Source organism: Cajanus cajan, chromosome 10 (assembly GCF_000230855.2).
Source record: "Cajanus cajan strain Asha chromosome 10, NIPB_CcT2T_4, whole genome shotgun sequence".
Classification (NCBI taxonomy): domain Eukaryota; kingdom Viridiplantae; phylum Streptophyta; class Magnoliopsida; order Fabales; family Fabaceae; genus Cajanus; species Cajanus cajan.
In genome coordinates this window covers 42191178-42263266 of record NC_138526.1, presented here as the reverse complement: position 1 = coordinate 42263266, position 72089 = coordinate 42191178, and the positions used below count along the sequence as shown (strand labels likewise).

At 33.0% G+C, this 72089-nt stretch overlaps 6 protein-coding genes, 1 long non-coding RNA gene and 1 other non-coding gene across 12 annotated transcripts; 3 read left to right on the top strand and 5 right to left on the bottom strand.

Annotated features, from left to right (window-relative positions):
• Positions 1–2036: 2036 nt before the first annotated feature.
• On the bottom strand, positions 2037–4364 carry LOC109810353 (ras-related protein RABA1f). The gene is made up of 2 exons (XM_020373794.3): positions 3945–4364; positions 2037–2641 (listed from the first exon to the last, which is right to left on the bottom strand). The coding sequence occupies exons 1-2, from the start codon at positions 4154–4156 to the stop codon at positions 2203–2205; spliced, it is 651 nt and encodes a 216-aa protein (XP_020229383.1). The 5' UTR covers positions 4157–4364; the 3' UTR covers positions 2037–2202.
• A 6795-nt stretch (positions 4365–11159) lies between these two features.
• TRNAR-CCU (transfer RNA arginine (anticodon CCU)) lies at positions 11160–11232 on the bottom strand. The gene has a single exon. It is a non-coding gene; the product is annotated as a tRNA-Arg (tRNA).
• Positions 11233–13873: 2641 nt separating this feature from the next.
• On the bottom strand, positions 13874–16841 carry LOC109810360 (rac-like GTP-binding protein RAC2). The gene is made up of 7 exons (XM_083065617.1): positions 16328–16841; positions 16130–16217; positions 15813–15922; positions 15333–15396; positions 15155–15223; positions 14978–15039; positions 13874–14257 (listed from the first exon to the last, which is right to left on the bottom strand). Exons 1-7 carry the CDS (start codon positions 16424–16426, stop codon positions 14159–14161), a joined length of 591 nt encoding a protein of 196 aa, XP_082921743.1. The 5' UTR covers positions 16427–16841; the 3' UTR covers positions 13874–14158.
• Positions 16842–19082: 2241 nt separating this feature from the next.
• LOC109810345 (pentatricopeptide repeat-containing protein At1g06270) lies at positions 19083–25227 on the top strand. 5 transcript variants are annotated; one of them, XR_014430011.1, is made up of 3 exons: positions 19083–19206; positions 24817–24913; positions 24993–25227. XR_014430011.1 is itself a non-coding variant. In XM_020373784.3 (2 exons), the coding sequence occupies exon 2, from the start codon at positions 21142–21144 to the stop codon at positions 22168–22170; it is 1029 nt and encodes a 342-aa protein (XP_020229373.1). In that variant the 5' UTR covers positions 19126–19206; positions 21087–21141; the 3' UTR covers positions 22171–22681. The 5 variants fall into 5 exon arrangements, 3 of the variants coding, with proteins under 3 accessions (XP_020229373.1, XP_029129605.1, XP_020229374.1); XR_014430012.1 differs by having other exon boundaries at positions 19124–19211; XM_020373784.3 differs by lacking the exons at positions 24817–24913; positions 24993–25227 and adding an exon at positions 21087–22681 and having other exon boundaries at positions 19126–19206.
• Positions 22624–24823, bottom strand: LOC114916629 (uncharacterized). The gene is made up of 2 exons (XR_014430013.1): positions 23878–24823; positions 22624–23658 (listed from the first exon to the last, which is right to left on the bottom strand). It is a non-coding gene; the product is annotated as an uncharacterized LOC114916629 (long non-coding RNA).
• A 7077-nt stretch (positions 25228–32304) lies between the features above and the next one.
• LOC109810434 (basic leucine zipper 34) lies at positions 32305–40201 on the top strand. The gene is made up of 4 exons (XM_020373904.3): positions 32305–33511; positions 34069–34159; positions 35150–35276; positions 38991–40201. Exons 1-4 carry the CDS (start codon positions 32946–32948, stop codon positions 39161–39163), a joined length of 957 nt encoding a protein of 318 aa, XP_020229493.1. The 5' UTR covers positions 32305–32945; the 3' UTR covers positions 39164–40201.
• Positions 40202–45866: 5665 nt separating this feature from the next.
• LOC145952504 (uncharacterized) lies at positions 45867–46502 on the top strand. The gene has a single exon (XM_083064875.1). The coding sequence runs from the start codon at positions 45867–45869 to the stop codon at positions 46500–46502; it is 636 nt and encodes a 211-aa protein (XP_082921001.1).
• Positions 46503–63786: 17284 nt separating this feature from the next.
• LOC109810431 (PLASMODESMATA CALLOSE-BINDING PROTEIN 5) lies at positions 63787–64701 on the bottom strand. Its single transcript, XM_020373900.3, has 3 exons — positions 64303–64701; positions 64192–64219; positions 63787–64096 (listed from the first exon to the last, which is right to left on the bottom strand). The coding sequence occupies exons 1-3, from the start codon at positions 64613–64615 to the stop codon at positions 63925–63927; spliced, it is 513 nt and encodes a 170-aa protein (XP_020229489.1). The 5' UTR covers positions 64616–64701; the 3' UTR covers positions 63787–63924.
• Positions 64702–72089: the final 7388 nt, after the last annotated feature.

The following is a 72089-nucleotide window of genomic DNA, read 5'->3' as shown; positions in this document are numbered from 1 at the left end:
TTTTAATTAATTTAGAACAATTCTGCGTAGTTGATGTAGGCTATCATTTAGGAACGTTGGTTATACGTAACCGCCATTGAATATTATTCTCTAGACTTTTTCAATTTGTGTTAACTCTTGAACTTTTAACGTAATTGCATCTAAACATCTAATTAAACTATCATGACTCTTGTGCAAAAAAATAAAATAAAATTAGAATGTTTCTGTACTAAGGGGAAGTTTGGTTCAAGGATGATTCTGTTTTCCCAAGAATAATCTTAAAATATTTCAAGTTAGAATGTGATTTTTAGATATATTTCAAAAGTGTTCAGTTAGATTTTAATATTTATAGAAATAGTTTTAAAATTTTAAAATAATTATGAAAAAGTTACTTTTTCACTTCCCATCATTATGTGAATAAAACTCTCTTAATGATGAAAATGTAATTTTATATGACCTTTTAACAAACTGAGATAAAATAATTTTACCTTCTTATTTCTTGATATAAAAGAAGATAAAAAATAGTGAGAAATCCATAAATTTTAAATATTAAAAATAATACTTATACATAAACTTTGTAGTTTAAACATATAACTTCATTTTTTTAAAAAAAAAATATACATTTTTTTTTAATTTTTGAAACATAATACTTATACATCAAATTGTTCTGTATGAAAATTCATATTTTAAAAACTGAATGGTTTTTTATCATTTTTAACATTTTAAAAAAATATTTTTTTATAGAAGTAACTAAATAGTCATTTAATCATGTATATCTTGAATTAAAATTTTGACCTTCATTTTTAAAAAATAGTATAATATAAATTTGGTTCAATCATCACTTATTAATTCCTTTACTAACATAATCAAATTATAATCGATACTTTCTAATCTCATAATAAATATCATATCGTCCTAAATTGTTTTACACAAATAAAAAATAAAGAAATTTTATAATTAATTTTCTTTACTAAAAATAATGCAATTCAATATCTACTTTTTAAAAAATACTTTGAAAGGGTATAAATAAAAAAAGGTAATTAATACTATATTAAAAAATTAATATTACACTTATTTTAAGACTTACTTTTTTTTTTTTCAAACATGACACTTATTATGAGATAAAGAGAATATTATATATATATATATATATATATATATATATAATATAAAAAAAAATACTTCAAAAAGTTGATATATTAGCAAATTTCGACTTGTAGTCATTATGTAGTCGATGTGTTAGGTGTTATACAACTATAGTGCAATGTTTCAGTTAAGGAAAATTGGCTACATTTGTTCCATATTCATGGATTCTTTGTCCTAACAGTTGAAAAATAAGATCCTAACACGTGCACATTTGCTAAAGATCATCTTTCCAAGATTGTGTCATTGGTCTTGATCTATGCGTTTTGGATAACTACTGATAATAGTTGAATGAAATCTAACATTGTAATATTCAAACACTTAGCATGATTTCATCTACTCTCTTGGATATTTGAATTGCATCTTTATACTTGAATCCATTTTGACATCTTTCATATCTCAATCTCTTCGATACTTACTAGATAAACCCAGAATCCTACACCTTTAATAGGCTGGATTCTGCCAAACCATGTTGGACTTTAACAACTAGAAAAATTTTAGTAACCCCAACAAAAATCTATCCAAAATTATAAAAACCTAGATTAAGAAAATAAAAATAAAAATAAAAATAAAATTAAAAGTAAAATTCATCAGATTCTCAAGGACTACCAAATATATCAAGAGTAAATAGTTTAAAATCATTTTATATTTTCATCTAATCACAAATTATTATAAATAATAAAATTATTAACTATTAAGATAACAGCTTAAAAGTTTTACTTATCTATTTTTAGTTGGTTGACATTGTACTGACATGTCACAGACATTAAACCTTCTTTTTATCATGTAGCTTTGTTTGCTTATCAAGCATCATGTCTAAATAATATTGTTGTCACCTAATAAATGAAAAATTAACGACATTTTTTATGGGTATAGTGCAACTCGTTGCAAAAAGACAGAACAAACCAGAGATCTGAATTTAAAACCTGTAATATTGTGACCACAACAAAGGGCTGTTGAGGCCGATGGTATACATCATCACCAACAAAAAATAGAACATAATAATAAAACAATGAATCAACAAAACATCCTCTTATACTGCATAACCAATACTCTCTTTTCAACAATCTCTCAAACAAACTACGTGGAGCAGCATGCACTCTTCTTAACCGCAGAGACATCATCTTTGGTTCCAATCACAATGTTCTCCCCCTTGGGAACCGTTGCAGCAGGAGGATCATTCACACTCTCAAGAGTCTTCCTACTCACAACATTGTATATCTGAGTCAACACTTCTATGAAGGCATTGTCCACGTTCGTGGATTCAAGAGCAGAGGTTTCCATGAAATACGTGTTCTCTTTCTCGGCATATGCTGTGACTTCTTCCCTCGACACAGCACGCAGGTTTTCAAGGTCTGCTTTGTTCCCCACCAGCATGACAACTACGTATGCTTCTGTGTGATCCCGGAGCTCCTTCAACCATCTCTCCACGTTCTCGAATGTCACGTGTCGCGTTACATCGTACACAACCAAAGCACCAACGGCTCCTCGGTAGTATGCACTTGTAATTGCACGATATCTGTGGTGAATAAAAACAATGAGACTCATATATATGACTCGGTTATGAGCATATATGATTAGCAATAACCATATTGTAGATGAAAACAAAACATTGCTCGCCATCCGAATAGACTCTCTCAATAGAATCTTCTTCAAACGCACGATCAGGAAACGAAGAATCTATATCTAGAAGAACAACTAAGTATCTACTATGATAATTGAAAAAGGCTTATTTGTTGTTTTATTATACACTACTATGTTTTATAAGCCTGCATTTGATTTTGCTGTCATCCCTCCCTCTTAGAATGTGTTGACCAAGGTTCTAGTTATATGTGTCTGCTATACCATTATTTTGACACACATGAAAATAAACCAAAGCATCCCAATAAATCACACTCCATGATAGTCACATTCAACTACACTCTACCCAGATAAAAATCCACTTAATTATGTATATGATTAAATTGGAACGATCATGCTTCTGGGTTATATTGCCAATGACACATGAGAAAGGACTCTGCCTCGCTTCATTTCATGTAAGTCTCTAAGGTGAGAAATTATTAGGTGTTTGGGAACTATATGTTCCTTAACTAATCTCTATATGATATGTAATCAAATGTTATTAATTTCTTCTCATAGATTGAAAAACTTGATGCATATAGTATAGTGATTAGCTGGGACCATGGACCCTGGTAATATTGGACTATCTATTTATTTCTCTATCTAAGGTGTGGACTATCAACAAGCAAAACTTGAGAAGTCATTTCTTCTGTTCTGCCATTTTCTCATAGCTGTATAGATGCTTAATTTACAAATGTTAATAACCTGCAGAAATCAAATCACTTGTCTCCTTTCCCTTCAAAAACATTCCCATTCCGGATCCTCTACATCCGATTTTACCCTCATTCACACATTCAATTACTCGGGATCGTTGGACTAAGATCACACAGCTCATATTTTATCTCGGTAAATCAACCCTAAAACACCCTTTGAAATGTGAGCCATCCAATCTTCATCCAACGATCACAAATGCCTTGACTATGTGAATGCTGCAAAATTGACTACACCGGATCTAAAGAGAAGAGACATGTCAACCAAGTCCAAATCTATTCACGCTGCCTAGAATATTTCTAGAAAACAACAGATCATGTCAGAAACACGCCCTGACACATTGAACAAGATCAGAATCAGTGACCAAATCATGCACGAAGATCAAAATGAACAACCGACGAATCTCCAAACCAAGACAACCCATTAAGATGAAGTGGAGCAGAATGAGATGCACATTGAGAAAGATTAAAAATTGATGAAAAAGGCGCGACCTTTCTTGGCCGGCGGTGTCCCAGATTTGAGCCTTGACAAGCTTGTTATCGACGGGGACGCTGCGAGTGGCGAATTCGACGCCGATGGTGGATTTGGACTCCAAGCTGAACTCGTTTCGGGTGAATCGGGACAAGAGGTTGGACTTGCCAACGCCGGAGTCTCCGATGAGCACCAACTTGAACAAGTAATCGTAGTCTTCGTCGGCACCCATTGAGTTTGGATGAAGTAAAAGCAAAAATGGGTGGTGTTCTTACTTCTTAGATCCAAATAAAAAAATGGGTTGGTTTGTGTGATTATATGTTGAAACTTTTTGGGCATCGTAGTTTTGGTTGTAGCAGACACGGATATATAGAGAAAGACGTGTAAGTGTAGCGTGTACGAGGAAGGAAGGTAGGCTTTGCCTGTTGTTGGAGGGAGAAGCATTCAAAATGACTCTTCTCCAACTTTACTACATTTTTCTCCAATATAATATTCTTACACCCTCTCACATTTTTAACCATTCTAGAGAGCCATTCCCTCAAAAATTTAATAATGAAAATTCTGAATATCTTAAGATATTCAACTTTTGTTTTTTTAACTACTCATTATTACACGGTTCAAGTGCACTTATGGGATAATTTTTTGTTTTTTATTTACTATATAATTTTAAAATAAAATATTATTATTATAAATAAAAAAATTGCACATAAAATAAGATATAATTGAAGAGGTTAGAATTTTAATAAGTTCTAATTTGAATAATTTAAAATTTTAATAAGTTAGAATTTTAATTAGTTAAAATTTAAATAAGTCATAATTTCAAAAGGTTGTAACTTAAAATAAGTTATAATTTTAATAAATTTATATGTAATATTATGTTTACATATTTATTTAAATATGTGATAATAGTATGTTTAGGTATTTATTTAATTAAATCTAAGTTGGTGTGTTAATGAACTATCCTACGGTAGATATAGATTATAAATTATTAAAATTATAAATTATTAAAATTATAATTTATTAAAAGTATAATTTATTAAATTTATAATTTATTAAAATTATAAATTATTAAATTTATTACTTTATAAAAGCATAAATTATTAATATATTAAATTTTATAATTATAAATTATATATTATATAAATTTATATAATTAATAAAATATTTTTTACATAAAAAAGAAAAACAAAATATATCGTTTGGAATTCGGTTACAGAAAACAATTCTATTCTTGTAAATAAATAGGGGATATTTTACTTATAATTTTTTTTTAAAAAAAATATTATAATAGTAAAAAATTTGTAACTCTATTTGTTCTAAATTTTCTAATACTACCAAAAAATCAATATTGACAGTATGAAATCACCCAATAAAAACTAATGATTGTTAAACTTTCAGAAAAGTAAAATAAAAAATATTTACACCACATATTAGTTAAAGTCAATTTTTTAAAATAATGCATGTCAAACTAAAATAATGTAATAAATCATTGTTTTTATAAAGAGTGTCAATAGAAATAAATTAATACTCACAAACTATCTCTTCTTATTTAAGAGTTATATGTATTTTACAATTTTAAGACTCACTAAATTAAGGTTAATTAGATTTAATTGATGTAAAATGATTTAAAAGAAGCAAAACTCATTAAATAAAGGGAGAAAGGAGGTGATGGTGAGGAAAAAAATGAAACAAAAGAGAGAGAGGTAAGGAGAAGAATGAGATGAAGAAATTAAAAAAAAATGTGAAAGATATTAATAGTGTCACATCTCACAACATTATAACTAATATTTAATTTAATTATATATTATTTTAACACTAAAAAATGTCTTAATTAACAATAAATTTAAATCAAAATAGCGATAAAATTTTAAAATAATAAACATTTAGGACTAGATATATGATATCAAGCTAGAGTTTAAAAGGGGTTTTATAGGTTGATTTTATGATTAAGGGTTTGATATATATAGATATTATATCATATTAAAGTAGGCTATGCTGTACTGCTGAGTTTGTCTTCTAATCCTACACTTATGAGTGCAAAGTAATGATTATATCAATGTATATAAACATGAATTATATTAGATTATTATCATATATGAATGTAAAAATAAAAACTCCTTTGAACAAGGAAAAGTAGTAGCCCTTTTAAATTCTCGGAATGACAAGTCTTCTTTGGATTGAAAAGAGTGGCAAACCTTCACTAGTGGAAAATTAGCATATTACGTCACCCTTTTTACGTTAAAAATACGAAAATTCGACATAAAAAAAATACGGTGACATTTTTGTAATTTTTGCGAACTTTTTTACGTCGGACCCTACCAGGTCCGACGTAAAAAAGGACGCAAATTTGAATAAGAGAGCGCGAGGCACACCGCGCGCATTCACTCTTCATCACTTTTCATTTTTTTCTCTCTAAACCCTCTCCCTCTCCTTTGTTACTGAATCGTTTTTTTTGTCTTTTGCAGAGGGATGAACTCTTTGTTACTCATTTGCACATTGTTGCTGCTCCTCGGGTATGAATCAAGGTTTCGTTAGCACTTTTCTACTTCGCATTGCTACTCTAGCTATATGTTTTATTTGATTTTTTGGTTGTTCTATTTGTATAGGTAGTGGGCGTTTTCTTTTGAGTTGTTATACGAAGCTGAATGGCTTGTTCTGCAAGCAGAACGGCCTGTTCTGCAAGCAGAACGGTCCGTTCTGCTGGCATTTTTATGTTTTTTTTTTAATTTTTTTTCCTACTTTTTTACGTTGGATGTCGTAATGTCCGATGTAAATTTACGTCGGTTTTGCAGATCCGACGTAAAATTTACGTCTCCCGCTTCTACGTCAGTATGTTTTCTGACGTAAAAAGCTAAAAATGTCCGACGTAGTACACCTCTTTTGTACTAATGCTTCTAATATTTAAAGAAAAATGAAAAATAAAACTTAATACCTTTTTAAAAGGAGAAAGACATTTGTCTCCTTCAACTCTACAAATAGTGGTATATATAATTTATTGCACAAAGTATATCTATACCAATAGGATGTATGGCAAAAATAAGGGACACTCTTTAAAATTATGAACCCATATACACCAATAAGATGAAAAAGAAAGGAATGATAATGAATAGAAAAAATATAATGATCATGAGAATATTTATATCTCATAATGTTATGATTATTCATGTTTAAATGTTAAATATGCACGATTTTATTGTTACATATGATATTGTGTGTAATGTTGTGTTGATAAGACATTTATTAAGATATAAGTCTTATTAGTTTATTTAAATATTTTAAATTAAATAAGATTGGAAAAACAAATTAGAAATAAGTTTTATTTTATTTTATTTTTTATTTGCTAAACTTTTTATTAAAACCCTTTTAATAAGATGAAATTAAGAACATATGTTGCAAGAGACTTTATGCTTACAAATGTATATTTGAATTTAATTAATATATTGTTTATTTTTAAATTTCTTTATTTTTATGTTGAATTTTATTTGTAGGGTAATATTTGCAAGAGTGTTAAAGATAATGATTCAAATATATAAATATATATATATATATATAAATATAAATATATAAATATATAAATATATAAATATATATATATATATATATATATATATATATATATATGAGTTAACCATCCATACACTGTCAATGTAAATTTTTTTACAAAGGCAACTAATCATATCTTTTAAATTATTTTATTTTATTTTTATTTCATTAAATAAGTAATTGACATGACACTATTAAGAGATATGATTAGTTGTTAATATAAAAAAAAATTTACACCAACAATGTACACGTGATTTACTCTATATATATAGAGAGACTAAATGAGTATGTTTTATGTGTAGGGGTTAAAATATTAAAATTGTTTAAGTATATAAATCAAAATGTAAAAATAATATAAGTATTAAGATTAGAAATTTAAAATGTAAAGCAAAGCGTGTAATATGCAAGGCAAGTGAGGAAGTGTCTTATGCTTCAAATTTCACAAAATGCATAATACCCTTTATAATCTTGGTTAATAATTACTTAGTTAACTTTTATCCTTATAATATATCAACTAAAAGAGTTAAAATTCTCAAGATCCTCAACCATTCATCAATTCATATCAACTAAAAGAGTTAAAAGCTTCAAAGTAATGAATATTTCTCTCTATATATATATATCTCTTGCAAATATAATAATTTATTTATATTCTTTCAATCATCTCAGTTTTTTTTTCTCTATTTTTCTATCATTTTTATATTATTTTAATTTCATTTACTATATGGAACCATATTGTTGTTTTTTTTTTATTTAAATTCAAAATTTCTAAATATTGAGGGAAGATAAATTAAAAAAATATTGTATTAACCTTGAAATTTTTTTAAGAATTGGTGAACATTTTAATATTAACAGTCATGATTTATTTTTAAAATTAAAAATATTGAAAAAAGTATTAAAACAACAAATTAACATTCCAACAGAAGTATTGCATTATATTAAAAAAATTAGTTTCTTTTTCAAAAAATTATATATTATTTATAAAATATAAATTATCACTTAACAATTGTCATCATTAAGAGAAAATTTTCAGAATTAAAATTATTTAAATCTTATTTAAGATCAATAATGTTACAAAATAATTGGATGGATTAATCATCTTTTATAGTGAGTGGAATGTTAAATTTACTTAATTATAAAACACTAATAAATAATTTAGCAACTAAAAAAAATTTAATGTACAAACTAATAATTTATAATTTTGTCTAAAAAAATTATCTTAAACCTTAATTTTTTAAACACGACCTTGATATAAAGCACAACACATATTAATGTTACATTAATCTTATATCATTTATTATTAATGACATTTAACTTTTTTTTAAAGACAGACCAAAACGAAACTAAGAGGGATGTATTGGTTTAGGATTTCGTAGGATTTTAAAAGACTTTTTTTGAGTAAAAAAGTCCATTGGTATTCAATTAGGATTTTATGTCACTTAAAAACAATCCAGTGGTATTCAATCTGGATTTTCAAGATTTTTTAAAGAGTCCATTAAAATCCACTGGTATTCATTTGAGATTTTTTACAACTTAAAAACAATCCATTGGTATTAAAAAATATAAGGATTTTAAAGGATTGTTGTGTGAGAGGGATTTTGAAGGACTTTCTAGTGTTATCTATAAATACCAGATTCATAAAACAATCCCATCCAAACCCATCGGATTTTGAAGGATTGTTTGAAGTGATTTTTCAAGTGTTTCAAGAATTTTCAAGTGAGTTTTTCATCTTTTTTTTTCTATGCTCGTGTCTTCTCCATTTTTTCTCTACTAATAATACTACACTATTGTTCATTGCTCATATATAATATTGTAGTACTCTTCTCATCCCATTCCCCTATTTTGTGAAACTCTAATATGTAAATGATAGTGTCATTGACTTGTTCTATTTTTCTGTTCGTTCTCTTTAATTGACTTGCTTTATTTTATTCTATGAAGTTGAATTTGTTCCTTTATATAACACAAAAAAATGCTTGAAATTTCAATTTTTAAGTGGTAATTTTTTTTATAACACACGTCAAGAAAAGAAAAAGGTGAAAGATGAAATTGATATGATAATCTCTACAGTATATATATATATATATATATATATATATATATATATATATATATATATATATATATATATATAAAAGATGAATTTGTTAGGATTTTTGTGAGTAGAATGAGATAAAAATGGATCTTAATTGAGAGAAGAACTCTCTCAGCATAAAAATTGCGAACTCTCTCCTTTCCTTTAATTTGTTACTCTTATCCCTCCTCCTTTTATGACTCAACAATTATTTTATTTTATTTACTATGAATTTTTCTTTTTTATTTTTATATTGTGAAATTAAGATTTTTTATATTTAAAAAAAAGAAAATTAACATAAGACATTGCAATATCTAATTTTTTAGGATTTAGGATTTATGCCTTCATTAGCTTATTTTTTTTAAAAAGAAAATATTGTTAAAATATTTGTTATAATAATTTACATTTATAAATATCGTTAAAAATTATCATATAATATATAACTAAAATAGTATACATATATATATACGTATATATATATATATATATATATATATATATATTCTCTATATCTAAATACTTTCGTTTATATAAAAAAAATTATATATCTAAATATTTTTTTAGTATCGAATATACTGATTTTTTTATATAAAAATTATCTTATGTTTCTATATTTTCGTTTTAACATTTTTTTTATAATGACTGAGGTATTTGATCCATTTGGATAGCCAAGATATATTCGATCTTGTATGATTGATGTGCTTCTAAAAATAATAATATAATTTTATTGATTTTGTCTCTTATCCATAATTATTTATATAACTATTTTTCAACATATATTATTTTAGTAATTCAAATGGGAGATTCAGAAAGAAATAATAAAGAAAAAGGAAAAGAGAAAGAAAACTATGAAGCTTGGACCAAGGAGGATTCTGATGAATTGTTACAATTGATAGTGGATGTTATAAAAAGAGGATAGGATATTATGGAGAATTATTATTATTATTTATCTAGACATTATTGTTTTTTTTATATTATTTTTGTCTTTGACTCTTTTTAAATTTGAATGTATGATTTTTTTTTTAAATCTTATCAAATGTCAAAACTTCACAAAATCCCACAGAATCCATTAAAATCCTGATTTAAAAGTCTTGCAGAATCTATTAAAATCCTGATTTTAAGTCTTGTAAAATCTTGCAAAATCTTAAAAGTCATGAAAATCCTGCAAAGTCTTTTAAAATCCGCAGGATTTTTTTTAACTGAAAAAGTCCTTTAAAATCCTAATCCAATACACCTCCCTAAATGCAATGGATAACTTTTAACAGTAAGAACTAAATAATAATAATAATAATAATTCTGTGCGACTAATTTAAATTGAATACAAATACTATACTTTTCATTCACGGTTTGGTCGTAAAGTTTGAATTCCAAATACTACTATTCTACGCTGACTCATCTATCAACATAAAATACTTACATATACTAATTAAAACATAAAATAACGCGTGATTTAACTTTTTTTAAAGACCCACTAAAAGGAAACAAAATACAATGAATAATTTTTAACAGTAAGAACTAAAAAACAAAAAATAATAATAATCTTGTTCAACTAATTTAAATTAAAAACAAATATTATATTTATGTAAAGTTTGAATTCCAAGTAAAAAATTTGAAAAATAACGAACGCGCCAGGTAGGGGTCGAACCTACGACTTTCTGCTTAGGAAACAGACGCTCTATCCACTGAGCTACAGGCGCTTATATGCGCAAAGAAAGGACATAAATGTTATATATCACTTAGCAGTTCTACAAAAATATTATTTACATTTTTTCTCCTTCTAATCCTCTTTAACAAAATAAAAAATCCAACTAAATAAAGAGAAAAAATGAGAAAGAAAATTATATATCTATACTAATAATAAAGGAAGTTGGTCCCTTTTATGTACATTTTTTTATTTATAATTTTGTCCTTAAAGTTAATTTTTAAATTATTATTTGATTTTATTAATTTTTTTAAAAACAGTTTAAAAATTACTCTTACAATTGTAATGGCTCACTTTCTAATTATTTACTGTTTAAAAAATATACAGGAGTAGGAAGTATTTTTTATATATTAGTAATAATAATTATGATAGAATATAAGGTTATTATTTGTTTTTTAAGTCCTGTTTATGTTATTATCTTACATTTAGATCTGTTCTGAAATAAGTTGGTGAATGAGATTGCTTCTTGAAGGCAATAAGAATCATGATAGGAGATATATACATTATAATACCTAAATAAGCTTTTGATGGATATGGAATGTGGAAGACAGGAATGGCAACCAAGTGTAGGCCCCTTAATTAGGTTGAAACAATCTTGATCTAATCTATGGGCATGATGGGGATTATGATTGGTTGCTCACTCATTTGATTTATTAATATTGATTTCATAACTATTTTCACTTGTTTATGCTGCTTGCTTTTCAATGATTAATGTAAAAACTGTCTCATCAAGTTATCATTTTCTTTAGAAAACTCACATAATGAATGATGAATATGATGACTATATTTATAAATGGTATGTGGTGTATGATATCGTTTTAACTTAGATCTTAGGATTAAATAGTCAAATGCTAACTTAAATTCTATGCAATTTAGATTTAATTTAATTAATGCTTTATAATTTTTTTTAATCAAATGACCAAAACTGGCGTTTGAATAAATTCATGAAAATAATATTCTTTTTTTATATTTTATAAAATTTATGTTTTTTTAGATGAAATGTTTGAGGAATATCGAAAAACACATTTACAAAACATTTACAACGCTATATTTAATATTATTTGGATAATAAAAAATCCCAAGACACACACACACACACACACACATATATATATATATATATATATATATATATATATATATATATATATATATAATTAAAAGAATGACTGACTCACAAAAAAGAAAGAATGAAATAAATTTAAAACATTCATTGTACAGAGATATAAGTGAGTTTCAAGTTAAAAATTAAACCGGTTTAATTTGTTCCTAAATATTTATTGAGTAATAATTTTCATTTTTCATTTTTCATTTTTATATTTATAATTTTTTTTTTATTTTCAACTCTTAAGATTATGTACATTAGTTTTATCTTAATCTTCTACAACTAACTTTTTTTTCCTTCTTAACTTATTAATTTTCATTTCATAATTTCTTAAATTATTTATTATTATTATTTTAAAATAGTACAAAATAAATACTCCTCTAATGTTATTAATTTTGTACGCATGGTTTAAGGTATTTCTTTTATGAAGCTAGTAATATTTATTTTTGAAGATTTTTTTTAGAAAATAATTATAGAAAAATATTAAAATTTAAAAATAGTTAATCATAAAAATTAGTAAGTGGATACTTTTTATTTTATGTATTAAGGAGAGTTAGTAGTTTTAAAAAGTGCCTTATTTAGGAGATAAAATGTCTAATTTAAAATGGAAATAAAAAGCAATTATTACTTAATTGTATTTTTATCATAATATATATATATATATATATATAGAGAGAGAGAGAGAGAGAGAGAGAGAGAGAGAGAAGAGAGAGAGAGAGAGAGAGAGAGAGAGAGAGAGAGAGAGAGAGAGAGAGAGAGAGAGAGTGAGAGTGAGAGAGAGAGAGAAAAAAAGAGTTATCACATAACTAACTGCCCTTTTACAAGCACAACTCTTAAAGTAGCAAAACTTCCATATTAATCTTTTTCTTTTCTAAACTATATGATCTTTCTAATATTTATATTTATTTTGGTGATGAATCATCTTCTGATAATTTTATTTAAAACATTTATTATTCTTCGAATCTGGTTATTCCACTATCAAATCCAAATATCAAAGTTGTAGAAAAATTAAAAGAATACAATTACTTCAAATTAAGGTCCACAACATATTAAGAGAAATGTTATACTAGCAATACACTTTTTAATTCAATATACTTTTGAATTGTTTCTTAGTAAACAAAAATTGTTAGAAATTTTGGGTCTCATAAATGATTATCTCTCCTAATTTTATCATTTTTAATAACTTTTAACTATCAAGATAGAGTGCGGTAGAAATGACATGTTAGAGAGTAACGTGGGTATCTTCTTTACCCTTCTCATATATATAAATATGCTAACCATAGATCTATGTAACATATCATAGCAATAGGCCAATAGCTTGTCATGATTTCATTGCTTTTTATGTGAATTCTGAATTCAAAATCAATAATGATTCTATCTGCTTAACCTTTAGGTCCCCGTTAAACACAAATGACAAAACTAAGCTCATTGCAGCTCGTGAAGGATTTGAGTCATGCTTAACGACAAAAATAATGATACAAAATTTAACCATCACTTGGAGAAGAGAACAGTAGTAAGAAAAGCGAATATGTTGAGCAACACAAAAGTGATTAATTAATGACATTATACTTTTCTCAACACAAAATTTATCTTCAATTGAGTACAGCCTCTCCTTGTATATATCCGGTAGATACATTGGAACATCATTTAGATCCACCAACAAGAAAATATAAGAAAACGGAAAGAGGGTAGAGTTTGGAATACATATGTTCAAAAGGCGGATTCGTGAAATCAAATAAAGTAAAAGAAGAGAAGGAAGGAAAACTTAGGAGAAGGTTATGAATGTTACAGGATGCAAATCAAACATGAATACCAATTAAAGAAAAACGCATGTTCTGTTCTTCTTTCTTTTTTTCTTTGGTTTTGGTGGCTGCAAAACAACCTTGATTGCAGCATCAAACACAGCCTTCACATTCTGAAATATTGCAGCAAGACATAAAATTAGGAAGAGGCTAAAACTTTATTTACTTTCTAGTTTGTTGCACAAGTTGATATAATTATAGAGTGACTTTCATAGTTATACACTAATAAACTATCTATCACAACCAACATGATGCTATGTACCAAATTCAGTGCCTTCCAAGAAAGATACTTCAGACTCAAAATTTAAAAAATAAATAAATAGCTTACAAGAGTGGTCTGACATGTAGCAAAATGACTAAAGTGCAATGGTTACTTTACAATTGAGTTAAAAAAAGATGTTTTCACTATATATTTTTATTCTTGATAGATACTTAGGTGAAATGATACAAGAAAAAGATGTGGACACTATTTTGTTTTTAGAACCACTTTTTTACCTTTAAAGCACGTACAGATATCTGTTCAAATTGTGCCCACTTAGACCTTTCAGCTGCAATTTACTAAAGATATTTTGTATGATTTTATAATGCATCTACTGCTAGTTGCTTAGGTGAGTATATAAAACCCGAGAATTATTAGGTGGTCCTGAACTACATGATTTCTAACTAGTCTTTAAATGACATGTAATCAAGTGTTATTAAAGTTTTTCGTAGATTGAAAAACTTAAATACATATTATATAGTGATTGATGAGACCATGAACACTTGGTAGTCCTAAATTTCCTAATAATTTCTCCTAAAACCTTGTTTGACTGTAAGTATTGGAAAATAAGAACCTGCTGAGTCTTTGAGCTGCATTCTATGTACACAGCAGCACCAATTGCCTTCTTCAGCTCTTCTCCCTGCCCAAATTTACAAGATTCAGGTATATTGGAATTGGAAAACACAACCAAAAGAAATTCTATGTCAGCAACAAGAAAAAGGGTCTTTGTTAGAGCATAAACATAAGTAACTTGCCTGGGCAGTAGTTATAGGAGTGGCTCCAGGATGATCAATCAAATACTGCCTGTCTTCCCTTAAATCTGCAGCCAATTAAACATTCCATAACTATGAAATGACACTACTCGTGAACTTGTAGGTAGCTTAAGCAATAGCAAAATGTCAAGTAATTTTTATAGTTTTAACCGATACCAAGTTTGGTTCCCACAAGTACAATTGGCACAGTTGGGGCATAATGTCTCAGTTCAGGAATCCACTGCATAAAATGGGCCTATTGTCAGATTCTATTGCTGGAATTATAACATATATCAGTATATCACAGTTCACATACATATATAAGATGTTATGTATGCGTGTAATATCAGTAAAGGTTTATTTGGATAAGTTTCTCTAGAAATACTTTTTAAAAAGAGAAAAATTTGAAAGAAAATCAAAATGAATTTTTTCATAAGTTGAGATTAGTTTATACATGAGTTAAAAATAAGATTTTTGAGAAGTTAATAGAAAAGAACTTCTACAAATTAGTTTGTGAATAAGTTAATTTTAACTTATAAACAAGTTTATTTCATTTTTTTTCTCTAAGAAGTGTTTTTTGGAGAAGTTTACTCAAACAGACCCATTGGTGTAAATGTTTCATCAGAGAGGGAGAATTAAAGAAACTTTCAAAAGAACCTTCTTAGAGATGTTCTCATAGCTGGCTCTGCTGAGAAGGGAAAATGCAAGCAAAAACACATCTGCTCCTCTATAGCTCAAAGGCCTAAGCCTGTTGTAATCCTCCTGTCCTGAATTTATGAAGCTACAATAAATGAGTAAAGCATGGAATAATAATAACTATATCAAGAATTAAGGAGTTTAATTTCAACAGCATACAATTTCAGTTAGAGAAGCCTACTTTTCTCACAATAAACTAAGCACACTGCAATACAACTTCATGGTAATATAGCAGTGAGTGGAGAGTACTTTCTTTATCACCGTCAGAAAGTACTTACCAGCAGTATCCCATAATCCCAGGTTAACTGTGCTGCCATCAACCACCACATTTGCACTGAAGTTGTCAAAAACTGTAGGCACATAGTCCTGTTTTTGGGGTTATTTTTTCATTCGACAGAGAACAAGTGAGCTTTTTATTGACCAAACACAAACTAAAACTCGCATTCAAAACAACTAAATATCATGTATTGCCATACCGTGGGGAATGTGTTGCTAGTGTAAGATATAAGCATACAAGTCTTTCCCACAGCTCCATCTCCCACAGTAACACACTTGATGAATCTTGCTGTACTCATTTTCAAACACTTGTCTAATTTCCTCACCTCACAATCACATCAAAGCTTCCTCTAACATTCTATTTCTTTCATCACCACAAGTTCCTATATTCCTTTCACTTGAGCAAGTGTGATCCTTAGAAATAAGGGAGAGAAGGCAAAAGTGTCTACTTGAATTTTGCATAGAAATGGAGGGTATGATCAGCATTTAATAAGCCAAGCCCCTCAGCACCAACTTTAGTGAGCCTCTTTTATCTTGACCATTATTGCATTTGGCTTTCTGTTTCTTTAAGGGGAAGGCCAGAGCAGCAAAGGAGTGGTTTGGTGTTGTAGTGGTGTTAGTTGGTTAAGTATTGTACAAGGGAGAGAGCGAATAATAATTAGTATTTAGAACATAAGCATTGCTTGGGCAGTGAGAACCCAATATCTAATGCTACAAATGAGAATCATTAATTAGAATTGGAGAAAAAGAAAAGTTGATGGTAAAAACTCAAGTTTGGACAATACCAAACCAAAAGCAGCATGGGATCAAGCTGCATTGCACTAGTGTGCCATACAGCGACAGGGACTCTAAATATTTTACCAAGTGGAAGTGGGTGGATGAGTTTGACACTATGGTTCATGGAAAAAAAAAATATTGATTTCCAAGTCACCATATCACTGCCCAAATGATGAATCAACGTTCTGTTCTTGGCCTTGGTGGATCTATCCCCATCTTTATTCGGTGGTTAGTGTTATTGAAGACCCACCAATGTGTTTTTATTTTCATTAGTAAAGCAAGCTTTTTGACATTTCATAATTTTATATATTAATTAATAATATGTAAGGCAGTACAATATTATTGAGTTCCAACTGTGATTTCATTAATTTGTAAGCAACTAGTATTTTTTTTTCAAATAAAACTTTAATTCTGGGTTACTGTTCACACACTTCATAGGGAAGAAAGAGAACAATTCCAATCACCAAACCCTAAAAGTTGTGTGTTGAATACACAAGTCAAACGTAAACTTCATTAGTACAACGCAAATGCAAATATTATAATACTATTCTACCACCTTTTTTTTGCCCTCTTGGTTTGGATTCTTTTTCACTTTCTTCTATCTCTTTAAGTTTGTGATATTTTGGTCTTCTTTTGTTCCATTTTCATGCGCGCCTCACTTAAAGTTAGCTTTGACATGTTGAATGCATCATCATGTGAATGACGAGTTTCCTTAAGCTAGACAACAGCTCCAATAACCATGGCTTTAAAATGATGATTTAGTATGAAAAAAGTATAGTTCAACCCTGTTTTGCAAGGTAGCTAGATTACTTTTGAATATATCTCATGACACGACCTCAGCCCATATATATGTCATAATGAAAAGGGACAAATCATGTCCCAACTCAAAATTTAAGTTTTCAATCTGCCAAGCAAGATATGCAATTATTATTATTATTATATGGTAAACAGCAACACAGAGTTGTTATTAGTCACGACATTATAATATCATATAACATAAAACATAAATAATTAACTTCTAACTCAAATGTCACTTTTTTTTATATATATAAAAAAAACTCTAATGCCGAAATGTGCTCCTTAATTTATACTAAATGATTTAGCAGATATATAATAAAAAGTAATGAAACAAATAAACAGTTTATCATGAATTAATGGAGTCCTTTTTATTTAAGTTTGAAAATAGAGAATAAAAAGAAAGTATAATTTGAAATTTCGTGGAACTTATATATGAGAAAATAGGATATAAATTTGTTGTGTAATGTATCATTCAATTATAAATTGTTATCATGTTATCGTATATAATAAATTCGTTAACTTTGATATATCGTAAAGGTTATATTAAATATAATTTTTAATTAATTTATGACATAAAAACTTTTTGTAGTTTATAATATGGTTTATTTTATTAAAATATTTTTTAAAATTAAACTTCAGTATAATTTATTGAATGAGTAAAAGCCACCTTATAAATCAAAGTTAACTTGAACTATAAATTTGTATGTAATTGTGACATTCAGTAAGAGTAGCAACATGGCAGTCCAACAATCATAAGCTCATCATATGGCCCTGATCCATATTTTGTTAGTGGTTTTGTGGATATCATCGCCGCAACTATTTCTGAATAATGCTCCTTCCACCCGATGCCAAATTCGATCAGAATGCATACTGTTTTTTTTTTTTTTTTTTTTTGGGATAGATAGATTTTTTATTTTTATTTTTTGTTATAGGGATCGATGTTTTGGAAATGAGTTATATATTTTTTAAAAGTAATATTACTTGAATTGAAAAAATTTTATTACGAGAATATATATATATATATATAAATAAATTTTTTTTATTTTAAGAGTAAGTTTGTTTAATAATTTATATTTTATATCAAATTTTAACAATCTAATCGTTCAATTTAAAATTTTTAATATATAAATCAAATTTATAAATTTTTAAAAAATTTAAAAATTATTTAATATTTTATTTTATTAATTTAAATTAATAAATAATTATAAAATTATTTTATACGTTAATTCGAATATTATGAGAGCGTATACGTCTGCAATGAGTACAAGAAGTGAGTCAGGGTGGCACGCAAGTCATTACGCAGTTAAAGGGATATATTAGTATTAAATATAAATATTATTTTCATTCTCAAAATAACCTAATATTGGGAACTAGAATTACAAAACAAAACACATTAAAAAACAAAACCTTAATTTTTTTTTTTTTTTTTTATTTTTTTTTTTGTTTTTTTTTTGTCTTCTCTCTCTCTCAAACGCAAACAATTCCCTTTCGTCTTCGCGGCTAGGTAAGGTTAATCACCTTCCTTCCCCTATATCTTGCCTATCTTTATTTTCTAATTTTTGTTATTCGAATCGTGAGTGAGGGACGATACTTAATTTAAGTTGATTTTGCTTCGCTTTCCACTTGATCCAATACCCATTGCTCTATTCATTCCCAATTTCCACTCTCTCGCAATTCCCCTAATTTTTGCCCCTTCTTTTCTTACACTGCAATTTCGTTTTGTGTTTCGCGTTGCTAAAAAATGTTAGGGCTGGAATCCCTATTTGAATTCTGAGAGCTTTCTGTGCGTCAAGTGCTTCGTGAATCCAATACGACCCACGACTCTCTTTATTTTTCCCATTTCACTATGCTCTTCGTACAAGTGAATTTGGCCTCCGTATTCAACACATTTTGAGCTTTATAATTTTATTTGTTTTGGGTCATGCACTGAAACTCAAACTAGTGTTGTTCTTTGCTGAAATTTTTTCTTTTTAACGGCTGCGCATCCTGTTATGAAAACATTGCATTGTATGCAAATGAGATCATATTTGCCTTTTCTTTTTTCACCTCTCTATTGGTGTGGCTTCTGGTATTTCCTGACATGGTCTGTTTTCGTGTAGCTTTTGTTCACATATGTTTGCTATGGCATATCATTTCCAATGGGGTTTATTTGTCCTTTTACATGTTAATTGTTTTCTTACCTTTGTTTTTGCTTGGGAGCATCTCCATCTGTTTATATCTTGTTTTTTGGTGGATGCTTAGTGTTCTTGTTTATTATACTGAATTCCCGCTCTTGCATCCATGGTGAATGAATGAGGTTTTGTGGGAAATATCGTTGAAATTACTATTTAGGGATGGGAATTTTTTTTAGTTATTGTAGCAATGGAGGGAGGGGATGTATAATGTATTAATTGAAACTAAGGTACCGGGAACTTGAAATTGGATAGGAAAGTCACCCGGTATACAACGAAAATTTGAGAGGGAGAGAAGGTGCTGTGAAAATTTCTCCATCCTTAGAATATAATTGCTTTAGGCTTAAAGCAGTACATAAAAAGTAATGAATTTGAACAGAATTTTTAGTTGTCAACCCTGCAGACTATTGTTGCCGAGTCTCATTTTTCGTGGCTCTGACTTGTGTTGCTGGATCAATGGGTTTACCCATGCCTCCATTTTCCATTTAACGGCGGACTGCTGACTCCATGATGTAATCAGATCTAAGTTTGATTGAATATAGCAAAACCTCCTTGATGGCTTGATTTATGAGAATATAGCAAGTCCTGTATCATCTAGAAAAAAGAAGGGGGAAGGAAATAAAATGCTGTTTGCAATTTATGAGAATATAGCAAGTCCTGTATCATCTACAGATTGTTAGCTTTTTTCTCTTATAATATAATACATTTAACCTCATGATTCAACCTAAACCAATCCAAAAATGATTGTATTGGTCCGTTTTGCTAATTCATTTCAAGTGCATGGTCCAAGGAGAGTGACGTTGATTCTAGTAATATATTTTGGATCATAATGTTTGAACTTAGTTATATATGTTTTATGTTAGTCATTGCATTGTATGTTTGTTGTTAATTTCAACATGGATTTACATTGATATGCAGATATCATGGCTTTTGGTGATGATGTGCTGCATGACATGTCACATTTTTGTGATTTAATCATTTCACTTTCTTCCTGGCAATGTCCAGTTGATATTTTCTACTTTCTAGTGATGCACAATTTCGTATTCCCCCAAGTAATGGCGCCTCTTTTATATAATATACAAAAAAAAATGATTTTGATATTTTATCAATGCTTGGCCACGTCTTTGCATTTTTTCCCTGTTTGTGACATAGTTCTCATACCCTTTGCCTCCTATATTGATCGAGTAAGTATTTTTCTGGCAATTTTCCACAGGTTTCATTTCTCTTTATGTCAAAAGTTGTTCTACTACTGTATTAGCTGATCAAGAATGGTGATGGGAGCAGCAATCCACCGTAGGTTTCTTCTTCATTTCCACCCTATTCTGAACCGTTGTAATTTAGGTCGTTCAGTTTCTTCACTGCAAAAGCTTGAGCACGCTGTTAGAGTGGAAGTAGAAGCCAAAAACTATGTTAAAATTCCTGACATTCTCATTCCTTTGGAGACCTGCCAAAATTCAAATCCTTTTTCTTTCTTTTCTTCATTTCCTCAGAACTTACAAGTGCAAATTGTTGATGAAATGTTGCAATCTTTTATACCTATCAGACCACGCTCCAAGCCCCAGCTAGCTTATTCCTATCTTCTTTCTTACACCCTTCAAAGCTCCCATCCCTTCCCCCTTGCACTAGCTGTCCTACAACGAACTTTACGTTCTGGTTGCCTTCCTGTTCCTCAGACCCATGTTCTTCTCTCATCTGCTTGGTTGAACTGGCGAGGTCTGTCTCATTCTGTAGCTAATATTCTACTTCAGATGCAATCTATTGGATATCATCCTGACTGTGGGACTTGTAATTATCTACTATCATCTCTCTGTGCTGTTGATCAACTAGTGGAGGCAGTTAAAGTCCTGAGGGCCATGGGTGGGGCAGGATCTATTCCTGATTCAAATAGTTATGGCACTGTAATTGGTGCAATGTGCAGAGGGAGAAAGACTGATGAGGCACTGGTTTTGATGCAGCAAATGGTGGTGCAATATGGTTTAACCCCAGGCCAGGGAACACTGGTGAAATTGTTGGCAGCATTACGTGCAAACAGGGAGATATGGAAGGCTGTTGAGATGATTGAATTCCTGGAGAAAGAGGGTAATTCTGTTGGATTTGAGAGTTATGAGTTAGTGATTGAAGGGTGCTTGGAGAAACTTGAATATGTTTTGGCTGCAAAGGTTGCAACGGGGATGACAGAAAGAGGTTTTATACCATACATCAGGGTCAGGCAGAAGATTATTGATGGTTTGGCCAGTATTGATGAATGGAAGATAGCTTGTGCTGTGAGACAAAGATTTGCTGCACTTAAATCTTAGCTGTTAAATTATTTATAGTGGGCCAAGTACAATGCTTAATGCTGATCAAGTGACTACATGTAGCTAAGACTTGTGACTTTTGCAGTATGGTGTCACTGTTCTTTTCTCAATGGCATTGCTGAGATTTTCTCATGCTCTGACGCAGAGTAATGCTGTATCAGTACAAGGATCTCAGAATTACAAAGCATTTGGGTGATGTCAAAGCATGGAACGGGGTGAGCATATTCAACAGAGCATGGTTTCGTTTGAATTGTGGAATTAATATTCCTACTTTGCCTAACTAAATTTGTTAGTTACTCTGTACCAAATTCAACAAAATTTGGTATAAAATAGATTTTTGTCGCAGGAAGTAATTAAATGTATATCAGTTACTCAAAAAATGTGAGTATATTAAATGCACCTGGTTATAAATTGCTGGGTGATACCGTGTAATTTGTACCGAGTGTTCCAGCTTTGTTTTTTTTGTTTTTGTTTTTCCAGAATGATCAATTAATGACTTTAATATGGCTTATTACTCTTGTAATTAACTTCTCTTTCGTTTGGCTCAAATGATAATAAACTTATTCTCATCACCGGGTTTGGGTGGATTCTTTGTTGGGTTTACTGGGTTTAGAGGTGGTGTCACTACTTAGGTGGATTTGGGGACCACTAGGGTTCCATGCAAAGGACAATGAGAGAAGAGGATGACAAAGGAAGTCAAGGGTATCTGTGAGTTTTTAACTTCACTTTATTTTGTATTTTTTCTAACTGTTCCGATATGATTGTGGAGCTAACTTCTGTTATCCTCCCCATGTCCCTAATTCACAAGCCAAAAAAAAATTTCCTAGTCTACCTGCATATTATTAAATTAAATACTATAGTTGCAGAGCCATACTTTCTTGAGCTGACATATATCATTCCCCAACTGTAGCAGGTCAATTAGCCTAGTAAACTGCTTAATGCTTGGCAGGGTAGCTAGCCTCCATAGCAATGCCACAAGCACCATCTTTATCCTTAGTACCACGCTTCATCCTTATATTGCCAGATTCACCCCCGTCATTTGCCCATGAATTCTTCACAAGCCAGTACTTCTCACCATTTTCTACTCCATATCCAACTATAGTCATGCCATGATTGAGGTCCTTTCCACAACTACCAGAGAAGATACCTTTTGAATATAGATGAAAAATGCATAACTTCCAGCATCAGTTGCAACAGAGACAGGTTGATGAGCAACTGCAGTTATTAGCATATTCTCATTTCGAGCAGGTATGTTTTCATAAGCACATATGGTGATAAGGATTAAGGATAGTCTTTATCAGTGGCAAGCCCTCCATTTTGTGTGATGAATGCAAATGCTGTTTCCATGTCGCCACCGTGGCAGCCTTCATTCCCATTTCTATTATCACAATCTATCAGTTGTTGTTTGGAAAGAGAAACCAGCTTTCCTGTTTTTTATTTTGTTGATGCCTTCCACAGCTGCCACTGCAGAGAATGCCCAAAAACTTCCTGCATGAAAAGTTTGGTTCCATCATGTCAACTCAAGTCATAATTTGGAAAATGATAAAAACATGATGTTTAGCTAAGTGCTAACTAAGCATAAGGTAAACATCAAAAGACTTTATATGCGTTCCATTATAAGGAAATTCCTTAATATGTATGAAATTTCAAAAGAATACAATATACCTATAAATTTTACTGAGGTTAATCTATATAGGGAAGATTCACCTGGATTTGCTTTGTGTGTGTACGCGTAATGTGCATTTATTTATTGCAAGAAACTTTACCACAGTGGCCTTGATCCTTGATATGTGTAACTGCACCTCTTGTCTTCCAATCTATGATTTTGGCAGACCCCCATGATTATGGTACATGAATCCTGTCTGCAAATACAACTGTGGTTGATAACCCAGATACGTATGTCTAAACTCTTCATTTGTAAGATCTGCGAACTTCTTGTCTGTGAGCTTGTAAGAATAGTTTTGAGAGTTGTAGAACTCTATAAACTGAACATTTGCTCGGTAAATTTCAAAACAGATTTCCCATTCTTCAATATTCCCGTATTGTCGTCCATGTTGTTTCAGCTAACTTTCATACCTCTTCCTCATGACTTTTGGATCCGATGAATTATCATTGTGCATTGCAAGACAAACACTGATGATAGCAACGCTTAGTATTGTTGTTGTCTTCATGACTAGTTCTTGATGCAGGAGAGAATGACAGCATGCATGGATATTTAGGATAAACATTATGGGTTTATGTTGATGTCATGTTAGCTTTCTTTACGCATTGCGATGCACATTCATTTCCGTTTAAGAGGCGTTTCAAAAGCATGTTTATCTTGTCTCCATGTATTTCATGCTTGTAAGTTTGAACAAAGCATGAATTCTTTTTCATTTTCTCTTCGTGACCATAATACAGACGTATAGGTCTTGAACTTGCTTAAGGTTTACTACCTGCAGCAAACTACTGAATTTTGACACTACTTGGATATTTGATGGTCAATTTCCTCAATTTAAGATGTTTCAATCGGTGTGAACAGTTTGATCTTGTCTAGACATAGTTGTGATGCATTATTTCGAATACTCCAATTTAAAGTCACACTAGTAAAAAAATTTATTATAGTCTACGCTGATAACTAGTGCTTTATAATATTTGAATTTAAAGATTATTGAAGAAGCAGGGGTCATGTCCAGCTTAAGTTATAGCTGTCTCTGTCTCAGCACGTAAATTTCATGCAGAAGCTACGGAATTTGGCACATGGGTACATTTGACAACCTTATTCTATATTTCTATTATTTATTGCTAAATCAGATTGTTTGAAGTTTCTATGTTTCATGCAGAAGCTGTAGAGGAATGAATCGAAGGGAACGAAATAAAGTGACATTAATTTACATTGTTTGATTTGTTTAAAATATGATGCAATGGAATCTATTTATTTTATTTTATTTCACTAGATACCATTCGTTTGATCTTTCCTCCTAGTTTGGGATTATGGAGTGAAACTAATTTATTATTAACTAATTTCTCTATCATTTTGTACATTTTCTAAATAATGAAAGCAAAATATTCGAGCAATGATAATGTAATTGGTAATTTCAGTCTATTTCATTTATGCATGGATGTCCAATAGTATAGTGTATAAAAATGAATGGGATGGAATAAAATAAAGTTAAATATAATAATTTGACCATTTTATTTATATTTATGATAGAGCAGAAAAAGGACTGATTTCATCCCATACGTCAAATTAGACTTATAAAATAATTAAATGAAATTAAATGTAAGGCAATCCTTTTCTAAAATGAAAAGATGTTTAACCTGGGAAAATAATAGTATATTTATCTTTTATTCAAAATAGTTGAAATTCACGAGGCACTTGATGTTAAATTAGATATATCTCTTATTTTCTCACCTTGCAGTTTTTTCGTTGTTGATTTTTTTAAACCACATTGTGGGTTCGTAGAACTAACATTTTAAGAACCATAAATATGGCTACCCTCCAAATTGTTCAACCCATCAATTATAATTTATAATGGACGACAAATTAAAAGAAGGTTTAGCCATGTACATGTGTCACTTTCTTAAAAGAAAATTTTCAGCCTAAAATCTTCTCTTTCTTTTTTATCTTTAAATTTTTTATGTCCACCTCCTCCAAGTTCCTTCTCTTCTTTTAACTTACTTAATCTTTTCTCTTTTCAATCTTTACTCTCTTTGGTTATAGCCACATCTTTCCGCTTAAGAAAATCATCTCCGTTTCATTTAACCGTTTATTTTTTCCCTTTCAATTTTTCCATATTTAAACTAAATTTATTCTCTTTTCATTTTTTTATTTCTTTTATATATATATATACACACAATATTTAGAAAAAGATTTTGAATTGTCACATGTCAATCTCTTATTTTTTTTTTCTCTAAAAGAATCTATTCACTCACTTGCGCACACTTTCACTTTTTTAAAAAACATATTATAATATCATTTTGTAATATTTTAAAAAATATAGATAATTTAAAAATCTTATTTGTTCAAATATTTTGTATCCCCCTTTTTCTTTTCATATGATTTTTTTTACCATACCTGCTACTGTAGCATTATACACATTATTATTACTCTTTTAATTTTTTTTTTCATTTTTATAATACTTGATAATATTTTGATATTATAACTACAATGAAAATTTATTGTTTTATAATATATATGAGCATTTTTATATTCATTATTAGTATTATTTTTTATCTCTCAAAATGTCAATCACCTATTTCCTTTTTTTCCGTCTTTTCACTTACTTTTTACACACACTTATTTTTAAATTTTTTTTATTATAATACTATTTTATAATATTTTAAAAATTTGGATAATTTAAACAATCTTATTTATTCAAGAAATATTTCAAAAGCTTTCATTTTATATTATTATTTTGTAATACTTTGACATTATAATTACAAAAAAACTTTATTGCTTTTATAATATATGAATATTTTTATATTCATTATAAGCATTATTTTATCAATTCATATTTTAAAATTACAAAATATTTAAATCTAAGATAATTTAAATTCGTGTTAAATTTAAAATAAAATTTTCATACTATTAAAAAAACTCCCATTTTTTTTTTTATAAATATTTTATAAATGAGATGGGTTGAATTTTCTAACTCACTTTTCTACGATGAGATGGGATTGGGGGTGATAGACTGACAACGCATAAAACATTTTGTTTTTCTTACTTTCAATAACTTTTATTAATCTATAGAAAATTTTTAAAATATTATTTATAAAATTATAATATTATAAATGTAAAAAAAAATTATTTACAATATATTTGTAAAATAATAAATGCATATATTATTTCACAGTTTAAAATTAAAAATATTTAAATTTAAATTAAAATCTTTTTATAATTTAAAATACAATTTTCATGTAATAAAAAATCTTATCTTTTTATAAATATTTTATAAACAGGGCGAGTTGGATTTTTTTAATTCACTTTACTAAGCGAAATAGTATGGGACGAGCAAGATAGGATAGCCCTTACAAGGTGTAATAGACTAACAAGGCAGGACATGGTAAATTTTTTCACTTTCACTTCTAATAACTTTTTATTAATACATAGGAAATATTCAAAATATTATTTATAAAATTATAAATATTATAAATGTGATAAATTTATATTTATAATATAGTTGTAAAATAATTAAATAATTTATTATTTCAAAATTTAAAATTAAAAAATATTTAAATTTAAGATAAGTTAATTTTTTAAAATTAATTTTTCATGATGTAAATAAAATCTTACATTTTTATAAATATGGTAAGTAAAATAAGAAATATATGTTAAACTATATCCAAGTTGAATGCTTCTATTCTTTTATTTTATTTTATTTTATTTTAAAATTCAAATAATTAATTATATTATTTCAGTATAAAAATAATTTTATAAATAATATTTTTAATATACAAAACAACTAGAATAACATGTGTAAATGCACGGGTATCATTCTAATTTCAAGAAGGAAAAGGCACAATATATTTGAGATTCTTTTCCTTAGCATTAGTTGGGAATTGGGATTCCACTTTTCAAGATTAGTTCGTATTCTTATTTTTTTTAATAAAAAATGATTCAAATTTCAAATAAATTGGATGAGTGAAAATTTAAGAAGTTATTAGAAATTTGAAATCTTTAAGATATTATTTAGATTTATAGAGTTTTATTTGTTTCAATATCTTTTAGAGATTTGTTTTTTTAATTAGGAGGATTATATGATTTAAATTTTGTATTATAGTTTTGCTCTATCGAGAGTGAATAAATAAAATCTGTATTTCGTTTAAGATTATTGGACGTGTGAGTAATCTTATTGTGTAAGGAGTTTTTTTTTCATTGGTGACATCAGAGTTATGGTATGGAACACACAAAAGTTTGAGACATCATTATTTGATGGTAAGACAAATTTTATGATTTGACAGTGTACGATTCAAGATATTTTACTACAACAAGGTCTTGGTCAAGTTTTAGAAGATGAAAAACCAAATACTATCAATGAAAGAGAATGAAGTCAGATCCAAATGAAGGCCATGGGAACAATTCGGTTAGCTCTTACTCTTGAGATCAAGTGCAACGTGTTAAAGGAGACAACACTAAAAGCCATATGTAGGAGAAACTTGAGAGCATTTATGTAACTAAGTCGTTAACCAATCGCCTATATTTGAAGATAGAGTTTTATCAACTTAGAATAGAGGTGGAAAAAAATCTTCATAATCACATTAATCATTTCAACCAACTAGTATGTTAGTGGCTAACTGTAAATGAAAAAATTTATGATGAAGAGCAAACAGTGTTGTTGTTGGCTTCAGTACCAAAGTTTTGTAAATCTTTAGTTCAGACGTTGCTTGTAGAAAAAATATCATTGAAATTAGATGAAGTAACATTCACTCTAAGAGAAAATGAGAGAATGATAAAAAATGAAAATATTAATATTGAAGGTCATCCACTAGTCGTGCAACATTCTAAGCAAGGGAGAAGTAGTTTATGGAGACAACATGGGCCTAGAGGGAGATTAAATTTCAATCATGTCTAAAACGAGATATGAATAATGTGCAATGTTACTATTGTAGGAAGAAAGGTCACATGCAATCAATGTGGAGAGAAATGATGACAAATCCTAGGCTAATGTAACCTAAAACCTTTATGATGATGAAAATGTCAATTTGGCAACTACTGAGGAAGTTATTAAATCAGAATGGGTAATGAATTTTGTTGCCTCAAAACACATTTGTAGAGACCAATTGATGTTTCACACTATAAAACCTAATGGTGATTTTAGTCAATTTAAGTTAGAAAATGGTGAAAAAATGGAAGTTAAAGATATTGAGACTGTAAGAATGAAACTTTGATAACGGTGTCATCCAAAATTTTGAAAATGTGATATATGTATCTTCTATTGCATCCAATATAGTTTTATTGGAAAATTGATATCACAAGATAGGTATGTTGATTCAAAATGGGATGCAAAGTGTACAAAGGGAGACACTTGATATTGTAAGGACAAAAGAATGAGAAAAATCTTTGCTATTTGGAAGGATAAGTTTTGAGAAGATAAACATTTTAATCAACTAGTTATTTTAAAATTTTAACTAAGGGAGGATTTGGTAATTCAAATTTCAAATAAATTTAGTGAGTGAAAATTTAAGGAATCATGTTAGAAATTTGTAATCTTTAGGATATTATTTAGATTTACAAAGTTTTATTTATTTTAAAATCTTTTATAGATTTGTATCCTGTTTTTTCTAATTAGGGGGATTATATGATTTAAATTTTGTATTATAATTTTATTCTATATATAGAGAGCTAAAAAATAAAATTTGTGTATTTTATTTAAGATTCTTGAACATGTGGATAATTTTATTGTATGAGGATTTTTTTTCCATCTTTCTTATACTCCACTGGCTACGTACCCTTGTATTAAAATGCATGGTAAATAGGATTATTATGAAGCAAACAACTTACAATTGGATCGTCCTTATAACCGATCGAGGAATATGAAGGATTTATTAACTTGCTGAAATTTTTGATTTTTGAAAATAATCATACATGACTAAGCTAAAGCTCTAAAATCAAGTGAAAAGTAAATTGGAGGGAACCAAGTTCATGTTCCACTTGTTTGATTGCTAAAAGGCTGATTACGAACAAAGACTCTTGCCCTTTTTTATTTGTTACATCTCATTCAATTTTATTTAGGCCAAATTTAATATTCCAATCGGTGAAATTTGGATGAAAGAATGTTTAAAATAATTTAATTGTTTTAATTTCTAAATATTTTAAGTAGAAAGACAAAATTTGACAGTTAATATGTAGTATATATAAAAGGAATAACTTCTAAAACAATTATTTTCCTCCAACATACTTTCATATATAAATTTTATAAAATAAAATTAAAATTGAGTAAACACTTAATTTGGTCCATGAAAGATGGTAAAAGTGATAGGTCCTTGAAATATTTTTTGTGATATCTAAATTCCTAAATTTTAATTATGTTATGCAAGTTAGTTATGTTATATTTAGTTACTAATTTTGTTAGTATCATGATTAGTCAACAATTAATTGTCATATTGACACTCACAGTTGGTATGCAATAATTACAAATTAAGTAGATTTAGGTACGTGCTTTAAGTAAGATTTATTTTCTCATTTAATTTAAAATTAATTAAAGTGACGTTTGAATATCTTATTTCTTTTCACCCATTCTCATTCTTGTATTCCATAGTAATAGAGAAAACTATTACAACCAAGTTCTTCCCCCTTCTACTAAAGACCAAAGGAGTTTTGTGATTTATAAAACACAGTAGAAACACCCATATTTAATTAACGCATCATTGCTTGAGATTTTTCAAAATAACTATTCATTTTACTAAATCCAAAATTCATTAAATTAGGATTTACAATCTCAAACTTGTATCAAAAAAGACAAATAAATTAATGATGATTGAGTCAAAAAAATTCAACTACAGGAATCCTTACGAAATCTAGTAACAACCATCCATTTTAATAGAGTACTCATGGTCAAAGTATTTAAATATGAAAAAGTATTTGATGCAGAATAAAAAGTAACACAATCTTGCATTATGAAATATTAAGTAATTAAGAGAGAAAACAACCAACTGAAAGAAATGATAGATGTCAACTTAACACTTAACTATTGACTATTTAAGAAATTAACATAGTTAGTAACTTACTATAATTAAAGGACTAACTTGTACAATAAAATTAAAATTTAGAGACTTACATATGTCACCAAAAAATCTTTCAAAAACTTTTCGGACATCTCTAATAACATCTTTTAAAGAACAAATTAAATATTTAATCTTTTTATATAGTTATGATGTTTAAACTATTGTACCTTGTATTAACTTAATCAGCAGGAAGCCGATACAACATGTTCGAACATATAGTTTATTTTAATAGTTTTTGAGTCGGATTTTTGAAAGAATACACTAGTCCTCCGGCCTGATGCAAAAGGCACAAAGAGACTTCATCAGGAAGTTTATCTCATGTTTCATTCTGGAATGTCTTTTCGACAATTTTTGGAAGAGTGCCGGATATAAACTAATTTAATATATAACAAATTGTTAGTGTTTTAATATTTTTTTTTATAGTATATATGAATTTTTTTTTATCTTTATCCTTTTATTAGTTTCAATTAAAAATGCTATACCAGCTCAAGGCCAGGAATATATGTGTGAACTGTGAAGTTTATTATAAGTAGTACGATTAGTACGTATTTCAATAGTATTAATCAGTAGGGTGTGGATAATTAATTAAAGGAGTAGCAGAAGGCAAGGCCTATACAAACTGAAGGATGCTACTATTAATTTATTAATTAATATTAAGTCCGTCCATTAAGATGCTACTAATCATGACTGAGCTTTTTTAAATACTACTTTTCTCCTTAAAAAACTACATTATTAATTCCAGTTAAGATAAGATGATGGAAGAAGGTACCTAGAAAACACAGACACGCAGAGATATGTACATCTTCAGAGAGAGAGAGAGAGAGGCATATACCCTACATGTGGGAATGGTTTGGAGACAAAGCAAAGAAAGCATAGTGCGTGCAAACAATTCACATGGGAGGATAACACGATCCTTCACAAGACCCCTCTCTTTTTCTTCTCTTTCACAGCTAGCTCATGCCCCAAATCCCACGAGTCCAAACAATTCTTCATATCTTAATTACTGTGTGTAGCTATCTTTTTAATGAAATGATTAACGAGACACTTCACCATCATAAATAATCTCATGATGCACATGGACTTTGTTCTCCCCTCTCAGATAAAGATCACAACCCATTTGGTTTCACCAATCACTAACCCCTCCTAGTGGGGTTGTCTTACCTTTTGTATTAGACCAAATCTTTAAAATCATACACAAAACGTGGATACGATTATTCATTCGAATAATCAAATCAATTACCTAATTCTGTGGCGCATCTCTTAATTTTGGTCATTTTTCCTTTTTAACCTCCTATTCTCCGCTATAATCTAATTTGAGACAGTTTTCTCAACCACACCTAAATTAGTCAACTATGTGCTTGACATTGTTGGACTCATTTTCCTTTCCATAATAGTCCAACTTAATTGTTGATCGATGTTGCAATTTAATAACCCAATAAACACAAATAGACCTTGTAATCGCATGCATATTATTGAGAGGGAAATAATGACCAAATTTGAAAGAAAGAAACGAGATTATTATAAGGGTATCCCTCTAAAGAGACGGTCACAAGGCACGTGGTGGCTGATTCCCACTAATTAATCCACTGGCGACTTTAAAGTAACACCGTTGAAATCCAACCCCTCTTCCCAGCTGTTCATAGCTGTCCAATCCCTCCTCATCCCCATGTGACCCCACCGCACAAACACATAGATACAGATACCCCAGAGATTTTATTTTTTGATTTTAGATAGACCCCAAAACAAAACCATTATTTATTTATTTATTTTTTACACATTTTCTCTTTTCAAAAGAAAAAGAAATTATCAAGAAAGTTTATGATTATGTTGTTTCTGTTCGTGTGCCTTTCTTACCTCTAACAACATTCCCCTGTGGTTGCTGGGAACATACATACATATATATAAACATGCATTTATGATAGGGCTAAAGCTAATATATGTTAGAGGCTCATTGCTTTCATTTCTTCTATACATATATGTGTTAGGAACATGTACTATTGCAACGAACAATATTAACAATAACATTAACATCCGAGGTTTGCAACGATTCCTGATTTGGTGAGTCACAAATGGCGCAATTACCTCCCAAGATCCCTAACATGTCGCCAAGTTGGCCAGATTTGAAGATGCCATTGCCACCACCCCTTAACACCACAAATTATCATCAGCACAATAATCAAAACCCTTCTTGGGTGGACGAGTTCCTCGACTTCTCCTCCGCCCGGCGCGGCGCTCACCGGCGGTCGGTGAGTGACTCCATCATGGACTCGCCGGTGAAGTGTCACGACGACAACAACAATGAGAATGCGTTTGACAAGTTTGATGATGAACAATTGATGTCCATGTTTTCTGACGAAGTGGAACTCTCCGGGGTCCCCATGCCACCACCAACCACCTTGTCCTCCTCTAACCCTTCTAGCCCCTCCGATCAAAACTTCTTCTATGATGAGAAAGAGAGCAACCACCAGAAGAAGGTGCAGGAGGAGGAAGAGAAGCACCATCATCACCATTATCAATTCAAAAGTGAAGCAGATGAGGTTGAAAGCCAATGCAAACAGGAAAATATGCAGCCTCCTAATGACACCAATACTTGTTCTTCCAATGAGAGAATTACTGACCCCAAGAGAGTCAAAAGGTACGCAGTAGTAATCAAACTTTCATATATATCATACATACTATATCTAATATCTTTATGCTTTTTTCCTGCTAAAGTTTGCAACAATATTACACGAAATTGGATAATGTGTTTTCTTCATAATATATCGAATTTTTTTTTTGTTTTTTTTAGAGATCATCATATTATTGGTGTAAATTATCCATCAATTTTATTGGTGATCAGTCTATATTAGAGTCTGACCAACTATTTTTAACAGAATTTTATTTCTTAACCAATTTTTTTATCTATAAAATTTGAACTCAATAGAGGAAATCCTACACATTGATATACCATATCTAATTTGGTGGGCTTGATGTTGCTATTCTAGTATAATGGTTAATTAGTGTTTATGAATTGTTCTTATAATTGAGAACTGGTTTTCACAATTAAAGTGGTATTTTTTTTCCCTGTTGGTTTGTTTCATATTTTTCGTTTTTTTTTTCTTTCTTTTTCTGCAACTGTAAGTCGTATTTTTTTTGCTGAGTTAGGATTTTTGTTTTCTTTGAGTTCTGTCTCTCATTGTCGTTTTGCATCAGAATCTTGGCTAATAGACAATCTGCACAAAGATCGCGAGTGAGGAAGTTGCAATACATATCAGAGCTTGAGCGAAGTGTAACTTCATTACAGGTTTGGGACGTAACGTGATGTGACTATAATAAATTTGTTCTTTTTCAAGTAAATTTTTATATGCATAATAAAAAAGTAATGCTATTTATCTTCAATAATTTTATAATACTTTTTCACAATTCACTTCTTTCTTATTTTTTAGGTTTAATTTCATTTTTATCTCTTTACTAATGTTATTTCGCGTATTTGGTTTTGCGTTTTTTAAAAATTTGATTCATACTATTCTAACCGTATAATTTTGATATTTTAACATTGAATATTTAAATTAAATGTTAACGTGATATTTCCATGCTCATGTGATATATATTTTTTAGCCCTGTTACTTAATTTTTATTTTTAAATATTAGATATCATTAGCGAATATAAAATAATTTCTCAATTAAAATATTAAAGAATCAAATTTGTGAAAAAAAACTAGAAAACCAAATTTGCAAAATAATTAAGAGAATCAAAAATAATTTTTTTGAGTTAAATATATTTTTAGTCTCTCAAATTTAAGATAAATTTATTTTTGGTCTCTTAAATTTAAAATTATTATTTTTAATCCATGTAATTTTTAAAAATCTTATTTTAGTCCTTCAAATCACCAATAACATATTTAAAAGTGATCAATTAAGACGGTTATGCAATATCAATTAAATTTAATGTAATATTTTCACTAACAAAGACACTAATTAAATTTTATGTAATAATGTTTGATAAATTTTTCAATAAAATTTTAATATAAGAACTAAAATAACATTTTTTGAAATTACAGAGCCTAAAAGTAATAATTTTAAATTTGAGGAAACAAAAACAAATTTACTCTAAACTTAAAGAACTAAAAACATATTTAAGCCAAATTTTTTTTATCTATTTTATCACTTATTTTATCTCATGTTTTCCTTTTTTATTTTTAAAAACAATATTTATATTCGTAAAGATGTGTTGTTAAAATAAGATTACTGAAGATAATATATTGATATTTTCCTAATTGGTTGACCAATGAAGGCCGAAGTATCAGTGCTGTCTCCAAGGGTTGCATTTTTAGATCATCAACGCTTGCTTCTAAATGTCGACAACAGTGCTCTCAAGCAAAGAATCGCTGCCCTTGCTCAAGACAAAATCTTTAAAGATGGTAAACTTCTTCAATCATTACTTGGATAATTAATTAACGAATGATTGAATTAAATATAATTATATGACCATCTTAACATTTTTATGCTTTGTTAACGGAGATATAGTTAATAATCTTCTTGTTAAGATGTGGTTAATTAGCACTCCCTATCTGTCTGTTTTCTTAGATGTCCATCGCCATTTTAGAATATTGTTTATTAAATATTTCTTTTATTTTGTCCTTAAATATTTATTGTAAAATAAAAAAAATATAATTAATATGAAAGATAAAAAATATATTAATTGCATTTCTTAATTCTACTATCAAAATCATTTTTTTTTACACAAATTATCAAAATGTTGAGCATCAAACAAAACAAAATAGGACAAGGAGTAGTTAATGGCCCTTAGGATCCATCCAACTTGTCTGATCAATATTGACAACTTGATTGAGGTTAATTCTCATTACCGTCCATTTGCATTTTCCAGATAAGGGAAATATAAATCCCTACTAGTCAGGAAAAGTGTACAAGTTCACAAGAACCTCACTTTGACAAAGGAACCTAACCTCGTGGCTTTTCTACTTAGTCATTGTAGTTGATTTGATATATCAAAGTATTTATATTTTATTATATTTTAAAATATATATTAGGTGGATTTTATTTTATAAAAATAAAATATTAAATTATTTTTTATTAATATAAAATTTTAAAAATACAAAATTTTTTAATTTAATAATTAAATTTATAAAATTTATATTTAATATAAAATTATTAAACAGTGTAATATATATTAAAAATTACATATAAAACTATTAAATGATATAATATATATTAAAAATTACATCAATATCATTTAAATCTTCATATATAATCAATATACATGTGATTTCTTCATATATTCTACATAGATTAGAACCTTTTATTGAGAAGTTTAAGTTTCTCAGACTTATCACTAGTAGACTACTATTTCGGTTCCCTGAATTTGCTATCAATTTGTTTCGTGAAATCTATATAAATTGCGTTAATCTAGTTCTTAAAAGATGGAAAATATTATTAATTAAATCCTCTTAAAATTGCCAAGAATTTAGTCCCCCAATAAATTAAATAATGACATCAATTTAATATCTTAGTCGTATGATTTGTTGCCAGAAAGATATGATTTCCTATTACCTTCCATGATTGATGGAATAAATTTTAGTCATTAATTTTTTTAGGGACCCACGTTAAAATTTGGATGCTTTGCATGCATCTCCATATGATATGTAGAATTTAGATAACTTCGTATGGTTAATTTGTTTAGTTTTGTTTTTAGACTTTAAGCACATTAAGCGCACGAGAAAATTCAAAGAAAATTTTGTTTAGTGTATTTTCGAGGCTGTAATTTTCAATTGATACTGTATAGTTTTTTAATGGTTAAAACCCTATTTTGGTCCCTTATAATTTTTTTTTGTTTCAATTTAGTCCTTCATTAATTTTTGGTTTCAATTTGGTCCTAAATTAATTAATTAGTTTCAATTTAGTCCTAAATTAATTAATTAGTTTCAATGTGGGACTTTCCGTCCAAATTGCTTTAACGGTGTTAATTTTTGGCCACGTGGACGCTACGTAGATGCATACGTGGCATCCACGTGGATGAGAATTTTTTTGAAAACACCTGGACCCAGAACAGTCCGTTCTGAAACCGAAACGGGCCGTTCTGGTTGCAAAATTAAAACACCACCAGTGAAGCAGAACGGGCCGTTCTGAAATCAGAACGAGCCGTTCTGCTTTCAAAACGGGCCGTTCTGAAATCAGAATGGGCCGTTCTGGTTTCAGAACGGCCGTTCCAAAACTGTGAATAAAATATTCTTTACTTAATTGTGTTTTTGATATTATAATTATGCAATTTTGATCTCTATAGTTTTAATTGAGTAATTTCAGTCCTTAAAAGATTATAATTGTGTAATTTTAGTCTCACAATTTTTAAATGAACAATTTTAATCTCTCAAATATCATAATTGTGAAATTTTAGTCTTTCTCATTAAAAATTTAATAATTTTAAAATTTTAATATATATATATATATATATATATATAATGTTTTAAAACTTTATAATTGTTTGTTTATTTAAATTAACGTATATTATTTTTTTTAAATGTATCAAATGATATATATTTACTATTACTAAATAAATAAAATTTATATATTATTAGTATTTTAATATTACTGATAAATTAATATCAATAATATTTTTACCCTTTTTATAAATAAACTAATAATTTGATAAATATAACTTAATATATATTAATATACTTTTACAAAAATATAAATATATAAAATCAGATATATATTTCTAATTAATATACTTATATTTTTGTAAAAGTATATTAATATATAACAAGTTATATTTATCAAATTATTAGTTTATCTATAAATATATTAATAATATTATTGATATAATATCAAAAATTGTAATATACGTTAATTTGAATAGATAAATAATTATTTAATTTTAAAACATTATATATATATATATATATATATATATTAAAATTATTAATTTTTAATGGGAGAAACAAAAATCATACTATTATGATATTTGAGGGACTAAAATTGTTCAATTAAAAATTGAAGGACCAAAATCGCGCAATTGCAATTTTTTAAGGACTAAAATTATGCAATTAAAATCTTGGAGATCACAAAACTGCACAATTGTAATACTTGAGGGATAAAAAATGCAATTAAACCAATATTCTTAATTAATTTTATTAAAAAATATAATAATTAATAAGATAAAAGGAATATCACTTTATAATTTTTTGCAACTTATTTAAGATTAAAGGAATAAAATGATAAAAATTAATAAGATAAACATAATAAAATAAAATATAAAAAAATATTAATATATTTATTTTATTGGATATAATAACATAATTAAAATATAATTAATAATATATATTTTATAAAATTATTAATATTTTATATATATAAAAATAAAATAAAACCGGAACTGTTCGTTCTGGTGCATTTTGGGTGTGTTAATTTTGCACTTGGAACGGGCCGTTCCGGATGCAAAATTAACACACCAAGTGCACCCAGAACGGCTCGTTCCGGTTTCAGAACGGGCCGTTCTGGGTCCAGGTGTTTTCAAAAAAATTCTCATCCATGTGGATGCCACGTATGCATCTACGTGGCGTCCACGTGACCAAAAGTTAACATCGTTAAAGCAATTTGGACGGAAAGTCCCACATTAAAACTAATTAATTAATTTAGGACTAAATTGAAACTAATTAATTAATTTGAGACCAAATTGAGACAAAAAAATTAATAAAAAACTAAATTGAAATAAAAAAAATTTATAAAAGACCAAAATAAGATTTTAACCTTTTTTAATTGAGACCATGACAAAACGGGAAATGACACAATGTAAATGAAGGAATTAAAATGAACCTAGACATCTCCTCGAAGTTGGTTAACATATTTTAATTGGAACAAAGAGTACTACTAATTAAATTGCACTGTTCTTGGCCCTTTCTCGTGAAAGTAGCATATATATAATTATTTCATTAATTCAGTAGGGAGAAACAGACCAATTATGAACGTGCAGAGTTATATTGATTTTAGTGAAAGCTTTTGCATGCACGCGGATTTAAGTCTGTGTTGATCATGTGCCATGTCTCCGAGTATAGCAAAAGTTGTTTAGCTAATCTTCCAATATTATTGAAATTAATCATATACATTATACATACATGCAGCTCATCAAGAAGCACTGAAGAGGGAGATAGAGAGACTGAGGCGAGTTTATCACCAACAGAACCTGACGAAGATGGAAAATGCTGCAGGATCACCATTACCATCTCCATCACCAAAGCCTATATGTGATGTTCAAACAGAAAAGGAAGTACAAATCCTCAATTTTGAAGATTAATTAATTAATCAATCAATCAATTACACTATAGCATGATGCAGCTGTAGCTACGTACGTACTATCCATTTTACATGACACTGTGATTGATTTTTTATTATAAAAAAGAAATTGCAGAATTTTGGATAAGAGATGGTGGGAGATCGAAAGGAAAGGGTGTGATGTATTGAATGGTGTCACGGACGTATTGTTGGGTGGGGAAATTTTTTATTAGTCAATGAATGAAGGAAATATATATGGACAAAAGGCAGTTATTTAGAAATAGTTGATAATTTTTAATCAAAATTAAAATTTTATTTCAATATAATATATATTTACATTTAAAGTAAATTTTAATTATATATATTTACGTATGTTGTTGAGATAAAATTTTTATTTTGATCACAGAATAATATCAACTATGCTTAAACAACTGCAGCTAAATTTTTGTGTAATATATATATATATATCGTGTGAGGAGAGTGACGTTGTGAATGGTGGTAGGGTTCTTCTGCTATGAAACTGAGCAGGCACGTGATGTGTTGTTACTTTAAAAGGAGGGGACCACTGGAAGGTTGCATGATTAGAATGTAGGGGATCCACATGTGCATGCAGCAGTGGCATCAAAAGAGAGGGTGGTAGAAACAGTTGTGTCTGTCTGCTTTAACTTGATAGATATATAGATAGGAGTGGAGTTGGTGGTATATGTTCATGATTCTTTCACTCCTATATTTGCTGTCTTTGATTCTTTCTATTTTGCTTCATGTTTTTCAATTCTTGTTGGAAAACAAACATAAGTGGATACATATGAAAGGAAGGTTTGTCAGTGAAGTCCTGGGTTTTATGGTTTGATTGGATGTACTTTGTATTATGTAATCATTTTTATTTGACATTATTAATTAAAAAAGCCCAAATGTAAATGTAAATAGTCACTTGACTCAGTTTTCTCTGTATATAATGTAGTTTTAACTACTGTTTCACAGTTGTGTTATATATGGACTGAATGGCATCATACCTTCTTATGGCATAAAAGATTATTATTTGAAGAGCATTCATTTTTTCAACACCCAATTTTTCAAATATCTACTCAATACTTTTCGTTTTTATTTATTTTTCTTTATATCACGTTAATTATATCTATAATTTTATCTCTTTTATCTGTACTGGTATGTCAAATAGTGTTTTAGGTGTACAATTTTTCTTTTGTTATTAAATTACATTAGAGAGTGCAAGTATACACATGATTAAAATTCACAATGAAATAAACTACTATGACAAACTTAGTGAGAGAGAAGGGAATAAATTTTAGATAATACACACAAAATTTTAGATTCTAATCTTATTGTTGCTGGTTGTACACACAAAATTCACATTATTAAGTTCTCTTATTACCACTTTTACTCTATTTGTAAGGCTTAGTTCGAATTTTTCTTTAGAAAAAAAATACGTGTGAGGATAAAACAATAAAAGAAAGACGAAATTATATATGCAAATGTAATAGGTTTTTATATTTTTATCCAATTACAAATAGTCTAAGTTTATTGATTTATACAATAATTATTTTACAAATCATACTTTGCATGATTTTTAGTTGCTAGTATAATATTTTTTTACACTATGTGTTAAAATTAAACTCTTATAGAAATTATATCGGATGGTAATCGACCAGGCCGAATACACGATTCGGCCAGCCCGGCTGACCATATCTAGCATGACCGACTCGGTCGGCTCGGTAACACTAATCGGTCGGCTCGGTCAGCAGGATCCAAGTAAACGAGGACACGGAGTTAAGTCGGGAGCAGTGTTTAAAAACCCAGATCGAACCGGTCGGTCGAACCAGTTGGACCGGGAATCGATGGTCCAGCCAGTCCGAATCTTAAGTTGGATCGGTTATGCAGTCGACCCGTTTCAAATCAGATTGAACCGGTCAATTTTTCGGTTCAATCGGTGAACCGGTGGGTCAAACCGGTTCAACCACTTTTTTTTCTTATTTTTTTTAAAAAAAATTTAAGTGACCATAAACCACAAAAATAATAATGAAAATTGAATCTCTTAATGAAAGAACAAAGATTCTTATTAAATATAACAATGACTACTTGTTCTAATATATTTGTTTATAATATATACAACTTAAATAACTTTTATAGTATATTATTAATTTTAATTTATATATTTAATAATATAATATCTATGTAAATATTATGTATATTATTTTGTGATATCAATTGCAAGCATATTATATATGTACATATTATTTATAATTTTAATTTTATTAATATACAATTTAACATGTAATATTTTATATATTTTTTTACAAAATAAAAATAAAAATAATTTTAAATAAGATAGAAAAATTGAAATTTAAAATAAGATATGAATTTATTAAAATTTATAAGTATAAAATATATTTAATATAAATATTTTTTTAATAAAAATAAATAAAAATCGAGTCATGCGGTTCAACTAGTGACTCACCGGTTCAACCTTTGACCCAGTACCTTAACCGGTTCGATGACCAGTCCAGTTTTTAAAACTATGGTCAGGAGAATCAAGGAAAGATTAATTTACTTAATGCACCGGTTTAACCCCCTAATTTCCCGGGGTCCAGTCCCTAATCACGGCCCAACAACAATTACTATAAATAGACCCCCAACGAGGTACATAACTAACTTTAACTACCGCATTTAATATGCCGATCACTTACTTGAGCGTTGGAGTGTCTTTACAGACACCCCCCTTTTCTTCGAACTACCCAGAGCGGAACGAGAATACCTAGACTTAGGACCAAGATCGTGACGACTCAGATTAACAAGGTGTGTCTCCTAATACAGGAACATTTGGCGTCCACTGTGGGGCCGAATAGGCTTTTTCAGCCCCTTTAGACTCTACCGACCGAGACGAAGACATGGTAACTACGCGCAAAGGACCGTCAACATCGACCCAACTTCCTCCTAACCCCGAACACAATCCTGGTGTGACCGGGCAAGAGCGGTACCCTTACGGAATGCCCCAAACGTAGGAGCCCGCAACACAAGAAGGCCGACCCAACGCCAAAGACCAGCCTAATCTCCAAGATGATCTGCATTTATTGCGCGAGGAGATGGTCGCTATATATAGATAGAGAGAAACCGATGCGAAGGAGTTGGCCGAGCTCCGTCGCCAGAATGCCGAGCTTCGAAGTCTGAACAAAACCTACATACTATCCACTCCCACGCTCCTGGAAGAATCTGCATATCATGCGCCAACCGACCAGGTCGCCCGGACACCCGCTACCTCTTTGATAAGCGGCAAGGCCGACACTGCAACTAATTCCCTTAGACACCCATTTTCCCGGAGGATAATGGAGGCTACCCTATTGGACCACTGGAAGAGCCTACCGATCGAGAAGTATGATGGGTCCACTGACCCCGAGGAGCACCTGAATGTGTTTCTAACGCAAGTCACCCTCTCAACCCAAGATGACGCCGCGCTGTGCCGAATTTCCCCCACGTCTTTGAAAGGAAGAGCATTGAGTTGGTTCACGCGCTTGCCAAGTTCCTCCATTGACTCATTCAATGAATTGGCGTCTTAATTCACCCTACAATTTGTAACGAGCAAACCATACAAGACAACCTCCCTAGCGCTGGCGGGGGTCCGACAAGAGAAGAGGGAAAGTTTGAGAAGTTTCATGGATCGGTTCAACAAAATCGCCATGGAGATCGGCGATCTCAACCCAACAGTGGCAATGGATCGACTAAGTACTGCCTTGAGGCTAGGACAAATTGTAAACATCTTATGCAAGAAACCGCTTAGAGATATGAACGATCTCCGACGCCGAGCAGAAAAGTACATGCAAATGAAGGAGTTAGCTGAAACCAAAAATCAGGCCAGGGAAAACGAGGGGTATAGCTGACGAGAACCTGGCCGTGAGACAGAAAAAAAAGGGAACGCCGAGCAATCGAATACCCGCCCCCGAGAGGATCGCGTTACATAGCGTACACCTCGCTCAATACGAGTAGGGCCAAGGTATTGGAACAAGCCCTCGCCTCGGAGATCCTCACTATACCTAAACAGGCGAACACTCCCCCTAGAGCAGACAAGGCCAAGACATGTCAATACCACCAAAACAGAGGGCACTCTACTGAAGAGTGCTCAGCGCTAAGAGACAAGCTGGAGGATCTCATCAAGCAAGGTCATATAAGAAGTTTCGTGACCTTTCGCGACCACACCTTGAGCGCTGATCAGCACCAGGCAATGAACGAAAGGTCCTACCCCCCTCGTGAACCCCAACACACAAGGGACCATCGAGGCCGATCTCGGTCAACTGAGCCGAGGGAGCGATTAAGACATTCCCAGGAAGATAGAGACTAGCCGAGGAAGGTGATAAACAGTATAGCAGGAGGCTTCGCTGGGGAGGATCCACTTCCTCGGTGCGAAGAAGGCACCTCTGGGCCGTCCGATCAATAAATGCCGTGCATCACCCGAAAACACCTCGGATGCCATCGATAACATTCTCTAATAGGTATTTTTGCTACATCGACCCCGTGCAGGACGATCCCATGGTAATATCTATTGAAGTTCACAACTGTATAGTGAAGAAGACCTTGGTTGATCAAGGGAGCTTTGCCAATATCTTGTACTGGAACACATTCGTGCAAATGGGGATTCCGAAAGAAAGCCTAGAACAGTATCATGAACCCCTAGTAGGATTTTCAGGGGAAAAAGTGATGACTAGAGGGTGCATTGACCTGTACACCCGTTTTGGCTTCGATCAAGAGACCTTTTGAGATGTCAAAATCAGGTACATCGTGGTGCACGCCAATACATCCTACAACATACTACTAGGAAGACCTTCCATTAATGCCCTCGGAGCCATCGTTTCCACCCCTCACCTGTGCATGAGATTCCCATCGAGAGACGGACAAGTAATAACTGTACACGCCGACTAGAAAACGGCCAAGGAATGCTACTTCTCTAGTTTGAAGGTGCAGCCCATTGCCGACCCTCTCCCGCTGAAAGTCATCAATGTAGTAAGGAAAGAAGCGGACGATGGCATCGACCTCGATCCTCGGGTTGGTGAGGAAGAGAGATTGGAACCGGTAGAGGACCTCACCACATTTCAGCTCGGACGAGACCCCGAGCAAGTCACCCACATGGGGTCCCAGCTAAACAAGGATGAAGTAAACCTGGTAAAGCGCGACATCCGTGATAAAAATGATCTATTTGCATGGACGACATCAGATATGCCCGACATTGACCCTAGATTCCTGTGTCACCGACTTGCCGTATGCCGAGATGCCGGATCAGTGGCTCAAAAGAAAAGAAAGATGGGCGATAAGAAGAGAAAAGCCACGAATACCGAGGTACAAAAGCTATTACAAGCCAACTTTATCAGGGAGGTCACGTACACCACGTGGTTAGCCAATGTAGTTTTGGTAAAGAAGGCGAGCGAGAAGTGGAGGATGTGTACCGACTACACCGGCCTCAATAAAGCTTGTCCTGAAGATGCCTATCCACTCCCCTGCATCGACCGACTCGTCAACGGTGCGTCTAGACACTCAATCTTCAGCTTCCTAGATGCCTACTCTGGCTACAATCAGATAAAAATGCACCCGGGTGATGAAGAAAAAACGACGTTTATCACCGAGAACGCCAACTTTTGTTACAAAATCATGCCGTTTGGGTTGAAGAATGCCGGGGAAACCTACCAGAGGTTAATGGACAAGGTGTTTCAGAAGCAAATAGGAAGAAACATCAAAATCTATGTGGATGACATGGTAGTCAAGTTCGATTATGTATCCGAGCACATAGCTGATCTAGGCAAAATTTTTGGTGAACTGCGCAAGCATAACATGAGGCTGAACCCCGAGAAGTACACTTTCAGGGTCAAGGGAGGCAAATTTCTAGGATTCATGCTATCATCTAGAGGAATTGAGGCTAACCGAGACAAATGCAAAGCTATCTTGGAAATGAGGAGTTCGAGCAACCTCAAAGAACTACAACGGTTGTCCAGGAGGTTGGTGGCCCTATCCCGATTCCTACCCCGTCTATCAGAAAAAATCAGCCCCATGACGAAGCTCTTGAGGAAGCGCTCTGCTTTCTTGTGGAACGAGACATGTGAAGCTGAATTTGTAGCGCTGAAAATGACCTTGGCGTCACCGCCGATCCTTACGAGACCCGATTCCTCGAGCCTGTTTGAATTGTACTTGGCTATCTTTGAGGAGGCGATCAGTTCGGTCTTAGTCCAAGATAAAGAAGGCAGCCAAATTCCTATATACTTTGTCAGCCGACTACTACAAGACCCTGAGACCTGATACCAGTTGATAGAAAAGGTTGCACTTGGTCTAGTACATACATCTCGACGCCTTCGCACTATTTCTAGATCCACAGGATCATTGTACGCATCGACTGCCCAATTTCCAAAGTCTTGGGTAAGCCGAGTTGGTCGGAAGGATGATGGCTTGGTCAGTCGACTTATATCAATTCGACATCATCTTCAAGCCAAGGGGCCCCATCAAAGCCCAATGCGTTGCAGACTTCGTGAATGAACTCCATTCGCATGGCAAGTTCGAGGAACACTGGTGGACCCTACACGTAGACGGCTCCTCAAATGGTCAAGGAAATGGAGCGGGGATAATCTTAGAAGGGCCGAGGGGGATAATCTGGAGCAATCCTTGTGATTTCGGTTCAAGGCTTCGAACAATCAAGCCGAGTATGAAGCCTTACTGGCAGGGTTGAGACTAAGGACATGAGAGCCACTAAGGTTAAATGTTTGACCGACTCCAAAGTTGTGGCCGAACAAATGGGCCGTACCTTTCAAGTTAAGGATCACAACATGATGAAATATTACCACGCCTACCAGAAGATAAAGGTGAACTTCCAAGAGGTATCAGTAGCACACATCCCGCGCAAGGACAACACCCGGGCTGATCAGCTAGCCAGATTGGCCGCGACTAAGAAGCCAGGACAACTGCGTACCATCATCCAGCAAGAGATCGGCCAACCCAGCGTAGAAGCAGGGGTTATTGGTAGCGTGGATGCTGATTTGACCGATTCCACTAACCCTCCCGACTGGCGGACCAAAATAAAAGCATTTCTTACCCAGGGTACCACACTAGATGACGTGGTAGAGGCAAGGCGATTGAGGACTCAGTCTAGTAGATACGTCGTCATCGCCGATCAATTGTATCGGCATGGGCTCTCTACCCCACTCCTCAAATGCTTGGACCCCGCACAGGCCAACTACGTCATATGCGAAGTCCACGAGGGGATTTATGGAATGCATTCGGGAGGCCGAGCAACTGTTTCCAAACTTCTTCGTGCCGGGTACTATTGGCCGACGATGAACACCGACTGCTCATTATTCGTGAATAAGTGCGAGTAATGCCAGAAATACGGTAACTTGATCCATCATCCCGCCAAACAACTGCATTGTATCCCCCTAGCGTGGCCTTTCTCCACGTGGGGGCAGATATACTCGAACCGTTTCCCATGGCGAAAGGCCAATATAAATTCCTCATCATCGCCGTAGACTTGTTTACCAAATGGATCAAAGCCGAGCCCCTGGCAAATATTTCGGCCAATCAAGTTCAGAAGTTCCTCTAGAAGAATGTTATCACTCGGTTCGAAATCCCATCAGTTTTGGTAACCGAAAATGGCCTCTAATTCACTGATCAAAAGTTGAACGAGTTCTTGGTCGGATTGGGAATAAAAAACAAGGTCACGTCGGTCGAGCATCCGCAAACGAACGGCCAAGCCGAGTTTGCTAATAAAGTGATCTTGAACGAGTAGAAGAAGCGACTCAGAGAGGCGAATGGTGCTTGGTCCGAACAACTACCTAAAGTACTCTGGGCGTACAAGTGCACACCTCAATCAACTACACAAGAGACCCTGTTTCGCCTAGTGTACGATTCAGATGCAATGCTCCCGGTGGAAATCGGTGAGCCCTCCTTCTGTCGATCCCACTTCATCGAGCACGCCAACGAGGATGAGCTTTGGACAAACCTAGACGTTGTAGAGGAGATCCGAGACAATGCACTCGTCATAGCCGAAGCATGTAAGTAGCGCTACAAGAGGAAGTTTGATACCAAGGTGAAGCCAAGAGAATTTCAAGAAGGCGACCTCATCTGGAGAGTCATAGGGGAAGCAAGAAAGGACCCGAGACATGGAAAACTTGCCCCGAACTGGGACGGACTCTTTCGCATACGGCACAACTTGCACAATGGAGCGTACAAGCTAGAATACTTATTAGGAGAGCCCATTCCTAAAACCTGGAACTCGACCCATTTGAAAATGTATTATAGTTGATGTACAACAATGCACTCTTTTCCTTGACTGACTCTTTTTTCCTTAAGGAGGGTTTTGGGTCGGTAAGGTTTTTAATGAGACACTTTATTAATATATAGACTTCATCTGTTTAATTAATGTTTATGATGTCCCGCTAACTTTGTTATATATCGCCTTCACGAGAAGCCTGGTATCGGGTACAGCACGTCGAACACCCAAGTTGATTACTCGTCTCGGTCGGACACCCTGTAGACGAGGAAAAATGCCGAACACAAAACTTGAATCCCAGGCTTCCCTCCTGAGTACCCTCCTCGGCTAAGGATGCGCCTAGGCGAAGCACTACAAACACGAAACTCGAACCCCAGGTTTCCCTCCCGAGTACCCTCCTTGGCTAAGGATATGCGCCTAGGTCGAGCACTACGAACCTAACTCTAGGCCGAGTACTACGAGCCCAGATTTCCCTCCCTATCACCCTCCTCGTCCGAGGACGCGCTTGGGTCGGGCCCCTTATTTTATTTGCGAACACCTCTACCCCTTCCGAGCACCCTTTTTGGCTAAGATACCCTGACCAGTCACTCGCCGACACCGCACACCCCATTGCTTAAATTTATACTCAAGCACCAGGCTGGGTACATCTAAAACCCAGACCGACACCACCTCAATACCCCCAATCGGGCTGGAGGCACTTGTAAATTGAGAGGCTAGCCCGACAACCCCCTCGGCATATCCCACCACCCGGAGGCCAATCGGCATAGCCCACACTTAACTACCAACTAGCAATTAACCAACACACAACTTGCTTAGGAACTAAGCTAAAAACACTAATGAATGCTCAGAAAGGTCGAATTCACCCCTCGGTTACAAAAAAGTTAAATAACAAACGAGAAAGAGAAACAATATTTCATTAAAGCAAGGCCGGATGGGTACGACTAATTACAAGGAGTTCAAAAAATTGGCACTATAGGCCCGTTTACAATTCTTAACCAAACCCTGACAACCTATCTAACCCCCTCATCAGGCCACTACATTGCCGTTGGGTTGTCAGCATTAACATTAGCCGGCACCTCGACATCCGACTCTTCGTCTCGACCAGTGGTCTCCTTGGCTTGCGTTGAAATTCCCCGAGGAGAGCATTGTCATTAGGCTTCGACCCGTGAGGAAATTTGTCATAACTTATGAATTTTTCCCCCAGGAAGTCCCTGCCGACGTCGAACTCGAAGCCGTCCGAAACATCGCAGAAGTAGAAGGCCTAACGAGTGACATGTTGAAAGTCGATATCATGCTGAGCAAGGATCTTTTCGGTGGCATCAGCTTTCAGCTTGGTAGCCGCCTCCTTCAACCGATCAATCTCACCAGCTGTCGTAACTGCCTCGGCCTGAAACTTCTGGATGACCAACTTCAAGTTGTCCGCTTCCCTTCGGTGCGCATTGGAAACCTTCTTTAAGTCCTCTGCTGAGGAGGTAATCCTAGCATTAGTAGCCAAGGCCTCCTGCAAATTGCTTTCGGCCTTTTTAGTCGGCCTTCAAGTCGACCCTCACCGATCGTCGACCTCATCATTATATGCTTGGTGACTAGCGAAGTTCGAGCATCGAGCTCACATAAGAGCTTGTACTCGGCCTCTTTAAACATCCCCTCCAAGTACTGAAGCCCACCACTTGAGGTTACGTCTAGGCTGACCAGATTCTCGACCTGAGCAGAGGGCACCAGGAAGTTGGACCCGGCCACCACCGCAGGCACGACAAAGGCGTCGCACCCAGACTGGTTAAGAGTCTGTTGCTTCACGCGTTTAGAAGACGAGCTTGGACGATTCGTCTCAGTGATCGCCTCGGTAGATCTCACCCTAGATGAGTTGCCTTTTTTCTTCTTCTGCTCAACCACTGGTATAGCTACGTCAATCGGCTTCTCTCGCTGGATCTTCAAAGCGGACCGAGGAGGCGGGACCATCCCACTCGCCTTTGCCGCTTTGGCTCGGTTGGCAAGCATTGCAGTAACATCCATATCATCACCAGTACTAGCCATTAGTCCTACAACAAAACAAAGTTTAACATCAATTTAAAATAGTGCAATATAACCGAAGTAGGAAGACATACTTAGCAGTGTTAACTCAAAGTTTGAAGTTTCAAAAATATCTAAAAGGCCTAAGACAAGCCAGCTTTTCGGCAATTTGTCAAGGAAAGCAACAATCTCTTGGTCCTCGGCGTGGAGCCCAGACTCGGTCATGGCCTCGAAACGCGTCGGGGTCTTCGTCTAGTAGAAGGGGAACAACTTTGACCCTTCTCGGTCGAAGAAGCAACTCGTCAAGTTCGAAACCCAACGGATTTTAAAGAAACCACTATTAAAACCCTTGTAAGAGGACGTGAATGCCCTCAAGAAACCACGCTTCGGTACCCGAGCCAAGGAAACCCATTTCTTCGGCCTGCTCGGACGAAAAATGTAGTAATAGAGGAATGTTAGGGGTCGGGGAGTGATGCCACCCAGGCAAAGGCATAAGTTCTTGAAGGCTTGCATTGCCACCCAAGCATTCAGATATAGCTAGGTCGGCGCCACATTTAGGGTTCGGAGCACCCCCATTTGAAAATCATCAAAGGGCAACTTTATGCCCAAATCTTGGAACCAACACATGTACGCGTAGAAGAAGTCGCTCTCCTCGATTCCACAGTCCAGGAATACAAATTCGGCGTCCAGGTCCTTGTCGTTGCACGCCTCGGTGATCAAAGGCAACTCGCCCTCCCCACTCCCGAAACACTTCTCCAACTTGATGAACTTATTTAGTAAACCTTGATCGGAGAAGGAAGAGAAGTAGATACCGACTTCCCCATCTACCCACTTATACCTAGGCATCTCCATTATCCCGTAATCAATCTTGGCCCGAGCCCCCACACAACCCCCCACCTACGTCACTCGCCTTGGCTTGATAGGCCCTTTCATCCTTCTCTACCGAGGACGCACCGAACCCTTCGTCTCGGCGGACCACTACGGTCACAAGGGGAGGTAACACCTCCACTACCTCGTCCCCACTGTCCACTTGATCAGTGAAGTCCGAAGGAAAGACAACTTTGCACTGCAAGGGCGACAACCTTGACACCTTGCTTGAGTCTGACCCATCTCTCGTAGGTGAAGACCCCGAAGCCTTTGATGATGTCTAGCTCCTAGCCGAAGAATACGCACTATCCATCTAGCACTAGAACCAAACAATAGAAATTCTCACCTTACTCGGTTGTCTCAGTCGTTCTCTGATGATTGATGGCTGTGAGAAATTTTACAGCACGTAAAAATCCAAACACCTACCATCTATTTATAGGCAAGGTCAAAGGGAGAGGTGAAAAGACGTCTCGAATCTTCAGCCGTTGGATCAAAGCCACTCAATGGTCTAGATCCCATGATTGTTGGGCTCTCAACCGCCACCTCAGAACCGACAACGTATTCCACGTCCAACGTGGCGTCACTAATGTCATGCCCCGCCACCCGTGGTCGGCAAGGCATTCGACGTCCAACATGGGGTCACTAATGTCGTACCCTGCCACACGTGGTCATGACAAGGCATTTGACGTCCAACATGGCATCACCAAGGTCATGCCCCCCCTCACGTGGTCGGCAAGGTTCGACGTCCAACATGGCATCACCAAGGTCATGCCCCCCCACGCATGGTCGGCAAGGTTCTCCACGTCCAACATGGTTCCTACAAGATCATGCCCGGCTACGAGTGGTCGGCAAGGTATTCCACGTCCGTGGCACCATCAACGTTATGCCCGCTAACGCCTGGCCACCCTTTGTCGAACATCTGTTTCAACGGTTAGTCCGTATACTCCCAGGTTAGGGAGGTTCGGATCCGAGGCACTAATTATCGCCTTCGTCCTTCTAGTCCTTGATGCCGCGGGGGTTGTATACCAATGGTAATTGACCAGGCCGAACACACGATTCGGCCGGCCCGGCCGACCATATCTAGCATGACCGACACGGTCGGCTCAGTGACACTGGTCGGTTGGCTCGGTCAGAAGGATCCAAGTACACGAGGACACAAAGTTAAGTCAGGAGAATCAAGGAAAGATTAATTTACTTAATGTACCGGTTTAACCCCCTAATTTCCTGGGGCCTAGTCCCTAATCACGTCCCAAAAACAACTAATATAAATAGACCCCCAACAAGGTACGTAACTAACTTTAACTACCGCATTTAATACGATGATCACTTACTTAAGCGTCAGAGTGTCTTTGCAGGCATCCCCCTTTTCTTCGGACTACCTAGAGCAGAACGAGAAGACCTAGACCCAGGACCAAGATCGCGATGACTCGGATTAACAAGGTGCGTATCCTAATACAGGAACAAAAATCATGGAAAATGATTACTATTTTTTATTTTCACTATCTTTTCTAATAATTGAACATAAAATACTATCTATCAGTATTTTGTGTATTGATTACTAATAAAGAGATAATTGAATTATACTGTCATGTCCTGATTTCTTAAATATTAAAAATCCTACTGTACATGTTAGACTATTCGACCACACTTACTCGACACCATAAAGGGTAAGACCCCAATTGGAACCTTCAGCAACCGATGGGAGAAGTCCACTTGACTATACTCCCAGCCATTCAATCATACTTTCTCGGCACCATAAAATATAAGACCTTATAATCGACACCTTCGGCGATCAATGAGGAAATCCACTTGGCAACCCATCCTAAGGATCCCCCAGCACCATTCGGCACGATTAGTAGTCGAACGAGTAAATGCCAAGTGACATACCTCGACATCTTTGGTGGTTGACGGTTGTTCGACACCCTCGATAGCCGAAGATTCAATAAGGAAAATTTGTTATGGTTGGTTAATCATCTCTAAGTAGTGATTACGGGTTAACCATATGTATAAACCAATTAGTAGAGTATTATCTAATTCGGTAATCCTGGTAAAGGACCCATAAAAAACTGGGCTCAATAATGTCAATATAAATAGTTCACATCTTGAGGTAAAGTTACTGTTTATTTATTACTATTGATATTTGTACTTGTCCTAACTTGAGCATTGAAGTGTCTTTTGTAGGAACCTCCCCCCTTTACAATATCTGCTCGGAACTTTTGTTTGACCCTCAGACTATGAAAAGATTACCAGTGTGTCCTTAGACAAGTACACTTACCTATACTTTTTGATCAAGAAAGGATCGAAATTAGATCTTGGTAATATTTCTTGCCAAAGAGTATTGAAGAAAAATGAAAAATAAATATTTCTCTCTGCTCCCTTTCATAGCAGTAAATTAATTCATGCTATATTTAGATGTCAACAATTATCTTTTAATTAATTTTTAAGTCGTTTAATGGAATTTAAGAAAATAATAAGGAAAATTAAAAGCCAATCTGGTACCAAATTCTGAGAAATTATATTTGGACAATAAATTTCTATATAATAGAATTAGATGAGTGAGTCCATCAATGAATCTACTTGAAGTAAGATATTTCTTCTAGAAATGGGAAGGCAATAACATCCATATGCGGGACTTGATGTGGAGTAGTCCTAATGTAAAATGTGCATAGGGTCTTCCCTAGAAGTACGTAGATTTAATACATATATTTACAAGGAATTGACATCGACTATTTTCTTTTTGGCTTATATATATTGCTGTTATGATATTTACACCGGCATGAGTGTGACCTTTTGGCTGTTATGAGATTTAATTTACATATGGTCCACTCCAGTGAATTTAAGTCCATGTGCCAACTTTTCAAATTAAACCATAGCTAATGTGTTTAAAACATTCTAGCATTTTGGGTACAGTTAGGTTGCTATGAACATGCTTAACTACTGTTTTTACTCGAGCTCTACCGTACTGTTCATTGCTCATCTCATCATTTACTATTCTAGCTAAGGATCGTACTGAAGTGCCACAAGCACAAGACAAAGGCATATGCATGCCACAACTCATCAAACAGCTACAACATAACCTACATGTAGCATAAATTATTACGTATTCTAAGATTATTATGGTCCTAATGAATCTTTACCTGATATATAATTGAAGTTTATAAACTATTGCATGATATGAGATTATTATAGTCCTAAAAAATCTCTACGTGACATGTACTGGAGTTCTTAAACTCTTTATTGTAAATTGACAAAATTCGGTTAAATGTCGTTTAGCGATTGATCAGAATAGATGATGAGTCGTATAACAATTTCTCCAATGTATAAGGAAATTGTACCTTTTCATTTGCTAGAGTAGAAGTAATTGTATAGAATGTGGATGATGATGCTTGCCATAGTTCTTAAAGCCTTTGGTCCCATTTGCATGTGGAACAATAGATGGTCATGTCAAATGCAGTGAAGTAAAACTATATCCAGTGCAGTAACAAAAAAGTTGAGTGGTCAATTTCACTCACAAACCCCAATCCTCCTACTATCAATGTTGTCCTGAAAGTGGTAAAACCATCAATACTTGCACAGTTTTTAACATAGAAATAGTTTTACAATTATATGGTGGGGTGGCCAACTAAAGGGTGGTCCAGGTTTGTGAGTTTGATAGGTTTCGGATCAACCTGTAAATTTGTGTATAATTTGATTTGTTTGTTTTACGATCTATGACAGCCCCATCAAGAGAAAATGAGAACAGGAGTAAGGGGGGAAGAGCAGACCATGACTAAACGGTCCCAAAGGAAAGGTTGAGAACATAGAAGTGATTGCTTATTTTGTATTTGTATATTTTATAAAAATATATTTTTATCAAAGGAATATAACATAATTTTATTCATGAGATATTTGTTTATAGAGAAAAGTTGTGATATATAAGAATTGAATATTTATATTATCCTATTCTAAAAATAAGGAAACAAACCGACAAAATAATCTCATGATCATATATTCAAACAATAACAAAAATGTAAAGTAAGATAGATTCTGCTAGGGTTTATGTTATGATATTTGTTTGACGGGAATAACGGGTTATATATCGTTGTTATTTTTATCTTAAGTATTTGCATACACAACTTCATAATAATTAGATATTGTTTACTTAGGTCAAATCTCTCATGGCACCCAAAAAATCTTCAATCAATGAAGTGTATGTGTACTTTATAAATTATTGTTTTCATTCTTATTTTAATGATGTGAAAACTTATTTGTATCCTAATAAAAAGAGTCAAAACAAGAATATCATTATGTTCTGTTTATTGTTGAAACTAGAAGATATAACTCTATCTCACCAAATTGGTTTTTTAAGAATAAATAATATTTTTAATTATAATTTCATATTTAAACAAAACGTCAAACTCCAATTTGTATTAAAAAATACAAATATTAAACTACTAGAACTAACAATTTTGAATAATGAGTTGCTTATGCTTTGTTTAGTATTAATTACATTACTAGTCGTAGTTAAGAAAAAAATATTATTAATCTTAGAGCATCCACAATGAAACAACTCCATTTGGATGCGCTTCCAATGAGATCTACCGGCACATATCAATCATTTTTGCTCTTCCTAATATAAGTAACTCCAAGCACTTCATCTCTACAATGGAACAACTCTCTTTGAATGCTTCCAATAGATCCCACTAAAAAACTTACATTATTATATTTTATTAAGAACTTATTTATTAATTTATAATAATTTATTTATTTATAAATTAATTAATTTTAAAAAATAACCAATTTTTTATATATTTTATTTTAACATTATTTAAATAATTTGTTCGCACAACCTGTGATTGAATCCATAGAATATGAAAAGAAAGAGTTGAAATTTTTTTGAGAATGATAGAGAGAAATTAGAAATATTTAGTTGTGTAATTTTTTTTGTAAAAACCCTTATTTATATATAAATAAAAAAATAATCATTACATTTATAACGATAAAATAATTTTTTTTATAATATTTATTAGTTAATTTACATGTTACTAACTAAAACAACCTTTATCACTTCAATTCAATTATTTCTAATGATCACGGACAAAGAAGCAACTTACTTCCTTGAGAGAGGTATTTTGTGAGTTACCAATAAATATGCTCTTAGTTACTATTTATTGGTATAGAAAGATGGCAACGTATTTTATTTTTACCAAATTAAACGGACCGGCGTAACAATCATGGATCCTGCAATTCATCCCAGCTGAATTGTCTTACATGGTATTCATGTCATATCATATGATTCCACATAGTTTGTCGGTACAAAACAACGAGACATTTGTCAGGAAATAGGCTCGAGCATTTCGCCATGTTAAAAACAACATAATTTCCGATCTCCACGCAGAATATAGAGGCTGAATTAGAGGAATCATTAAGACAAAATTAAACTAGAAAATAAATTTCCATGATTTGTGATTTGATTTTCACATAATTCTATAATCACTCTCATAAAATCTCATTGAATATACTTCACACACATATATATATATATATATATATATATATATATATATATATATATATATATATACACATAGATAATATACATATATATATATAGTAACTTAAACATAAGTGATGGAGGACCATCCTTAAAGCATCATATAGGGCTTATCACAAGGTCTATGACAAAAAGAGCAAAGGAAGATGGAGAGCACACCATGCCTAAAGCCATGATCATCATGTGTGTGGATTTTGAGCCCTCTCCTTAAGTCTATCTAGTTATTTGCTTTCTTTTCCATTTTTACCCTTGTAGTTTGGGACACATTAGATATTAGAATTTTATTTTATATTTTTATTTAGCCTTTATATTATGAGGCACAATTAGTATTAGGATTTATTTTGGGACTTAGACTTGTGAGGTCAAAATCCATTCTTTTCTTTTCTAGGCTTAAGGGTATTTTAGTCTTTTAAGAGAGATGAAAGCCCATTACATTTGGGCTGCATTTAGGGTGGGGGACGCCTTAAAATTTTTGGCCAAAGTTCCTTAGAAACCTTAGATGCTCTCTTCTCTCTTTATAAGTACTGTAAGCCCTCCTCCTTGTTACCACTTTGGAATATATGCATTTTGAGTGGACAATTTGCCTAAAAAAGCCTTCCTTAGTCACCTAGGACTTCACGACCATATCCTCTCCTCTCATCCTTAAAGTGAGCTTAGAGTTCCCTTGAGTAGGCTTCACCGAGCCTTGGTGGAGAGAGCTAGCCAAGAGCATAAAAATCACCATCCACCTACCATTCTCCTTATTCACCCACCTTCACTTCATCACCCATTATTGTCTTTCAATCTAACGGTTGAATTTATAAAATTCACATTAAAAATATTATTTTGATAAATTAAATTTTAACATTGTAAATAACCCTTATTATTACACTGGTGTTATTATAACCCTTCTTTTTTAAAATATTATTTTTATAAATTAAAATTTAATATTTTAAATAAATTATTAATTAATTAACTTAATATATTTATTCATCTTAAATCTAAGATATAAAATTTAAAAAATATATTTATTCATGTTTTATTTTCTAATTATCAACCATTAATAAAATACTAATTTAAAATCTTATCTAATTATATTATAATATATTCATATCAATTTTAAAACTAGATATTAGTATGTTATTTTTTATCATCATTAATTTATAAAAATAAAAATTTAAAATGACAATTTTTAATAATATTTATTTTTTACTATAATCTATTTAGTTTAAAAGCATAGGCTACAAGTTATTTAAGAAAAACTTATATTACACTTAAAAGATTGATCTATTTGAATAAAAATGAATAATAATAATAATTATTATTAATATTATTATATTAAATTTACTATAATATATTAAAATTATATATACTTTTATTTATCTTTTTAAATATTAAACTTGTTGATTTATATAATAAAGTGAAATTTATAAGTTTGTTGAAAGATAAATTCATATTCTGTTTACAACTTTATTACAATTTTTTTTTAAAAAAATAAATTATTACTAATATTAAACTTTAAAATATTAAAAGAAGAACAATGTACGCATAAGATAAATTGTTTTTATTTTAAATTATTAATATTATTATATACAATATTATAACATAAGTAAAATATTTATCACAATTATAAATATAATTTATATTTTCAAACTATTTATTTATTAAAAATTTTACTTATAACAATATATAAAAATAAAATTTTTATTTATAAATTTTTGTGTTATATAAAATAAATAATTATCTTGTGTATTATACATGGTTAAATTCTAGTTTTAATAAATTGATTAAATAGAGAAAAATGATTTAACTAATTGTTAAGTTAGTTTTACTTTTTATTTAACTATTTATATAAAATATAGTGTATATGTGGAGGGATCAAAATGACACCAGTGTAACTTTTACACCATTCAATAATTTTTAATTAAATAATTATTTTTTAAAATTGACCGTTATATTGAAAGTTTCTTAGTCCTAAATTATATATACAAAATTTGATATTAATCTAAAATGATTTGATATATATCTCATTTATATAAATCAAAATTGACTTAATATATACATTTTAAAAATATTAAAATATGAACAATTTGATCACCTTTTAAATGTTATTCAATTTTTTTAAAAAATAATATATACATATAAGATAATAAGAAATCATAATTTAACAGTTAAAACGATAGAACTTATTTTTTATATAAAATTATTGAAGATGTATTAATTATTAAAAGCCACACAAGTGTCGTTTAATTCACACACACATATATATGTGTGTGTGTGCACACTCTAGCACTACAACAAAATTTAGTATTACCGACAATTATTTAATGATAATAAATTAATTGCCTCTATTTTATTATTTAATAAAAATATTAATAACTATTATATAATAGCCACTAAAAATATATTTACATCACATCATAATTTACTATTAGCGACAATTATTTGTTAAAAAAAACTTAAGTCCCAAATCCACTAGAAATAAAATAATTAAAGAGTATATAAGTGAATAATAACTTTCACCTTACAAGTATATACTTAGAAGAGAATCTTCATCTTCTAAGTCTCACATCAATTAGAGTTAAGGTAACTAAAGAATATTTGTACTTATCTTACAAGTCCTACATCGACTAGAAATAAGATAATTAAAAAGTATTATAAATCTTTTCTTAAATTTTTAGCGGCAATTTTAAATGCAGTAACAAATGACACAAAAATTTATACACTTTTCCCGACCATTATGAAGGTCTTTACCAACATATAAAATAATTGCCGGTAAATGTTTCAGCGACATGGCATAAAATGGCTAATGTGTGAAATGCCGGTAAAAGATTTTGTAGCAATTTTTATTGCCACTAAAAGTCATATTAAATGCCACTAAAAGTCCAGTTTATTATAGTGTAATTTAAACAATTTTATACTAATCAATTTGTTATTTTTATTTTTATACTAATAGATCGTAATTAAATTATTTGATTTAATATCTTGTTATTTGATTAAAAGATTTTGTATTTTAAAAAAATATTTATTATATTCCAATAAATATTATATGCTAAAAATATTCATTTATCACATAAAATAAATATTTGCTCTGGACAATACTAATCTATAATTAAAATCAAAAGTTGTTCAAGACTCTTTTATATCATTGAATTTTTTTAAAGTATGAGTATCGTCTCCCAAGGAACTTGCGCAACACTTTGCAATTTCACTTGTTATACTAACTAAGCTACCGGAAAACAATAAGAGTTTGATATGCTGCAGTAAATAATGTAAACAAGCAATAACAATTCTTTTTGGTATTTTGGTAAACACTTAGAGTGCAAAACTTGATTCTAATGCAATATTAATAAATTGTTGGGGTTTGACTTCACTAAATCTTCCTCTCATGTTTATCACTAAGCTCACAATAGTTATTATTCATAATTTATCAATCACTCTCAAAAAGTTGGCATCTAAGTTTCTAACTTAAACTATCAATCTCTTGCATAGTTTAACTAAAAAACTAGCTTTAAAAATCAAAGCTTAAGAAAGACCAATGGCATTTACTCTATCTCTAACAATAAGCACCATTAGCTGCTCTATTTCAAGTCAAAGGTTTAAAATCATTTCTCAATCTCTTAAAAATCTCGAGTTCAAGTTAAGGGTGATCAAGCCATAACAAGCATTATGCACAGAAACAGAATAATAAAACTGAATAACAACTTAGATTGATAGCTTAGAGTTTACACATGAGAATGGGTTTAGTTACATCAAACCCCAACAAGGGTGAAGTTAGCTATACATAGACATGTAGAACTTTACAAATGATGAAGAAAGGAAGAAGCTTGATCTTGAAGGTTCTAGAGCTCTCCAGCCGCCACACAAACTCCAAGAATAATCCTCCTTGCTTCTCTCCTCGAAAATCTCCCTTTTAGGTCATAAAAGCTTTTGTCTTATGTGAATAGTGACATATCAGCACAATCCAGGCTAAGCGTGAGATGCCACGCTGAGCTTGAGGGAAGGTATGGAGTGAAATGAGGTTCTGGGACTCCCGCGCTCAGCCCCAATTCCTCGCTCAGCGTGGGGATCAAAATTTTGTTCCAGGGATTTTCTGCCAAGCTGAGGCTAAGCCTGGATATGGGGCTTAGCCTGGGGACTTAACCAAAAATTCCTTCAACTTCAAATTCACCACTTTGTGCTTGACTTCCTTCCTTCTTTCCTAGCTTTCTCCTAAACTACAAAACAACAACCAAATACTTGTAAGTTACCTAAAAACATGATCAAAGACAAAATGTGTTCACCTAATAATTTAGATATGTTTTGAGTTAAAAACAAGGCCTAAAGCAAGTAAAATTGATATAAGTACTTCAAACTAGGCCATAAACTTAATGAAATCATAGCACTTATCAATAAGTCTTGGCAAACCGATCCAGACATTATGCAAAAGGAGGTATTACGTTATTATAAAGATTTGTTCTCTTCAGATTCCACAAACTCCTTAATGGATATGCAGAATGACGTCCCTCCATAGTTGGGTGCATAGGCTATTGTAGGCGGAACGATTATGGGTATGAAGTCTTTTAAAACCCGAGACTTGATTGTTTCCAACCTTTTCACTATAAACAATATTGGCCTATAAATGAACTTTAGAAGTTAGTTGATAGTGCTTTTAGGAATGGTTACTCATATCCTTCTCTTCTTGAGACTCTAATCATACTTATTCTGAAAATGGATAATCCAGTTTGACTAAAGGATTTTATGCAATGTGGCTCTTAAGGTTATTTCAAAGGTCATAGTGGCTAGACTTCATCCTTTTTTAAATGATCTTATTGGGCCTTTTCAAGGAACCTCTATACTAGGCAAGGGTACTCTAGACAACATAATACTAGCATAAGAAATTTTAAACTTCATCCATCATGACAAATTCAAAATTGGCTCTTTAGTTCTTAGGATCAACCTAGAAAAAGCATATGATAGGGTTGACTGACAATTTCTTCAAACTACTCTTGTTCACTTTGGATTTCTAGATAGAATGTTGCGATTGATCATGGGTTTTTCTCAGTCGTCTTTATCTATCTTGTGGAATGGAGGCAAACTTGAATCTTTTACTCCTTCTCCAGGTTTGTGACAAGGGGATACTCTCTCCTTTTATCTATTTGTTCTTTGCATGGAATGCCTAAAACTTAAGATCCATGAGCTAAATTGGGTGGATATTTGGAAACCCATCTTGCTCACTCGTATAAGGACCCCTCTTTCTCACTTACTTTCTATAGATGATGTCCTTAGATTCTGTCAAGCCAGCTTGGATCAAGTGTAAATTGTGGCCTCTATTATAAAGGAATTTTGTGCAGCATCAGGTTTGATGGTTAACTATACTAAGTCTCAATTTATTACTTATGGTTCAATAACCCAACCAAGATGTGAGGACTTTAAGGTATTTTGGGCATTACATGTTCATCAAGATGAACAAACAAGTCTCTCGAGACTCCTATGATACAAGGTAGAGCTAAGTTGTATGACTTTAATCATATTATGGATCGAATTAATGATCATATGGATGCTTAGAAAAACAAGTTGTTAAACAAAGCTAGGAGGTTATGTCTCGTGCAGTTAGTTGTTGCCACAATTTCTATCCATGCTATGCAATAATTGTGGTTACCACAAGACATTTGTCATGCAATCAATCAATCGTGCAAGTCTATGATATGGTCATCTTTTGGTAATTCCAAATTATGGTCAATAGTGGGATGACCCACTAATATAAAGCCTAAGTCTCATGGAGGTCTAAGAGTTAGAGAAGCTAAGCAAGGTAATATTTCTTTGATAGGAAAGCTTGTTTGGGATTTGATTCACTTCCATTGGAAGCCTTAGGTGCAAGTCATGAGGGCAAAATATCTACAACGGAGGTGCATTTTGTAAGCTACTAAGAAGGCTAAGGATTCATATGTGTGGGCCAACATTGTTAAGGTTCTATCTTTGCTCAAGGAAGGTTTTGTGATGTGTCTTGGCTCGTGGACCTCTTTCTTTGGTATGATAATTGGTTGGAAACCAATCCTCTCTGTATGGTGGTACATTATGTACATATATCAACAATTCTACACTTAAGGTTGCTAATTGCTGGTCCAATGGTGCTTGGAGTTTGGATGCCCTCTTTACACAATTATGGCAAGCTAGTCGAGATGAGATAATTCATATTTCAATACCTTTATCTCCAATAGGTACTGATTCGTTTATATGGAGTGGGGATCCTTCAGGCTGCTACACTACAACTTTAAGATTTAAAGATTTTGCTGCAACTTGAGCCCAATTTCAGTGATCAAACATGGAAGATTCTTTGGCATTTACAAATTCCAAAGAAGGTGAAATTTCTTCTCTACCAAGGTATCCTTGATTCACTCCCTAAAATAGAAAGAGATTTAGTTGTCATTTATTTGAATCTAAAACTTGTTCCTGTTGTTCTCATTGCATAGAAGACACGTTGCGTGTAGTGCATGATTGTCCTCACTCTTGTTAGGTTTGGTTGCGAATAAGAAACGTCTCAGCCTCTGTGTTTTCTATATCTGAGAGCACTACCTAGTTTAGGACCATGGTGTTACATTCGGATGATATCCGTCTCATTATGATTACCTAGTGGATCTGGAAGTCAAGAAATAACATGATATTTAATGATGATCGTTGAACTATTGGTCAAGTGATTTGCATGATCATAGGCTCTATCTTGCAGAAGTCCATTTATCGAAAACAACATGATTAGTGGATGGATTGTGTAAGATGGACACCGCCAAATTATCCTTATTTGAAGCTTAATGTAGATGGTAGTTGGTTACCAAGCACTGAAATAATGGGTTTTGGTGGTGTAGTAAGAGATTTCACAAGGAGATGGATTTAGGATTTTGCAAATTCTTCATTGAGTAGAGACTCTTCGGGTAGAGTTGTTGGTTGTGGAAGAAGAGATACATATTTGTTGGTAGATGGGTATTAGATTCCTTATTTGCGAAATGGATTGTAAGGAGGCTGTGCTGATGACTCAAGGATTGTCTAGTGCGAGGGAAGATTGGCAAATGCATATAACTATTGTACAAAGAATTCGTTATAATTTGGATAGGGATTGGAATGTTACTCTTGATGTAATTCCTAAGAAAATCAATAATGCAACGCATGCTCTAGCTGAGTGGGGAGCTATAAATACTATTGGTCAAGTGATTTGGAGGAGTCCTCCAAATTTTGCTCTTCATGTAGTAGGACTAGATATGATTTCTGAGCACCTTTATCTTTCTTTTACTATTATTTTTGTAATCTACAAAAAAAAAAAAATCCACTGGCTTTGAAACCTCTCCAAATATGCAGAGTTTGCCACTTCTCTGGAATTCATTAGTTATTCAAGCTGATGTAACTCATGACTATTTTCGTAGGTGTGAATTGCTCAATAAAGATAGTACAAATGAAATAGATTGCACAAATATTTCGTATTTAAAACAATGACTCGATATTTACGGATTTTCCGCAGTCACATTTTGTTGTGTTAAGATTTATATAAGCTGTGAACAATAATATATGTGACGCAACAAGTATCAAGTTTGTTTGAAGGAATCACGTTACACTATTGTGGAAGTACAGAAAGCTAGGCTTAATACACAAGGAATTATGTAATTATACATATAAAACAAAAATGAAAAAATAACGAGAGAAGTGATCAACAAGTTGCAAACTCACAATTGGTTGGGACTAAGGTGGATAACTCAAGCTGCTTCTTGATTTTAAGCCTGCTTTCATTCAAGTGTGCCTCTGTTGCCAGAAATCACTGCCACTGTGGTTGAGATGGTTTAAAAAAGATTGGAGAATTTCATCACAAATCTACTTTATTGTTCTATAATAATGAGTTTGTTTTGCATTTCACCGAGTTCTTTGTGCCTCTTCTCTCATATTTGTTCTTCTAACATTAACCATGATACCAATTATTACTTCTTAATTTGGAAAGATTGTAAACTCTAGCAAGGGAAGCCAAAATAAGTGCACACAAATAACATTTCAGCAGAGAGAACAGAACACAACCTTCCATTTAATCAGATTTTAATTTCTCAATCAACACTTTGCTAGCAAAGCTACAAGTGTCTGCCACTGGCACTAGAGCATAACAATACATAAATAAAAGTCCCACACATTATTATCCAAAAACAACCCGTGATACTGAAACTATAGACAAGAAATGAGTGGTTACAATAAATGGCCAAAACCACCACCTCAGAACAACTTCACCGCACCCACTCGTGTCTGCACCGGGCATCAATCCCATAGATGATTCCGATCCGGAGAAACTCCCATTGTTCACCAACGAACTGCATCACGAAATGGGCCTTAAAGTCTTAAACTTTCACAACCCCACAAAATTTTAAAATTTAAAAAAACAAATTGAACTCAATTAATTACCTACCTAGAAGGAAGCCGGCAATTCCCGTAACCTGAAAAATAAAAAAGTAATATTTAAGAAATATAGGAAGAATAATAATAATAAATAAAAAAGGGTGGAGTGAGAGTGGCTTACTGGGGTTGAAGGAGGTAATGGCGGCGTTATTATCGAAGTTGCAATTGTCTTCGGAAATGGTGTGTTTGCGGAAATAATCGTTGAAAGCATACGACGCCGTATTCTGCACATTGGAGGGGTCGTAGCAGGGTCCTCCTTCTTGGATGGCTCCGCAATCAGCTCCGCCGGCACCGCAGGCCCACTGCACCGCCGCTTGTAGCGACGCGTCCTCGGCGTTGTTCTTGGCCGCGCACCACACCTCCCGCGACGGAGCGTCTCCGCCGGCAAAGCCCAATAGAAGAAGAAAGAGAGCCAAAGCTGTGGTAATGGGCATATTTGAACTCAGTGAGTGAGTGAGACCATGTTGTCGCTCTTCAAATCAAACGTCAAACAGTGTCGGGAACTTCTGGGCTTTTTTGTCCTTTTGTCTTTCCTTTCGTTCACACCATTTTTTATTTCTAAATTCTAATTAATGTTTTTTTAAGCGTGCTATTGCTATTGGAGGGGCCAACTATCTAACAATTTTATAATAGGGAATTGCTACGGTACCCTCAAAGATGGAAGGGTTTCAATACATTTTTCTATGTAAATTCATAATTTTTTTTTAAAAAAATTTATTTAATTATAAAATAAATAATCTAAATTATACTATAAAATAAAAAGTAAGATAAAATTATAAAGATTAAAATTATAAGTTTTCAATAATATTATAAAATATTAAAGAAAAAGAAAAAATTAATAAATAGTAGAAATAAAAAGTTATTAAAATTACAATATAGAAATTCAAAAATTTAAGACAAAAAGACAAAAAATATACTTAAAAAATTATTAAAATTAAAATACAAAAATTCAAAAATTTTAAGTGAAAAGATAAAAATATACTTAAAAAATTATTAAAATTAAACTATTTAAATATATAATAATATTATTACAAATAAATTAGAATATATAAAATAAAAATAAAATGACTAAATAATTTAAAAATTGAAAGGATAAAATATTATAAATATTATTTAAATAAATTACTAAAAATATAAAATATAAAAAACTGTACCGGTACCCTCTCAAATAAGATGGGTACCATAGAATTTCTCTTTATAATAAGTAAATATGTAGGCATTAATAAATCATAAAAAAGTATTTTGTTTTTAGTTTCTTTTATTATTATTACTAAGAGGGAAAGAGATTCAAACAAAATTTTGAGGAAAAATAATTATTAGTTGTGTGTAGAGTCAAATAATATCATATAATTATAGATTCAAATTATGGTATATATGGTGATTGTAATTAAGCATGGTAATCGGACGCAACGTTTTTCGTTTTTACTCTCACAAATTTAAATCGTCTTGCTCTTGTTTTTGATACTTGCTGGGGTAAAATCTGGGTACTTATCCTCGTTCATACGGGATTCAAGTTTTCCTGCCCTCGTTCCTACCTTTTTTTTAAAAAATAAATATGAATAAATTTATAAAAAAATAAAAGAAAAATAAAATAATACATATAAATATTTCTAATTTTAATTTATATATATAAAAATAATTTTTTAATTATATTATTAAGCAAGGCAAAAGCAGGGGTGGGGGCAAGGCGAGTATTAACATCCTCATCCCCACCCCCTCCCCCTCCCTCCCGATTTTATCAATCAAGAAAATCCGAACCCGATAAAGACAGGTTTTTCGCGTTCAAATCGAGGCGGGTTCGGGTGGGTATTCACGAGAGCGGGTTAAATTGTCATGCCTGATTGTAATTATATGGATAATAAAAATTGTACCTTTAATTTTTATTTTTATTTTCACAACTTTATTTCTCTATGTTTTAATTATGAAAATTTTCTCAATATGTTGCAAAGAATGTAATTTTTTTATCTAATAGTTAGATTTGTATAGTTGATTATTTAATTTTAAAATTAGACACACCCACATGTACAAAAGTGAGTATTAATATTCTTTGTTGTCATGTTATTGTCTAAATATGATATAACACTTAGGAATGTGTATATGTATTAATAGTATGATGCGTAAAATTCATGTTTTACATATGAGTCAGATAAGTATGATCCATAAAATAAATATATTTTTTTAAATTTAAATCTAATTTGTCAAAATTTATGAATAAACAAATCGATCTAACTAATAGTTAAAAAAATAAAAAAAAAATGATATAAAATTAGAAGAATAAATAATAATTTAAAAAAAAAAATTATTTTTAAACTAAAATTTGTCACACTAAAATTTACCAAATATTTAAAGTAATCTTAAATACTAAATATTAAAATTAAAAATATTATTGATACATATATAATAGTATCAAATTTTCAATAATAAAAATAACAAAATATCTTAAAAATAATTTAAATTACAAATTACATCAATTAAACATAATTTTAGTGTCATAATAATTTATAAATTTAAATATACAAATAAACATTAAAATTTTAACATAAAAAATTCTACGAGATAACTCACAAATTGACGAATTAAGTCTATGAACTTCACGTACTGAATACAAAAATAAAACATAATTACATTTTTTTTATATAAAATGTTGGTTATCTACAATGTCTATAAACTTACGAATGGATTGATGGCCCTGTATTTATCTACCTGTACCGGATGGGTCTTATCGGTCACGTGGACCAACACGTGCCGTCCCGTCAGACACCAACACGAACTCAGGACATGACCATGACCGTACGTATATGGTCTTTAATGGTGCTTAAATTCGGCTCGGCCTGTGGCCGAAGGCTGAGAAGGTTCAACAGCAACATTGGTTCATAAAAGCCATAGCAACACGAGAAGGCTTCATGTGTCCCTACGTATCAGACCGGCCTAAGGCCAATAGCTAAGGATGACCCACCGCGCACCTATCGGTCCGGCCAAAGACCGAGGACAATCAACATCCCGTCTTAGTCTATCGGCTCAGAAAGGAGCCGATAGATAAAGGCAAGGATTACGACAATAATCACAATTAACGAGGACAAACGCGCGATTAAGGTATAATCAGCCGATTAACGTCGTATTACCTAATTTGGTAAGCTTCAGAAGAGGCCCACTACGGGAAGGTCCCATCAAAGGTAGTATAAATAGGTCGCTCATAACGAGGTATGTCACTGTTCATTTATTACCCTAGAAAATCGTGTTTGTCCTGACTTGAGCGTCGGAGTGCCTTTTGCAGGTACCTCCCCCCTCCGGAACATCCACCTGAAGTCCACGTTCGGCCCTTCTACCCACCAGAAGATTACGAGTGTGCCCTCAGACAGGTACATTTTGGCGCCCACCGTGGGGCCAAACCGATAGCTTTGAAGAAGACAAACTATTTTGAAGAGAATCATTATGGCGAAGACAAGGAGAACGAATGCTGAAGACCACCAATTGGAGGATAAGCACCGATCCGAAGCAGATAATGCCGAGACGGTCGATGAGACAAACCTAGCCGAGATGGTACGGTAGATGAAGGAGGAAATGGCCGCCATGAAGCAACAACGAGAGAGAGACGCTCGTTAAATGGCTGCCCTGAGAGAAGAAAATGCCGCCCTCAAAAACCAGCATCAAGACCCCACGTGGAAACCCTTCGAGTCGACCCACACTCAGGGGTCGTTCCACTCGCTCGGACACCACACCTCTATCCCTCACACTTTTGCTGCTGCCCCGGGCATCCACACCTCGGCCGCACCAGCGCACGACCGGCCGATGCACGCCGTCCCTGCTGGAGCACACCGACACCCCTTCACCCCAAACATCATGCAGTCTTCACTTCTCGACCATTGGAAGTCCCTGCCACTGGACAAGTACGATGGGACGACCGATCCTGACTAGCATGTGGATGTGTTCTTAACCCAAGTTACTTGATAAGTGCTATGATTTCATTAAGTTTATGGCCTAGTTTGAAGCACTTATATCAATTTTCCTTGCTTTAGACTTTGTTTTTAACTCAAAAGATATCTAAATTGTTAGGTGATCACATTTTGTTTCTGAATCATGTTTTTAGGTAACTTACAAGTATTTGGTTGTTGTTTTGTAGTTTAGGAGAAAGCTAGGAAAGAAGGAAGGAAGTCAAGCACAAAGTGGTGAATTTGAAGTTGAAGGAATTTTTGGTTAAGTCCCCAGGCTAAGCCCCAAATCCACGCTTAGCCTCAGCATGGCAGAGAATCCCTGGAACAGAATTTTGATCCCCACGCTGAGCATGGAACTGAGGCTGAGCGTGGGAGTCCTAGAACCTCATTTCACTCCAGACCTATCCTCAAGCTTAGCGTGGCTTCTCACGCTTAGCGTGGATTGTGCTGACATGTCATTATTCACATAAGAAAATAGCTTTTATGACCTAAAAGTGGGATTTTCGAGGAGGGAAGCAAGAAGGATCATTCTTGGACTTTATGTGGCGGCTGGAGAGCTCTGGAACCTTGAAGATCAAGCTTCTTCCTTTCTTCATCATTTTGTAGAGTTCTACATGTCTATGTGTAGCTAAACTCACCCTTGTTGGGGTTTGATGTAACTAAACTCATTCTCGTGTGTAAACTCTAAGCTATCAATCTAAGTTGTTATTCAGTTTTATTGTTCTATTTCTGTGCATAATGCTTGTTATGGCTTGATCACCCTTAACTTGAACTTAAGGTTTTTAAGAGATTGAGAAATGATTTTAAACCTTTGACTTGAAATAGAGCAGCTAATGGTGCTTATTGCTAGAGATAGAGTAAATGCCATTGGTCTTTCTTAAGCTCTTGTTTTTAAAGCTGGTTTCTTGGTTAAACTATGCAAGAGATTGATAGTTTAAGTTAGCAACTTAGATGCCAACTTGTAAGAGATTAGGGTTGGTTACTTTTGAGAGTGATTGATAAATTCTGAATAATAACTATTGTGAACTTAGTGATAAGCATGAGGGGAAGGTTTAGTGAAGTCAAACCCCAACAATTTATTAATATTGCATTAGAATCAAGTTTTGCACTCTAAGTGTTTACCAAAATACCAAAAAGAATTGTTATTGCTTGTTTACATTATTTACTGCAGCAAATCAAACTCTTATTGCTTTTCGGTAGCTTAGTTAGTATAACAAGTGAAATTGCAAAGTGTTGCGCAAGTCCCTTGGGAGACGATACTCATACTTTCATTGAACTACTTATACGATTTGTTACACTTGCCAAACGACATAACATTACCCTAAGCACTACTGATGACGCTGCATTGTGCCGAATCTTCCCGACATCATTGAAAGGGCGTGCACTTAGCTGGTTTACTAGACTTCCAGCCAACTCAATCGACTCGTTCAATACCTTGGCGTCTCAATTCACTATCCAATTTGCTACGAGTCGACCCCACCAGCTGACTTCTTTGGCCTTGGTGAGTATTCGGCAAGAGAAGAAGGAGTCCCTTCGGACGTTCATGAGCCGATTCAACAAAGCGACACTCGAAATCTGAGACTTGAATCTTGCTGTAGCCTTCCACCATCTCACCACTGCTCTGAAACCGGGACCTTTTGCCAATAGTATTTGCAAAAAGCCACCAACCGACATGGATGACCTGCATCAGCGCGCCGACAAGTATATGCAGATTGAGGAACTAGCCGAGTTCCGCAATCAAGCCAGGGCGGAAGTAGTTGCAAAACCTGAAAAGCCGGCCGAGAGTAGTTATCGTGGCCGCCCAAAAGAACTTGTTCCCCGTGAGAAGCCCCCTCACGGGCCGAGGTACACACAGTATACGCCGCTCAACACTAGCCGATCAACCATATTAGAGCAAGCACTGGCCTCCGAGGTGCTAACGGTCCCAAAACGAGCTTCGACTCCTCCTCGGGCTAATACAACAAAGTCTTGCAAGTACCATCACAATCGAGGACATTCAACAGAGGAATGCTCGGCTCTAAAATATAAAATTGAAGACTTAATCAAGCAAGGACAGCTACGTGGTTTTGTCGACCGACCAGCCTCATCTCGATACGACGATCGGCCTCGACGACGTGGCTAGCCCAAGCCGGGAGCGGAGAGGCGTCCGTATAGAGAGCGCAGTCGGTCCAGGAGACGAACAAAGGAAGAACCTTCAACTCAGCCTCGGCGGGTCATCAACACCATCGCCGGTGGATTCGCGGGGGGTGGCTCCACCTCGTCGGCACAACGTAGACATTTGAGGGCGGTCTGGCATGTACACGCGGTGGAAAAATCCCACCATCGCCGAATGCCGAGCATAACCTTCACCGAGGCAGACTTCAAAGGCATCGACCCGGAACAGGACGATTCGATGATTATTAGCGTGGAGATCCACAACTGTATTGTATGAAAAACCTTGGTCGACTAGGGGAGTTCCGCCGACATCCTCTACTGGAATATGTTCAAACAGCTGGGCATTCCAGAGACCAGCTAATCCCTTACGAGGAACCGTTGGTTGGATTTTCGGACGAGTGAGTCAAAACGAAGGGATATATCAAGCTGTCAACCAGGTTCAGAATTGAGGGAGCGGAATGCCGAGATATCTCGGTCAAGTATGTGGTGGTGCACGCTAACACGTCCTATAACATCCTACTCGGACGGCCATCCTTGAATCGGCTCGGGGCAGTCGTCTCCACCCCATACTTAGCCCTGAAGTTCCCGGTTGAGTCAGGTCGAGTAATTACCGTCCATGCCGATCAGAAAACTGCAAGAGAGTGCTATTTCACTAGCTTGCGGCTACCGAAAATGAAAAGTGAACTATGTTGAGATTTTCGTTGAAACACTTTTGTTAATATTTGTAAATTCGTTTAATTCTATCAACGGTCTCAAACACGGCAAGTATACCGGCCGTTCAAGTAGTAAAAATATCGTATCCACAGGGATTAGAAGGTAAAATAAGCATTTAGTGACTATTCGTGACTAAAGAATAATTCCAATTTCATAGTTTGTCATGTGAATTCAAAGTTGTGACTATTGGAATGAAAACTATAAATAAATATTGGTTTGTGAGTGGAAAAGGATAGAGATGGTATAATGGTTGTGTGAGGTTGTGGGGGTTAGATTTCACCAAACGTCAAACTAATGAATCCTTAATCTCTTGTTACATACATTGCTTAGTCAACCCATAAGTTTACTCAAACCTAATCCCTTAGAGAAAGAGCCTAGGTGCGGACATTGAATATCAATCCCTTGAGTACCCAATATCTACACCCGCATTACGGGCTAGGGTTTAAGACTACTAATGGGTCAAGCTCTATCCCTAGATACAATCTCCACTAGGCATATGTTCCAGAACTAGTTTAAATGGTATTTCCCAATACTCAATGGAACCTTAAATCATGCAAAGGGTGATCAATCCAAAGCAAGCATTAAGCATAGAAACGTACACAACAATGAATGAACAACATATATATATATATATATATCATTAAAAACATAAGGATTACATTAGAATTCGTTGGTTACATCTAACCCCACAAAAAATGGGTGGAACCACTCAACAATGAGGGTAAATACAAAATAGAGATGAAAGGGGAAGTGAAGAACCGAAGGAAAGATCCACACACGAACGTTCCAAAGCTCTGAGAATTCCTTCTACAGCTCCAAGGAGGCGCCCCTGCGTGAATAAGGGAGAAACCCTCGAAAATGGCTTCAAATACGAGCTTGGGGAGATCAGATTAGGGTTTCGCGCCCGGCTCGTAAGTCTTCACGCCCGGCGCGGGGCCTTCCAGTGAGGTCAAGTATTCTCTGCCTCAGAACACGCCCGACGCAATTACTTTTGCGCCTGACGCGCATATTGCTTGCAAAAGACGAGGCACTCTGTTCTTCTCAAGCCCGGCGCGGGTAATGTTGCGCCCGGCACAACCACTCTACTCTGCTCCCTACTCCTTAGATT

Bases quoted from the DNA above. Each gene is read 5' to 3' on its own strand.
- LOC109810353 (XM_020373794.3), bottom strand. From the start codon at position 4,156: ATGGGTGCCGACGAAGACTACGATTACTTGTTCAAGTTGGTGCTCATC. The intron at 2,642-3,944 runs GTCGCGCCTTTT...TATTCACCACAG, and splicing joins GACACCGCCGGCCAAGAAAG to ATATCGTGCAATTACAAGTG.
- LOC109810360 (XM_083065617.1), bottom strand. From the start codon at position 16,426: ATGAGTACAGCAAGATTCATCAAGTGTGTTACTGTGGGAGATGGAGCT. The intron at 16,218-16,327 runs GTATGGCAATAC...CCCCAAAAACAG, and splicing joins CTAGCAACACATTCCCCACG to GACTATGTGCCTACAGTTTT. The intron at 15,040-15,154 runs GTTACTTATGTT...TTGGGCAGGGAG, and splicing joins TATAACTACTGCCCAGGCAA to AAGAGCTGAAGAAGGCAATT.
- LOC109810345 (XM_020373784.3), top strand. From the start codon at position 21,142: ATGGTGATGGGAGCAGCAATCCACCGTAGGTTTCTTCTTCATTTCCAC.
- LOC109810434 (XM_020373904.3), top strand. From the start codon at position 32,946: ATGGCGCAATTACCTCCCAAGATCCCTAACATGTCGCCAAGTTGGCCA. The intron at 34,160-35,149 runs GTTTGGGACGTA...TGACCAATGAAG, and splicing joins GAAGTGTAACTTCATTACAG to GCCGAAGTATCAGTGCTGTC. The intron at 35,277-38,990 runs GTAAACTTCTTC...ACATACATGCAG, and splicing joins AGACAAAATCTTTAAAGATG to CTCATCAAGAAGCACTGAAG.
- LOC145952504 (XM_083064875.1), top strand. From the start codon at position 45,867: ATGAGAGCCACTAAGGTTAAATGTTTGACCGACTCCAAAGTTGTGGCC.
- LOC109810431 (XM_020373900.3), bottom strand. From the start codon at position 64,615: ATGCCCATTACCACAGCTTTGGCTCTCTTTCTTCTTCTATTGGGCTTT. The intron at 64,220-64,302 runs GTAAGCCACTCT...TTTATTTTTCAG, and splicing joins CATTACCTCCTTCAACCCCA to GTTACGGGAATTGCCGGCTT. The intron at 64,097-64,191 runs GTAGGTAATTAA...TTCGTGATGCAG, and splicing joins AATTGCCGGCTTCCTTCTAG to TTCGTTGGTGAACAATGGGA.